Source organism: Sus scrofa, chromosome 8, assembly GCF_000003025.6.
Source record: "Sus scrofa isolate TJ Tabasco breed Duroc chromosome 8, Sscrofa11.1, whole genome shotgun sequence".
In the NCBI taxonomy this organism is placed as follows: Eukaryota; Metazoa; Chordata; class Mammalia; order Artiodactyla; family Suidae; genus Sus; species Sus scrofa.
In genome coordinates, this window is record NC_010450.4 from 42,011,632 (window position 1) to 42,083,720 (window position 72,089).

Sequence of the window (72,089 nt, forward strand, 5' to 3'; positions counted from 1 at the left end):
GCCACAAGGCAGGAGCATGCTTCTCGGGTTGAGGAGCAACATGGAGGCCAGAGTGAGGAGAGGGGAGTGGCCATGAGCAAGCGCAGGAGGAAAGGAAGTCAGAGAGGTAGCAGGGGTCGGATCTGGTAGGACGCTGTATATCAGTGTAAGCACTTGCTCCTCCAAGTATAAGGGAAAACCGCTAGGGTTTATCAATGACATGACATGATCTGACAACCTTTAGAAGGACTCAAGGCAGAAGTGGGAGTTAGAAGATTATTATAATAATCTAGCTAAGAAGTAATGGTGGCTTGGATTGGGATGAGTGAGAGTGGTGGAGATAATCAAATGGCATAACATTCTAGATATGCTTTGATGGTAAAACTAGCAGGATTTTCAGGTGGATTAGATGTGGTCTATAAAAAGAAAAGACCTCAAGTGTTTTGAGCAATAAAGAAACCGGTTCCGGAATTCCCGTTGTGGCGCAGTGGTTGACGAATCCGATTAAGAACCAGGAGGTTGTGGGTTCGATCCCTGGCCTTGCTCAGTGGGTTAACCATCCGGCGTTGCCGTGAGCTGTGATGTGGGTCGCAGATGCGGCTTGGATCCCGCGTTGCTGTGGCTCTGGCGTAGGCCGGCGGCTACAGCTCCGATTCGACCCCTAGCCTGGGAACCTCCATATGCCGCGGGATCGGCCCAAGAAATGGCAAAAAGACAAAAAAAAGAAAAAAAAAAAAAGAAACCGGTTCCTAGGAAAACTGAGACATGAGTAGATTTGGTTGTCAGAAAGGTAGAGGTGGGGAGAAGAAGAGATTTATTTTAGAGATGAATTTAAGATGACTTTTAAATATTCATTTAAAATAAGTAGAAAGACTAGAACAAAGTTCAAGGGAAAGGTTGAGGCTGGAGTCCTGGGCATTATTTCAGCCCCTAAGACATGGGATCAACAAAGAAGTGAGTAGAAATGGAGCCAAGAAGAATTTCAGGACTGAGCTTTATCCTGTATGAAAGGGGCTGACTGCTGTTTAACTGTTGAGATGTTTGGTGCTGTCATTCCCCAATCAAAATGCTATCTACCTTAAGTCACAGCCCAATTTAAACATTCTTTGCTAGGCATTCTGCCCATGGTGGATTCTCAATAAATACCAGGTGAGTGAATGAATAAATGAGTGTATCACACAATGGTTAGAAGTTTTGCCTAGATAAAGGAAGAAAAAGTATGGAAGGACCATGTCTACCATCTTTCTCCTGTGCCCATCACTCACCCCTTCCCATTGAGGAAAGAATGACTTACATACATGATGAATCTGGGAAAGGAAATTGAGGCTGAGAGACAGTAGTTTCTAGGCTCTTATTTTCCAGGGAGAATTCTCAAGTTCTAATGAAGATTACCACTGGGGGCCTAGAAGACGGAGATGGGGATGATAAGTTATCCCCCCATCAAATCCCAATGTATTGTTGAATGGTCTTTTGTGATTGCTTTCTTTCACTGAGCATATATACATCAGTCAAGACCCCTCCATACTGTACCATGTATCAGTCTTTCATTCCTTCTTATGCCCAAATATTATGCCATTGTAAGAATGCACGGCATTTTGTTTATCCATTCCTCAGCTGATAGATACTTGGATTGGTGATTACACACAATGCTGTTATGAACACTCGTGTACAGTTTTTGTGTAGATAGATGTTTTCAATTCTTTGAGGCATATTCCTAGGGGAAAAACTGCTAGATCAAAGAGTAACTCTATGCATAATTTTTTGAGGAACTTCCAGACTGTTTTTCAAGGCAGCTGCTCTATTTTCCCTTCCCACCAGTGAGAGTTCCAATTTCTCCACAACACTTGCTGTTATTTGGTCATAGGCTCCCACTGGTTGTGAAGTGTTAGCTCACTGAGGTTTGGATTTGTATTTCCTTCATGGATAACAATGTTGAGGATCTCTTGATGTGCATATTGCTTGTTTGTATATTTTTCTTTATTCTTTCCCCACCACACAGACAGGTTTGTATCCTCTTTCTATTGTACTGGTTAACCTTACATTTTTTTTTTTTTTTTTTTTTGTCTTTTTGCCATTTCTTGGGCCGCTCCCGCGGCATATGGAGGTTCCCAGGCTAGGGGTCGAATCGGAGCTGTAGACACTGGCCTACGCCAGAGCCACAGCAACGCGGGATCCGAGCCGTATCTGCAACCTACACCACAGCTCACGGCAACGCCGGATCGTTAACCCACTGAGCAAGGGCAGGGACTGAACACGCAACCTCATGGTTCCTAGTCGGATTCGTTAACCACTGCGCCACAACGGGAACTCCTAACCTTACATTTTTAACATTAACTTGAGCTTTAAATCAAACACGATAGTCCTTATCCTTCTCCCAAAGACAAAGACCTTAAAAGAATTTACCACTTCATCCCATCTTAACTGTTACATAGTATTTTATTCTAACTTTACTTCTATGCCTTACACATTTGTCCTTATTACTATTTTATGAAGTCAGTGCTAACTTGGTGACCTAAGTAAACACTCCCTTGCAAATTACATTGCTTTACTGCATCTCACTCTTTCCTTCTGGTTTCAATTTGCTTCTTCCTAAAGGACATGCTCGAGTATTTCTTTCAAGAGGAACTTAAGGGTGATAAACTATATTTCTTCAGGTTCTTTTTAATTCTCTTATCTTTGGATAACAGTTTATGTAGTATAGTTGCTAACTGACAGTTACTTTGCTTCAATATTTTAAAATAGAATTCCACTAATTTGTGGATTCTATTATTGCTGTTGTTGATCTAATTATTACTCTTCTATATAACTGCCTCCTCTGTATATGGAAATAATCAATAAACCAATCTATAACAGGAATAGAAGAGAGTTTTATTTGAACCAGACTGAGAACTACAGCCCAGGGATAGAGATTCAAGACACACCTGAATAGTGCTCTGTTGGACTACAAAATGGGGGAGGCTTATAAAGACAAAAACCACAAAGCTATGTAAGTTGTTGGTCAAGAATTGAAATTGTAGCTGGCAAAAAAAATAGGATGCTTGTTAAGCAAGGGTTGGTTACGGTCCAAAATGGTTGCATGGTTTTAAGGGGAGACTGTGAGACCCTAAGGCTGCAGCTGGGAGCTGCTAAAAAGATATTGTTTTGAGAATTGTTGACGGTGTCTTTGAGTCTGAGGCAGTTCAGAAAATTTAAGTTTTCAGTGATGTGGAAATGTGGTTTTTTGTTTGTTTGTTTTCTTTTTAGGCCCACAACTGTAGCATATGGAATTTCCCAGGCTAGGGGTCTAATTGGAGATGCAGCTGCTGGCCTAAGCCACAGCCACAGCAATATCAGATCTATGCCTTGTCTGAAACCTACACTGTAGCTCACAGCAACGCAGATCCTTAAACCACTGAGCAAGGCCAGGGATCGAACCTGCATCCTCATGGATGCTAGTCGGGGTCGTTACTGCTGAGTCATAATGGGACTCCAAAGATATATGTTGAAACCACATCCGCAATGGCCATCCAGCTCCATCCTAGATGTCTGAACCACAGTTACTCCATTTTGGGTTTTGGGGGTTTTGGTTTTTTTTTTTTTGGTCTATTTAGGGCTGCACCCATGGCATAGGGAGGTTCTAAGGCTAGGGGTTGAATCAGAACTGTAGCTGCTGGCCTACACCACAGCTCACAGCAACGCTGGATCCGTAACCCACTGAGCAAAGCCAGAGATCAAATGTGTGTCTTCATGGATGCTAGTCAGATTAGTTTCCACTGAGCAACTGCGACAGGAACTCCCATTTTGATTTTTTCAATGAATTCTTTTCTTTAATGGCTAAAGCAGTTAACAATGCATGCCTTACATGCCATAAAAAATATTAGCATAAAGTTTATGCCATAAAAAATGTTAGCATAAAGTTTAAGTTAAATCCTGTATAAGCAGAATGACTTCCCCATACCTCAACATGTGAAAATTTCTTCCATCAGGTCTCCAATTGCATTTAAGATTTTGTACGTATGTTTTGTCTCTGATGTTCATTTTCACTTCTGTGTCCTGATGTCTATTTTTATTTACTCTGCTCAAGTTTCATTATGCTTCTTAAAGATTCACAACTATAATCAAATTGGAAACTTTTTCAACACTATCTTTTCAAACTTTATCTGTTCTGCAATTTCTCTTTTCTTTTCTTCTGGTATCTTATTGATTATATGTTGGCTTTCTTCTGCTTTGTTTCTTTCTTATCTTCTCTCATTTTCTGTCTCTATCAATTTTTGCTGCTTTCTGAATATCTACATAGATGTAGCTTCCAGGTCTCTTGTCAGCTATCTCTAACTAGCTATTCAATCACTTTTTTTTCCTTTTCTAGAAGTTCCATTTGGTTTTCTAAAACTTGCCTGGTGTTTACCTAATAGTGCATTGTTTTCTAGGATTTTAATCCCTTCTCTTGTGTCTCTGACCACTGCAAACATATTTATTTTATATCTTTCAGACTGTGGTTCAATTCTTTCAGTTTCTTATTATTCTGTATTCCTGATTTTTGTCACTCACAGTAGATTGCTTCCATATGAGTTCTATTTCTGTTTAGGAACTCATCTTCGTGTGAGTTCTTTTTCTCTGACAATTTCTTCCAAGTATTTTGGCATTTTCTTGTGCCAGGCAGAAGAATCAAGAGCTTAGGCCAATTTTTATATTCTTTTCTCAGCTGAGAAAGACAGCTAAAGATATGATAGAATGGGTGACCAGGAAGTTGAACCTGAGCTAAATACCTCAGAAAGCAGACAGGTTGATATTTTCCTCCCATCCAAAGCCCAAACCATTACATACAAACCTTTTTTCCACCTATTTTTGCCAGTAGGTAGATTTTTTTTTTCTAATTCATCTTTATACATTTTCACTATAGAAGGTAGAGAAAAAATTTATAAACTACTTACAGTTGGGTTGGGTTGTAAATGAGAGCGGCAAGCTATTACTCCTGCCATAACAAATAGAAAGAGTAGAAACAGAAACAAAAATCATATTTTGAATCATTGAAAGGCTACAGAAACAAACATTTGAGGAGTTAAATTCCAGAGAAGAAAAAGTCTTTCCTAGGAACTAGGCAATCATTTCTTTCCTGTCATCCTATCTGTATGACAGAGTAAAGGGTAGGGTTTCTCTGAGGGAAAACACTGACTTCAATATTTATGGTCCATTTACAGGCAAACCCAGGTCACCTCCTCTGCCAACAACAAGCCAGGCATCCTAGGGAGCTGCTCTCTCATCCATAGGACAGGTGCTGATTAACCAGAATGTACTTTAAAAAAAAAACCCACAAAATCTGACATATGATAAAAAATTGTAAAATGTGAAGCACATAAAATGTGAACTACAACCAAAAGAAAAATAGACAATAGAAGATGACTCAGTTAAATAGAAAGAGACAATAATCCTTATTGGGTATGTACTTAACAACATAACTTCAAAATACATAAAGAAAACTGACAAAAAATAAAGAAATAAAGGAAAAAATAGGCAAGTCCATAATCAATCCTATATATTAACACATCTTCAAGAAAACATAGAGTAAGTAGATAAGAACATATATTGGAGTTCCCGTTGTGGCGCAGTGGTTAGTGAATCCGACTAGGAACCATGAGGTTGAGGGTTCAATCCCTGGCCTTGATCAGTGGGTTGAGGATCTGGCGTTGCCGTGAGCTGTGGTGTAGGTCGCAAACATGGCTTGGATCCTGCAGGCCACAGCAATGGCTCCGATGAGACCCCTAGCCTGAGAAACTCCATATGCTTCGGGAGTGGCCTAGAAAAGGCAAAAAGACAAAAAAATTAAATTAATTAATTAATTAATTAAATTAAAAAAATAAAGAACATATAAAATATTTGAATACTATCAACCAGTTTGATCTGATATTTATAAAATACTATTCTCAACTACCAAAGAACACACTTTCTTCTCAAGTACACTTAAACATTTACAAAAATACCAGGTACTGGAACATAATGAAGTCTCAACACATTCCAAAAGATTGAAATCACACAGAAATGTTTCTTGGCTACAGCAGAATTAAATTAGAAATCAGTAAGAGAGATAACTAAAGAATTGAAGGAAGAAGTCGTAATGGAAATTGGAAAATATTTTTAACTAAATAATAATGAATAATAATGTATCAAAATTTGTGGTATGCAGCTAAAGCAGTGTTTAGAGGAAAATTAATAGTTTAAATTCTCATTAGGAAAAAAACATTTTAAATAAATCATCTAAATTTCTACCTCAAGAAGCTAGAAAGAAAATAATTACACCCAAGAAATTAGAAATGGGGAATAAAGGAGTTCCCGTCGTGACGCAGTGGTTAACGAATCCGACTAGGAACCATGAGGTTGTGGGTTCGATCCCTGGCCTTGCTCAGTGGGTTAACAATCCGGTGTTGCCGTGAGCTGTGGTGTAGGTTGCAGACGCGGCTCGGATCCCGTGTTGCTGTGGCTCTGGTGTAGGCCGGTGGCTACAGCTCTGATTAGATCCCTAGCCTGGGAACCTCCATATGCCGCGGGAGCGGCCCAAGAAATAGCTAAAAAGATACACACAAACACACACACACACACACACACACACACACACACACACACACACACAAACATGGTAAAAGAAAAAAAAAAGAAATGGGGAATAAAGATACGAACAACAACAAAAAATGAAATAGAAGACAACATAAAATAGAGAAAATCAACAAATCAACAGTTGTCTTTGAAAACATTAATAAAATTTATAAAACTAGCAAAACTGATAAAGAAAATATAAATTATCAATATTAGAAAACAACACACTTCTAAATAACACATGGGTCAAAGAAGAAATATTGAGGGAAATTTTAAAATATTTTGAGCTAAATGAAAATGAAGACACGACTCGTGAAAATTTGTGGGAAGCAGTGAAAGCAGTGCTTAGAGGGAAATTTACTGCCTTGAATTCATACAATAAAGACCTAAAATCAATAAGCTAAGTTCCCATCTTAGAAAACTAGAAAAAGAAGAGCAAATTGAGCCCAAAGTAAGCAGAAGAAAATAAATAATAAGAATTAGAGTAGAAATCAATGAAATTGAAAACAGGAAATCAATAGAGAAAATTAACAAAATCAAAAGCTGGTTCCTAGAAAAAAATAATAACTAGCCAAGCTAAGAAGAGCAAGAACACAAATTACTAGTGTCAATAATTAGAGTGGACATCACTATAGATCCTATGAACATTAAAAAGATAAAAAAGGAATATATTGGAGTTCTCTATACCTGATCATTTCTCTATAAACTTAAAACTGCTCTAAAATAAAGTACATTAATTAAAAAAAAAAGATGTGCCATCAACAGGGTTGAGCTTGGAAGTGTAGGGAGAAAGAGATTATTTTATTATTAATGGATGGGGAACAGAGCACAGGGTAACAAAAAGTGCTTGTGCTCAAAAAATATATTGGATGAATAAACATGCTCTCCAAATAGGTTATATCCTAAGGTACTGGGAGTTACAACTCCCAACATATAAATTTTTGTAGGACACAATTCAACCCATAATGTGGGGGAGGGAGTGGAAGGCCTCAGGGAACGTTGGACTTAGGGCAGAAAAGGTATTGACCTAGAGCAGATGAGAGCAAACAGGCTGAGGGAATGAATGGGAAGACATGGGCCCTGGTCTCAGTTAAGGGGAAATAAAGCCAAAGCAGACCTTCAAGACTCAGGCAGAATGCTGATGGGACCTAGTTGGGGAGGAGCAGGCCCAAGCCCTGGGCCAAGATTCATACCAGGGATGGGGCTGTCAGAATCAAGTCACCAGCTCTGGCTTGCTTGGCAGAACAGAGGACAGGTGTGGCCATCAGTATAACCACAGTGCACCCCCCAATGATCTCTTCTGCAAAGCAGGTATTCAGATCTCAGTCATTCTGAGAGTGAAAGGCTGAAGGGCAAAGTGCCAGGTGATTTGAATGGACAAGGTTGTGAAGACCCACAGCAGGATGATGGGCTTGGAATTGACAGAAAGCAAATGAAAGGACTGTCATGTGGCTTGGGTCATCCCATGAGTTCAGGTCAAAATCCTGCAATGAGCCCATCCTGCTCAGTAGCTCTGATAGAAAGTGGGTGGTTGGGTCCACACAGGGTTGGGGATTTGCAGGGCTACTGCAAGAGAAGAACAGGAATGAGAAATGGGGTTAGCAGCAGAAAAAAAAAAAAGCAACAATATAGCATCAATTCAGACTGGGAAGGAAAAGTAGCAAAGCATATATGTCTCAGAAGCATTCACCTCTCACTCCCTACTGCCACAATTTTCCTTTAAGTCACAACAAAACTTCCACCTGCTCTCCTGTTTTTCTCTCACCCACCCTTCCCTCCACACTGTTCCATCCATTCTCTATCCTACTGTCAGAATGAGTTGAAAGGTTTAATCATGTTACTCCTTTGCACAAAATTCCGTCACTGTCCATTGCCTAGATAGAGCAGACACAGTATGCTGTGCACCCAGGTCTTCTATTCAGCAGAGGAAGCCAAATCATACAGATAAAGAAGCAGTGGCATCAAATCAGACATTCCATCTGCTTGCAAAAAGTGATCAAATATGACTTCTTTCCACGTGGAATCTGATGCACCGCCACCACCAAAACAGGACCTTGCTGGTGCCATTTCCTTAGTCTACAAGGGTCTCTCTCTTCCCCTCGCTCTTCATCTATTAGGAACTCTCACCACCCTTCAAGAAGACCACTGACCACACCAGTTAGAAACGACCCCTCTACCCGTTTCACCCTTGTTCGAGTCTTCACTGCGGTTATTTTTTTTTTTCAAATGTACATGAAATTCACATTTTTGAACACCTGTGTGACAGGTGGTGCATGAGGTACTTTTATTTAGATGAATCTTACCAGATTGTCTCAAGGAAGAATATATCTTGCCCACTGTATAGTCGAGAAGAATGCAGAGAGATGGTAATGCTTATCCAGGACCTATTCTGTGCACAAAGCTTTCCATACATAACCTCATTCAACCCGCGCATCAGCCACATGATACAGCTTCTATTTCGGAGGGGACTGTAATGTACACAGCAGATTGTAAATAATGGAGCCTAACCCTGGTGTGTTTGCCTCCCAAACCCCTGGGCTTTTTACTCTGATATGCTCTTCAAGAAGCCTATGATCTTGGCCCTGTGGACCGTCCCACAGCTTATTATTATAAGACCTTATGCATTGTGGAGGCTCAGGAAATTTGTTCATTCATTCATGCATTTGTTTGGTCATTCCACAGATATTTACTGAGTACCTCCTATGTACTGGGAGGTAAAAATGTGTTTCCTAAATTAAGAAATGAATGCATACGGCATGGCATGTGGTGGCAAGGGTTATGGAAAAATACAAAGGGAGTGTGGGAAGCGGGAGGAGGTTGTTTCTGGACACTCTGTTATGCTCCACTGTCTTCTTGTCTATCCTTTGCTTCCACACTATACTGACATAATTACTAGATCTCTGTCTTAGTCTTGAGAGCTCATGAAGCAAGTCGACTTCTTAATCTTCAAGAGTGCCTTGACCATCTTTAGCCTTTCCTACTTCCTTACAGATTTTAGAATCAGCTTCTTAAATTCCACAAAAAGCTGGGGTTTGATTGGGATTACATTATTCCATAAATCAGCTTGGGGAGAATTGTCATTTTAACTATACTGAGTCTTCCAATTTGTGAGCTTAGTATAGCTCTCCTTTTAAATGGATTTTCTCTGTCAGTAACATTTTATTTTCTTTGAAGACCTACATACATTTTACTAGGTTTACTTCCAGATACATAACAGTTTATGTCATTGAAAATGGTATCTTTCTTATTTTTATTGTTTTGCTTTTTCAGCGGCATATGTAAGTTCCCAGGCTAGGGGTCAAATCGGAGCTACAGCGGCTGCCCTACACCACAGCCACAGTAACGTGGGATCTAAGCTGCTTCTGTGACCCACACCATAGCTCATGGCAAGGCCAGATCCTTAACCTACTGAGGGAGGCCAGGGATCAAACTCACATCTTCATGGTTCCTAGTCAGGTTCATTAACTGCTGAGCCACAAAGGGAACTCCTATTTTTTATTTTTTAAATTTTACATTTAATTTTATTTACTTATTTATTGCTCTTTAGGGCTGCACCCACAGCAAATGGAAGTTCCCAGCTAGGGGCTGAATTGGAGCTGCAGATGCCAGCCTACACCACAGCCACAGCAACATCAGATCAGAGCCATGTCTGTGACCTACACCACAGCTCAGGGCAACGCTGGATCCTTAATCCACTGAGCGAGGCCAGAAATCAAAACCGCAACCTCATGTATACTACTCGGGCTCATTACTACTGAGCCACAATGGGAACTCCGAAAATGGTTATCTTTAAAACATTTATTTTCTGTTCATTTCTGGGAAACAGAAAGGATCAACATCTAGAAACTAATTTTTGTACCTGGCAACTTTATCAAACTCTATTAGTTCTAATATCTTATCTGTAAAATCTATTGGAGTTTCACATTATCTTCAAATAATTATAATTTGTTTCTTACTTTCAGTCCTTAGGACTTTTCTTTCTTTTTCTTATTTACTGAGCTGGCTAGGGACTTCAGGAAAGCAGTGACTCCAAAGGTGACTGAATTTTGGTTTTCTATTTTGAAGGCAGAGCCAAGAGGATTTGCTGACAAATTGCATTTAGGCTGTGAGAGCAAGAGAGGAATCAAGGTTGAGTTCAGCCTTTCCACAGAAAAGAAAATCATGGACATGGAGAACAGACTTGTGGTTGCCAAGAAGAGGGAAGGAGTGGGAGGGACTGGGAATTTGGGGTTAATAGATGCAAACTATAGCTCTTGGAATGGATAAGCAATGGGATCCTGCTGTATAACACTGGGAACTATGTCTGGTCACTTGTGATGGAGCGTGATAATATGAGAGAAAAGAATGTATACATGTATGTGTGACTGGGTCACCTTCCTATGCAGCGAAAAAGTGACAGGACACTGCAAATCAGCTATAATAGAAAAAATAAAAATCATTATAAAAATTTTAAAAATTAAAAAAAAAAAAAAAGGTTGAGTTCAGGATTTGGGCCTGAACATTTGGAAAAATGACACTGCAGGCCAAGCCAGAGGTTTGTTGATTGTACAGTTCTGGTAATTAAATGAAGAAAAGACAGAAACCAAATGATATTTATTGGCAATGATCTAACAGGCTTGAGCCTGATTTACCAAAAATAACTCACACTCTAGTAAAAATTTAAAACATTTACAAATGCTCCTAATTGGGCCTAACTTGGGATTTCCTATTCAGTTACTGCCCTCTACAGGAAGCTTGTCTGAATATGAGCTGTGCGTGCTGATAAAAATCCAACCCCCAAAATAGAGGTTAATTTATTCCTCCATCCTCAGTCTTTCCTGTTTCCACTACACACACACACACACACACACACACACCTTGTTTTGCAATCCTGCCCCAGGTCAGGAAAGTACAACAGAACCTCCCAGGAAATCTGGTCCCTGCAAGGCACTTCAAGTAGCTTTTCTGGAAAGATGTCCTAGAAGGGCCAGCTGAGATTCTATGGGCTTACCCTAAAAACAGTGAAGGGGCAATGAAGAGGTGACCCTGCAAAAACCCTGGGTCATAGAAAGAGATCTCATTGTCCCAGCTGGAAGGCCAATGTGACCATCCTTTATCACATGGCTCTTAAGTCACTGGTACAGCCTGAGGTTTCCTTGCACAAGGAAGCAAAACTCTAAGAAGCTGGCACATTTAACAATGCAAAAGACTGTTCAAGCCACATTAACCTTCCACCCAGTTCCCTGACGCTGATTTACAACACACACAGGGTACCTCACTGGGATAAGGGCTGGTGCTCCCCTCACATGCCACCCAATCTCAGGAATGTAAGCTTCAAAAAGTCAAGGACATTGTCCCATAAGCCTCTCTGTTCTCATTGTCCAAAATGATACCCGTCATATAATAGGTATATGATAATATTTTTTGGAATTGTCATTTTAAAGGCTTTTAAAAGTATTAAAAGGGTTAAATTTTCATGTGTCCTAACCAAAAATCAATGTTGTTTAAAACTGATGAGTCAAGAAAAATCACACTGTTACTGCAGAGAGGTAAATATCAAAAGAAATTGCTGATGAAGTTAAAAGCTTTGCCTATGTGGAGTGGAACTGCAGCAGGAAAAGGACCAATTTTTATCACTTTCATTTTTGTATTTGCAAGTGTCTTCATGATTTTCTAGTTTGCGTATTCAAATCATACACATTTATCTAATATAATATTCATTTTTGTGTATGATCTACCGTCTTCATCCGTACATTCACATTACATAATTGCAATCATAGCTATATATTTTATAATTGGCTTTTTTTCCCTTAGTCCACAGGTTCAGTTATAGTAAAGAGTTCACTGCGTTTTTAGTTTTCATAATTACCATGTCAATTACTGTATGACATTCCAATGTGTTACTGTACCATAATTTAGCTAAATACCTTAAAGTGGAACATTCTGCATTGTTTCCACTTTTCCATTGAAAATAATGCTGCAATAAAAACTCTCAGGCACCGTCTTATCCGTTCTGCCTCTTTGAATCATACTGTTCAATCACATTCTGGGGTCCCATCTAGGCACCCCAACTCAAACCAGCGACAAAGGACAACCTGCTAGCATCAGCGGGACCCAGACCTTGGAGCCCGCGCGGTGGCGCGTCGTCTCCTCCCAGGGGGCGTGGCCTCCCCCAGGGGCGGGGCCTATCACGTCTCCGCCCCGCGCTGCGTCACCGACGTCCCGCCCGGCTAGCCCCGGGTGCGGTTTGCGTGTGCTGGCGTCTCTGCTGCCCCTCGCTGCCGACCTCCGGAGCGTGGACGCTGGGTGTGCCGGCCATGGTCCCCCGGTTGGAGGCCGAGCTCTTGGTACTGAACCCGCTGCGCGCCGTATGGCTCACGCTGGCCGCCGCCTTCCTGTTGACCCTCCTGCTGCAGCTCATGCCGCCCCGCCTGCTTCCGGGCTGCGCGCTCTTCCAGGACCTCATCCGCCATGGAAAAACGAAGCATGGGGGACCGCCGCGCCCTGCTATCTGCCGGGCCTTTGATGTCCCCAAGAGGTAACCGTGCTCGGGCGCGAGTCTCGGTGGCTAAAGCGTGCCGGGCTCAGACAGCCAGCAGGGGGCAGCAGAGGCGGGCGTGAGCCGAAGCGGACCCGGCCGGGGAGGCCCAGAGGAGTTCCCAGACAGGCCGCCCGCCTGCGCAGCCCGCTTCTGCTGCGTGGCCCTGGGGGCGAAATGCGCCGCGGTTCCGCCGTCACCGGTGATGCTGAGCCGCGCGCATCCTCGAGGGCGCAGGAAGGTGAATTGGTGGTTGCACGTAGTCTTTCCTTTGGGGAAAGACTTCCAAATTTAGGCCTGGTCACAAGTTCAAGTCTCTTTTGCCCCCAGATTCTCCTCCTTCCCTTCTCCTGCACTTTAGGGGCTCATCATCTGTCTTGAGGTCTGCGGAACTCACTAGAAATGAAGGCAAGCCCCCCCTTCGCTCCTCTCTGTGCCCTATGTGTCTCATCAATCCTCGCAGTCAGGACTAAGTCTGAGAAGCTGGTTACCGGCTGACGCCACTGACTCTCAAACCCGCACTTTGGCAGGTGCCCCTGGAGAAAATTGCCCGAGATGGCACGTTTTAGGCAAAGCAGGTCCCCCCAAGCGCCATTTGACTTTCAGCAAATTTCATAACTGAATTTAATGGGAAGTTACACCGTTAGGGCTTAAATAGAATTCTTTCAGAAATTGTAAGGCCTGTTTGGCGATATTTTTGTTTCTCTGTTTTTACTTTAAATTCAGAATATAGCCAGAACAGTGAGCCACCCACTTCTAGATGGTAGGAACAAAAGCCATGACTTTACTTGGAGGTACGTCCTAAGTTGGCATTTAGGAAAGAATATGGAGAAATATGACAGGGTTTATGATGTATAAACACCTTGGTCACTTACTGCTTAACCTCTCTGTAGGCAGTGCCCCATATTCACAGACAGGATAGGGCCTAAGTAAACTTGGCTTCCAAACCGTGGCTTCCCATTTTGGAGAAAGATTCATCAGGTATTAACACTGAGAGGGGAGAACTAGATCATTCTGAGCAACAGTGAAGGGAATGAGGTCCTGGGAAGAAGTAGAGGATTCAAACATGAGGATTAAACTTACTAGTTATTACAGGCTCTTTACAAGTGGAAATTTCCTGTTACTATTTTTGGCTTTGTTTGCTTGTTTGTTTGCCTTTTTAGGGCCACGCTGGTGGAATGTGGAGGTTCCCAGGCTAGCAGTCAAATCTGGCCTACACCACAGCCACAGCAATGCAGGATCTGAGCAGCATCTGCAACCTACACCACAGCTCAGAACAGTGCCAGATCTTTAACCCAGTGAATGATGCCAGGGATAGAACCCACATCCTCATGGATACTAGTTGGGTTCATCACCACTGAGACCCCAGGAGAACTCCCCTGTCACTATTTTTAATCAGGTTTCGACTATACTAAGTACTTTTCTACCTCATAGCGGAGGCATTCCTAGGTTGTCATTTATTTTAATGTTATAAAGTGAAGAAAAAAATTATTTTGAGAGTGTCAATTCTAGCAATTTATTTTCTGCATTTTGAAAAGGTACCAGTGGGAGTTCCTGTTGTGGCTCAGCAGTAATGAACCTGACTAGGATCCATGAGGACTCGGGTTCGATCCCTGGCCTCGCTCAGTGGATTAGGATCCGACGTTGCCATGAGCTGTGGTATAGGTTGCAGACGCATCTCGGATCTGGCATTGCTGTGACTGTGTCAGAGGCCAGCAGCTGTAGCTCCGATTAGACCCCTATCCTGGGAACCTCCATATGCTGTGGTGCGGCCCTAAAAAAAAAAAAAAAAAAAAAAAAAAAAAGGCAAAAAATAAATAAATACAACTTTTCCTTGTTCAAAATTTAGTAGTACTCTTAAAAGTGGAAATGAGCCTGTAAGTTCTATACTCCATTTCTAATGGACAGCTATAAATCATGTTTCTTCATCTAAAAGCTTAGGTAATTTTGTTTGGGATTATTTTTTCCTAAAGAGACAAGAATTAAACCTAAAATGAGTTCATGGAGTTTGATTTCAGTAGCCCTGTCTGATATTTTTCCTTTTTTTTTTTTTTTTAAGTTAATATGATAATTGTTTTTCTTGTTTTCTTTTTGGTTCCTAGCGTTTTGATTTCCCAGAAAGTCTGATTAAATATATGACCTAGAAAATGAGTTAAAGTGCTCTTGGCTTGCATAGTGTATTTGGAGGTACTTCTCTTTCTAATATTTCAAAATGTTATGGAAACACTGCAATTGAATGAGCTCTAGAGACAAAGAGAACCATCCAGGCTTTCCCTACTGGAGTTCAGGGGTCCTAACCAGCAGTCCAGGGGGGGGTCTGTGGATAGAATTTGGGGCAAATCAGATTGAAAAAAATTACATCTTTATTTCACTAACTTCCAGCTGATTTAGTTAGTGAAATAAAGTTCAGCATTTCTTTAATGATGAACGTAATCAACAAACCACAGTAGCATTAGCAGTACCTGCAATTTCGTGGCGGGTTTTTTTTAATATTACATTAAAAATATTGAAGGGATCTCAAAACATTATTTTTATCACTGTAAGAATACTATATTGTTATTCTCCACTAGATTTTGTTATTTAACACGTTGAAGAAACAGCACGTATATTACTATATCACATATGTTTCTTAGTGGTTATATTATCTCTATTTCAGTATAACTGGTTTGTAATCCCTAAGTATTTTTTGCTTGGCAAGGGGCCCGTAGTCATCACCAGACTGCCAAAAGAGTCTGTGGAAGAAAAATGTTAAGAACCCTTGTTCAAGGAATTCCCATTGTGGCACAGCAGAAATGAATCTGATTAGTAACCATGAGGTTGTGGGTTCAATCCCTGGCCTTGCTCAGAGGGTTAACAATCTGGTGTTGAGCTGTGGTGTAGGTCACAAATGAGGCTCAGATATGGCGTTGCTGTGGTTCTGACGTAGGCCAGCAGCTGTGGCTCCTGTTCAACCCCTAGCCTGGGAACCTCCATATGCCACGAATGTGACCTTAAAAAAAAGAAAAAAAAAAAAAAAAAAGAACTCTTGTTCTAGACTATAAACTTTCCATACAATTACTTTTGTCTTATTTGTTGCCATAGCCCTGGCCCAATCCCTGATCAGTAATTATCAGTGTTTTGAATGAATTTGAAAAAAAAAAGGTTTTAGGTTTAACTGGTTTGTTGATTAACTTGACTCCTTTCTCTGAGGGTAACTTTGGATGAGATACCTTCTCTTTCATTCATTTATTTAACCAAGCAAGATGTGGGGTGGTGGTGACAACACTGGAAAGGCTGTTCAGGAAGGGGTGGGGCAGGGATATGGCAGTTCAGTTCCAGAAGGCCAGGACAGATGGCCCACAAGGGACTTACAGAGCACAGTGGAGATTAGATTTTGTTCTGAGTATGTGGAAAGTGGCTTTAGGATGGGGGAAGGGGCATGGCATGATGTGGTTTATGTTGGAAAAGATGACTAGTCATTGTGTGGAGAAGACTGGATAAGAGGCTGTTACTGTGGTCCACACAAGAGGTTGTTCTATGGATTAGAATGTTAGCATAATTGCATCTGCTTGTCATATAGGTGGTGATGACATCCAAGCACATAGCACACGGCCAGGGACCTCCTCAGAACTCAGTAACCATTAGTTCCCTTCCTTAGTTAATGCCAAAACTCCCCTAACTGGTTCTGGGATCAGTTCTGGGAGTCAGCAAATATGTATTAAGTCAGATAACATCTCCTGACTCAGAACCATCTAGTGGCTTCCAACAGACAGGAAGAGCTCAAAGACCCTCTACCGTCTTGTCCCACCACCTCACTGACTTTGTATCTTATGGTTTGCCCCCCATGTAGCTCCAGTCCAGTTTTCTGGGCCTTTCTGCTAGTTCTTTCTCCTATCTCAGGGCCTTCACACTGCCTGTTTCCTCTACCTGGAAAGCTCTACCTCAAAATAGCCAGGTGGTTTATGCCCTCATTTCCTGTAATTCTGTTCAGATATTACCTTCTCAGTGAGACATGCCCTATTTACACTGTTTAAAAGTATAATACTGTCTTCTTTTCTCACCAGCTTTAATTTTCTCCTTAGCAGTTAGCACCTGCTGACATGCTGTAAAATGTACTTCTGTGAGTGACTGTGAGTATAAGGAAGGCAGGAATCCTTGTCTCTTGTGTTCATTGTTACATCCCCAGAGCCTAGATCAATCCCTGGCTTATAATGTGCACCAAAAGGTTAGATCAGAGGAGTGCTTGCTCAGGGCCCAGCCCAGTGTTACCATAAGAATATCTTACTCTTGCTCTCAGGGACTTGCTTCAATTAAACAAAGTGGCCAAGGGAGGAAAAAGAGGGAGAACATGTGGAACAGAACGAAGTGGAATGTTTAGACCTGCTTGCTTTTGTGGCTAGAGCCAAGCTGAGTCTTTTAAAAAATATATATATATGTATATATATAATGGAGTTCCTGCTATGGTACAGTGGGCTAAGAGTCCAACTCCTGTGACTTGGGTCACTGAGGAGGTGCGGTTTTGATCCCTGGCCAGGCGTAGTGAGTTAGAAGATCTGGCATTGCCACATTTGCAGTAGTTTCTGCAGTCCCTGGCCCAGGAACTTCCATTTGCCGTGGTGGGGCCATAAAGAGAAAGAGAGAGACAACCTTGAATAAAGAGGAGAACATGTGTCCTATGGAGGGCAATCAGGCAAGCCAAACAAGAGATAGAATATGCAAAATGTAGGAGTAAGAATCGCAGAAACAACTTTCCTGTGAATCAAAACCCCATGACATGGAGTTCCCTTCGCGGCTCAGTGGAAATGGACCTGACTAGTATCCATGAGGATGCAGGTTTGATCCCTGGCCTCACTCAGTGGGTTAAGGATCCGGTGTAGGTCGCAGACACAGCTCGAATCTGGAGTTGCTGTGCCTCTGATATAGGCCGGCAGCTGCAGCTCCAATTCGACCCCTCGCCTGGGAATCTCCATGTGCCGTGAGTGGGTGCAGCCCTAAAAAAAAAAAAAGAAAGAAGGAAAGAAAAAAACACCCATGGCACAAATATGGCACAGCAGGATGTGGCTTAGCAGCTTATATCAGGCATACCAGAGTGATTTGGGTGACTTTAAGGTTTGGTTTAAATTGGCATATGTGATGTAGGGTCAGAAAAGCAGGTTCAGGCAAGTCTAGCTTGCATGAGCAGGAGCACAGTGCTGTGATTTTAACTACAGTCACCAGGGCTGAGTCTGGACCCAAACACTGCCACTTACTGCGTGACCTTGGATGGATAAGTAATTTAACCTTCTGAGCTTTGTTTGCTCATCTGCCACATGAGGATAACCACGTCAGTTTGATAGGATGTTTGGGAAGATGAAATAATCTTTCACTGGTCTCCCCATAACTAGACTGTTCCCTTACCTAGTCACCAGAGAATTTTTTTTTTTTAACTTAAAAGAGTGAAATGAATGAGCAATGCTCTCTTTTTTGATTGTGATAAAATATACATGACATTTACCACTTTGACCCTTTTTTGAGTAGATACAGTTCGGTGGCTTTAAGTACGTTCACATTCCTGTGCAGCCATCACCACCATCCACCTCCAGAACTTTTCTGTCAGCCAGCGGGATTTTTAAAACATGAATTATCACTTGAAGTCAGTCTGTTCAGACAGCTCCCCGTCAGTGCCCTTATAGACCCTGTAGTGTCCTCCTCTCCTTTTTCATGGCCTAGCCCTTTGCACACAGGTTGTCCTACACTGTTCCTCAGGCCTTTGTGGTTGTTGTTTCCCCTGCCTAGAAAATTCTCTCCTTAGAAATTCACAAGGGTTACTTCTGGTCACTTCCAGAAGGCCATCCTTGACCACCCGCCCAGAGTGGCCCCCTGCGCCCTCTCTGTCCATTCACCCAGCATTAGCCTAGATGTCTAAAGGTGCATTTGCTCTCTGCTAAAAGGCACACTTCATCAGGGCAGGCACCTGGTCACAGTTTGCTCCCTGCTGAGTCCCCAGTTGCAAGAACATCACCTAGCAGGTTCGAAGTGCTCCATCATTTTTTTTGTTGTTGTTGTTGTTGTTGTGGTTGTTGTTGCTATTTCTAGGGCCACACCGTGGCATATGGAGGTTCCCAGGCTAGGAGTCTAATTGGAGCTGTAGCTACTAGCCTACGCCAGAGCCACAGCAACGCGGGATCCGAGCCGCGTCTTCAACCTACACCACAGCTCACGGCAACGCTGGATCGTTAACCCACTGAGCAAGGGCAGGGACCGAACCCGCAACCTCATGGTTCCTAGTCGGATTCGTTAACCACTGCGCCACGACGGGAACTCCCATTTTTTTTTTTTTAATGAAGGGAAATGGTTCAAAAGTTGCCCCTCAGAGATTCTCATACTAAGTGAAGTAAGTCAGAAAGAGAAAGACCGTTATGATACCATTTATATGTAGAATATACAATGTGGCACAAATGAGCCTATCTACAGAACAGAAACAGACTCACAGAGAGAACAGATTTGTGGTTGCCAGAGGCGGGGGCGAGGGGGGGGAGTGGGATGGATGGGGAGTTGGGGTTAGTAGATGCAAACTATTACAGTTAGAATGAAAAAGCAGTGAGGTCCTACTGTACAGCACAGGGAGCTATATCCAATCACTTGTGATGGAACATGATGGAGGATAATATGAGAAAAAGAATATGTGTATGTATATATGACTGGATCACCATGCTGTACAGCACAAATTGGCACAACACTGTAAATCAACTATACTTTACTACCAAAAAAAAAAAAAAAGGCATTAACAAAAAAGAAAAAGTCACCCCCAGAAGCCAACCCCTCCCCTTTCTGTGGCCTCCTGCTGAGAAAGGTGCTAGCGACTTTCTGCTCTGCTCATCCCAGACCTGGGCTCAGTTCCAGGAAGTGTGTCTTAAGGAAGGCCCTGGGAGACAACCCAAGGCCTGAGGCCTAGGGGTGGAGACAGGTGGGTAGAATTGACACTCTTGCATCAACTTCGGAGGAAACTAAGCTCTATAGGCTGGAGAAGATCCTTATTGGGAATAACAGGATGTCTCAGAGAGGACAGATCCGGTGATAGAATTTTTAACCATAGTGGGAAGAATTAAGTGGGTTGCTGCGGAGTGGTCAGACTAGATCAGTGTGTGTCAGACTGGGTTGTGGGCGTGATCTGGGGGCTGTGAGTGCTGGCACATGTATTCTGTATGGCTGGAAGGAGCCCCTGAACCCATGTGTGAGCCGGGCCATCTTACTACACTGCAGATTAATGAGACAAGGAGGGCCTAATGAGATGTGATGTGTTGAACACCGGGGAAGGTCAGATGACCTCCGGGCACTCTGCAGAGTCAGATATTTTGAGTTGATTTTTTTTTTTCTTTTTGTCCTTTGTTTAGGGCCACACCTGCGGCATATGGAAGTTCCCAGTCTAGGGGTCCAGTCAGAGCTACAGCTGCCGGCCTACACAACAGCCACAGCAACATAGGATCCAAGCCCTGTCTGGGACCTACACCACAGCTTACGGCAACACCAGGTCCCGACCCACTGAACAAGGCCGGGATGGAACCCGCATCCTCATGTATGCTAGTTGGGTTTGTTACCGCTGAGCCATGACTGCAACCCCGAGTTGATTTGAATAGAGAAAGATAGTAGAAGAATAAATAAAGAGACTTCACAGAGTTCCCGTCGTGGCTCAGTGGTTAACAAATCCGACTAGGAACCATGAGGTTGCAGGTTCGATCCCTGTCCTCGCTCAGTGGGTTAAGGATGTGGTGTTGCCATGCGCTACAGTGTAGTTCACAGACACGGCTCGGATCCCGAATTGCTGTGGCTCTGGCGTAGGCCAGCAGCTATAGCTCTGCTTAGAATCCTAGCCTGGGAACCTCCATATGCCACGGGTGCAGCCCTAGAAAAGACAAAAAAATTTAGAAAAGAAAGAGACTTCATAAAAAACCTGTGTTAGACCCTTGTGTCGTTTTAGATGATTTCATTGCAGCAAACCAACATTTTTTGTGTTAAATGAACATTATTAATTGCTAATAGCGATTTTTATTGGCTTTGTGGTTTTACTTTTTTCTTTACCGTGCTGATCGCAAAATAGGCGCTGTACCCATCAGGAGTTGATAGCCAGTTTTACGAGTTAAAGTTTGTCATGTTATTATAAAATATAACTTAGGTCAACACAATTTAGGAAAACATTGAATCAGAAGACTTTTAAGGTTTCTTGCAGTCCTGAGAGCCTGTGATTGTCCAAATCTTGCATAGCAGTTGTGTGGCTATTCTGGCACTACTACTCGAGATTTAGAAATCTTCCACAGATTTGGCTTGTGTTCATACAGGTCTGGGCTTCTTCTACCAGACCTTGGAGTCCCCTTCTTTTGAGTCTGAGTCATTCCTGTTACTGTGAGCTAAGAGAGATAGCTAGGTGACCCTCATCTAAGGTCATTCATGTTCGTCTTAACCTCAGGAAGCCTTTTTTTCATATGAGTTAATCAGTCCCATCATTTGAAGTGAAATTTTAGTTCCCTAAAATTAACGAACCCGACTAGTATCCGTGAGGACACTGGGTCAATACTTGGCCTCGCTCAGTGGGTCAAGGATCTGGCATTGCTGTGAGCTGTGGTGTAGGTCGCAGATGTGGCTCAGATGTGGTATTGCTGTGGCTCTCGCATTGGCCAGCAGCTGTAGCTCCAATTAGACCCCTTGCCTGGGAACCTCTGCATGCTGCAGATGTGACCCTAAAAGGGCAAAAAAAAAAAAAGGAAAACTATACTTGTGGAACGGGGGGAAGACTAAAGATAGTCCTCCTGCACAATGGCCTCAAGTGGATCTGCTCTGGTTATTGCCTACCATCTTTTCCCTTCGCAGGTACTTTTCTCACTTCTACATCATGTCAGTGCTGTGGAACGGCTTCCTGCTTTGGAACCTCACTCAAGCTCTCTTCCTGGGAGTGCCTTTTCCAGACTGGCTTCATGTTTTGCTGAGACTTCTTGGGGCTGCGCAGTTCCGAGGTAACAACTCCCCACTGCCTCCTCTTCCTGTCTTTCCACCCTGCAGGGAGCTGTTCTTGGTATTTCATAGCCACTCTCAGGCTCCTCCTCAGCGGGGCCTTGGAAGTGGATGGTGGGGGCAGAAAGGGTTCTTCATGGATCATAGCCAGACGGCCACGGGGAGGGCCCCTAGTCTCTCACCGAGGTCATGGCAGAGCCGAGAGTCAGCTTCCGTCCCTGATTCTCAGCAAGCACTGTGCTATGGACAGGACTGGCTGTTCTCTGCCTCTGATAATTTGAGTACTGTTGATAAGTCTTTACACTTCAGGGGAAAAGCTTTTAGGATCCCTTGGGTTTGCCTTGAAACATTTATCTTACATATAGTTCCAACCAAAATCTCATCTCTGGGCTCCAGAAATTTGATAGAAAATTACTTTTGATCATGGTTTAAAATGTTCCTTATGCCATAAGGCTTTGGTTATATAATAAAAATTGGCTGTAAATAGTTGACCATATGTTTAGAAAATAACCTTTTTTAAATTTGCCTCACTGTGCCTCGTGGAAAGGATACAGAGAACAACTTAAAAAGCAGGGAATTGAAGGTAAAAGCCATAAAGTGGCCTCAATTAATGTTAGGCATGGGGAGAGGGGCAGAATTAGAAACAAATTTTTCTGGTGCAATCTCTGTCCTTTGTTCCAGCAGCCAAACCACTGGCTTCTTAGGAACAATCCTTTTCTGTATGACCAGGGGAATTTGTTGCAAAAGGTGGCAGTTAGAAGGAAAAACCTCGGAGTTCCCGTCGTGGTGCAGCGGAAACAAATCCGACTAGCATCCATGAGGTTTCGGGTTCACTCCCTGGCCTCACTCAGTGGGTTAAGGATCCAGGGATGCCGTGAACCTGTGGTGTAGGTCACAGGCGTGGCTTGGATCTGATGTGGATGTGGCTGTGGCATAGGCCAGCTCTGATTCGATCCCTGGCCTGGGAACCTCAATATGCTGTGGGTGGGGCCTTAAAAAGCAAAAAAAAAAAAAAAAAAGGAATAATCTCTGCAAATCCTACTTGGAAGGGGGCATTACCTCAGTGAATCCCACTTCACCCATGAAAACTTCACCTCTTCATTTACTGTTTACTGTGGGGCTGGCTGGGGTTTTGGTATTTGGAGGGTGGTTTTGAGGAGTTTTATTTGTTGTTTGTTTTAACCTATTCCTGAAGAGTTAGAAGTAGGCTTTACTATATTTAAAGTAGAAAAGCAGGCAAAGCTAATCTCCGTGATGAACATCTCCATAGAGTTTACCCTGGGGAGGTTGGGGAAGGAGCAGTACTTGGAAGGGGACACAAGGGGGAGCTGGTTGTGTTTCACTTCTTAATCTAGCTGAGCTGTATGTGTGGGATGGGCTGGTTTAGATTGTGAAAATTCATTAGGCTGTATCCTCATTGTGTTTTTATGATATGTGTTTATGATAAGATTTTTAAAGACATATAGATTTTATGGCATTTTAAAAACTAGCATTTCTTTTGACTTCTTTTAGGGCAAGGGGTGAAAAGCAGATGGAAGACAGATCTCAAGGCTCACAGTCTCCCAAAAGTATAATTTTTTTTTTTCTCTTTGGAGCTGCACCTGAGGCATATGGAGGTTCCCGGGCTAGGAGTCGATTCGGATCTGCAGCTGCCAGCCTACACCACAGCCACAGCAACACTGGATTCTTAACCCACTAAGCAAGGCCGGGGATTGAACCCATGTCCTCATGGATACTAGTCAGGTTTCTTACCATTGAGCCACAATGGGAACTCCCAAAAGTATTTATTTTTTTTTTTTTTTAGTATGGAAAGAAATGCATAATATCCTCATCTGTTCATATCTCCATTTCTGCCTCTTACGTGCCTGTGTCTCTTGTCCCCCCATGATCACAGGGAGGCCCCCAGTGGGGGCTTGCTCCGAGGTAATCCAGGAACAACTCCTGACATTTTCACCTGGCTGTTCGTGCCAGGGTGGGGGTCGGGTTCTGAATGCACAGACGCTTTCACAATGATGGTCATGTAACCCGAAAGTCTTTCCCATAAAGAAGTAAAGGGACCTGTCTTTGTCTCAGCTCTGTCACTAGCTCACAGTGTAACCTTGAGGCATGTTCCTTGACTTTGCTTGGCCCTCTTCCCCATTCCCCAAAAAAGGACGTATTAGACTGGATGGTGTCTAGGGTCCTTTCCTGGCTCCAACCTTGTCTAAAACTGTGTTTAATGGTAGGGAAACCATAACTTTGAATTTGTCCTGGAGAGAAATGCTGAGCATGCTCCGTTCTGAATTGTAGGGGGTGAGCTGGCTCTGTCTGCCTTCTTAGTGCTGGTGTTTCTGTGGCTGCACAGCGTGCGGAGACTCCTCGAGTGCTTCTATGTCAGTGTCTTCTCTGATGCTGTGATTCACATCGTGCAGTACTGTTTTGGACTTGTCTACTACGTCCTCGTCGGCCTGACTGTGCTGAGCCAGGTGCCGATGGACGGCCGGCATGGTGAGTGGTTGCTAGAGTCCGACAGCTGGGTGTCTAAGGGACCCAGTGGGCGAAGCACTCCACAGAGCATTCTGGAAGTTTGACACATGCATGCCCAGTCCGCTTTGCATTTGAGGAACTGGGGCTCTGATTGTAGCTTTACAGATTCACCATGGCCAAAGGTACCTGACAGTTACCCATCACATTAACGTAACTGCCAAAACCTGGGAGTCGCCAGCGTGAGAAGTACATTCAGTAAAGAGAGAAAAGTGCAGAGTTGTCAGGAGGCCTGGTGTGAGGATGAAGACGTGGGGTTTCCCTCAATGGGACCAAAGTCTCTGGACTCCTGTGGAGTCCCTCTGAAAGGAAAGAGCCAGTAGGGTCAGGAGTGGAGCGGGAAACCAGGGACACACCCAAGAATAGGAGACAAGGTCTGCAAGCCAGGTGGCCTCACCAAAGCCTCATCCTGGGGTGGGGGAGAGGGTTTCAGGAGGGGAGGGCACATTGTCCTGCAAGGTGAAATCCTGGAAGACCAGAGGAGGAAGGGGTGCCTGAGCTCATGGTGAATAGCTGTGATTTGAAGAAGATGGAGGGAGCCATTTTGTTACCATTTAGTTGTGTGATTGTTTCTGTTACAACAAAGCTTTTCTTCAAGTGAGGCAGCCTGAGGGGAGAGCACAGAAGAGCACTGTGGGCAATCAGAATTCTGTCTATTAACACTTCTCCCCTCTCACTAGCCAGGAAGAGGGAAGCAAAATCCTGGCCTTTCCTTCTGAGGAGGAAATGAAATGTGACTTGGAGGTCAGGAGAGAGGAGGATTGGATGTCTAACATATATGAACATTGTTTTTGAAAAAAAATATTATGTGGGGTGATTGAAATGAGTTTTTAGTGCTGAGCTCACTTCATCTGTTTGGACACTGTAGGCTAGATCATTGGTGACTGTTTTCTCTTTGTACCAGCCCTCCCTGTTTCCTAAAGCTGCCCTTTCCCTCCTCGTAAATTGAGACCAAGGTCTGGATATTTCCAGTACTCAGTGGATGAGCTTTCTCCTCAGGTCTGATTTCAGAGTCAGTGGCTTTGATCATCCTCTCACTCTTGCGGTTGGACAACCCTGGCTCCAGGAGTGATTTTCAAGTACAGCTTATTGATGATCTTTCTCAATTCCTGGAATATTTATTGGCTCCAGCCACTCAGCTAGTATCGCCATCTAATTTCTCTGAACTGAATTGTCAGTTTTTCCTCCCTGAGCTTTCTGCCATGGCATCTTTGTGCTGCCGTGTCACAGTTTGAACTATCATTCCTGGAGAACCGTCCTAGGTTTTCACTCTAAGGAACTTTCCAGAGCACTTTGGAAGCCCACTAGCTTATAGTCTGTTAGTATAACATCTCTCTCCTGGAGTTTCCTCTACTGGTTGGACCCCAATTTCTGCCCTCTCTCCTGGAAAAGCAGGCAGGGAAAGGCTGCTGGGACACAAACTAGCTTGTAGACATTCCCTTCTGAAGCGTTTCTGAAACTTGCGTTTCACCCACCTGCCCTTCAAGAGGTCATCTGCTGTTATTTGGGACAGTATGGCCAGGACTGGTTCAGGAGTTCATTGAGAGAGAATACACAGAGGCATGTGCCAGCTGTGGGGTCTGATGGAAATAATAGGAGCTTGGAAGTTCCCATTGTGGCTCAGTGGTAATGAAGCCAACTAGTATCCCTGAGGACTTCTCAGGTCTGATTGCTGGCCTTGATCAGTGGGTTAAGGATCTGGCATTGTTGTGAGCTGTGGTGGAGGTTGCAGACATGGTTCAGATCCTGCATTGGTATAGGTGTGGTATAGGCCAGCAGCTACAGCTCTGATTTGACCCCTAGCCTGGAAACTTCCATATGACATGGGTGCTGCCCTAAAAAGCAGGGGGAAAAATGGAGTTCCCATCGTGGCTCAGTGGTTAACAAATCCGACTAGGAACCATGAGGTTGCAGGTTCAATCCCTGGCCTTGCTCAGTGGGTTAAGGATTTGGCATTGCCGTGAGCTGTAGTGTGGGTCGCAGATGTGGCTCGGATCCTGTGTTGCTGTGGCTCTGGCGTAGGCTGGTGGCTATAGCTCCGATTAGATCCCTAGCCTGGGAACCTTCATATGCCGCGGGAGCAGTCCAAGAAATGGCAAAAAGACAGAAAAAAAAAAAAAAAAAAAAAAAAAAAAGGAAAGAAGGAAAGGGGAGGGGACTGTCATGGTTCATTTGCTGTCCTCGTTTGAGTCCTGCCTCCAGGTACCATTTGGAATAGCTTGATCCTTGGTTCTCTTACCTGAATCAACTTTGCAGGGGCTCCTTCTTGACTCCAGAGCCTCGGGCTCTTTCCTGTTGCCAGTGGGCAGCTGAGTTTCTTCAGTCAAGTCCCTAAATAGCCCAACTGCTTCCTGAAGAACACAGGGAAGTCCTTCATTTGCTTTTCTGGTGCCAGTCCTTAGGAGACCCGCAGTCTTCCCATCTTCCTGAGTAGCTGGAGAAGGAAGAGGAAGATGAGGCTTTGAGTGTTCCTACTCCTGAAACGAAATCTCTCTGACTAGGTTCTCTCTAACCAGAAAGGGATACCATTTTGTTCTTCATCTTGCAGTTTACGTTTCTTTTCTTTTTGAGAAGCGTCACCCTTAGCCTTTACTTCCAGTGACTTTCTTCAGTAGCCAGAGCCAGTGAGTATTCCAGGTTTCCCTAGCCGTGGCTCAGGGTGAGATGCTTTAGAAAGTGTTTTTCTGGGAGTTCCCATTGTAGTGCAGCAGAAACAAATCTGACTAGGAACCATGAGGTCGCAGGTTCAATCCCTGGCCTCGCTCAGTGGGTTATGGATCCGGCGTTGCCGTGAACTGTGGTATAGGTCACCGATGCGGCTCAGATCCTGCATTGATGTGGCTGTGGTGTAGGCTGGCAGCTGTAGCTCCAATTAGACCCCTAGCCTGGGAACCTCCATATACTGTGGGTGTGGCCCTAAAAAGCCAAAAAAAAGAAAGTGTTTTTCTCTCAGCAGAGAGGTGTAAGAAAGACATAAAAGCAGGCTTAGAAATAAAAATGCAAAATAGACCCACCACACAAGAGTGCATCATGAGAGTGAGAGGCAGAGCTGACCTCTGTGCTTGAAGCACTTGAAGGAGCAAGAGAAGGGTCGGTATGGGATTCTCCACCGGGGGCCATGACACCTGCCCCTGGCTGAGGAGCACGCCTCCTTCATCCAGCGGGATGGTGTTCTCCCCTCTGGACTTGGGAAATTACATCAGGATGATGTTCTAGTCATGAGGAGCAAACTAAGTGGATAATGGTGTTCTACTGACAGTCATTTTTTTAATTCTCTGAGCCTCTGAAATTTTGCAGAGTCAGCTAATGAGATAATTCTTATTTCTGTAGTCAATGTGATAGGGAAGAATCTCGTGATGCAGGCTCGGTGGTTCCATATCCTTGGAATGATGATGTTCATCTGGTCATCTGTCCATCAGTATAAGTGCCATGTCATTCTGGGCAACCTCAGGAAAAATAAAGCAGGTGAGATATCCTTCAGAACCACTGCATGCAGATTTTAGCCCTAATTAGTTGACTCATCTATCAAATACTCATTTTTTGACAAGACTCTCTGGGTCTTGATCTTCCATAAAATGCGAGCCTTATGTTAAAAAACCGCTCTGGCCCCATCTAGCCCAGACTTCTATGATTCTGTTCTCTGCCCACATTTGGGGCCTACAATGCATATATATGTGTCTAACCAGCATTAGTACTACTGGTATTACTGTGCTGAGTTAGTTAGTATCATTCCAGCCAAAGCAAAAAATCGTTTTAGTTAGCTTATGTTGTCTTATCACAGATACAGGTTTTATTAGGCATTTTGAAATATTAAAAAGTGGGATAGTACTGTTCAGCATTTATCCAGTGAGTATTTTGTGCCTGCCCCATCCTGAGTGCTTTATACGTACTTCATAGTACTGGCCTGAAGTAGGTACAGTCTGCTTATTTGACAGATGAGGAACCTCATTTGACAGATGAAGAACCTGAGGCACAAGAGGTTCATTAAGCAACTTATCTAAACTTATCTAAAGTTACACAGCCTATACGTGATACCGCTAGTTTTCTGTACAGCATAAATTGATAGAACATTGTAAATCCAGTATAAGAAAAAAAAATTTAAAACAAAGTGATAGAGCCAGTATTTGAACTTAGGAAGTCTGACTCTAGTTTGAGCTCTTAATGACTAGCTTGGAGGATTCTTGAGATAACAGGCTTTCTTTGTGCTTACGGACAGTTGTTAGTGTAACCTAGGCATGTGACTTTTTAACATGGAGTACTTTGATGGGGGGGTGTAATGGCTAATGGCATGGTGGTTTGCACAGGTCTGTGACACCCTTTTCTAAATAAATTTTTTTTGTTCATTTTGGGTTTTGTTTTTTGTGTTTGTTTTGTCTTTTTAGGGCTGTACCCACGGCATATGAAGATTCCCAGGCTAGGGGTCGAATCAGAACTTCAGTAGGCGGCCTACACCACAGCCACAGCAACGTGGGATTCAAGCCATGTCTGTGACCTGCACCCCAGCTCACGGCAATCCTGGATCCTTAACCCATTGAGCGAGGCCAGGGATCAAACCTGTGTCCTCATGTATACGAGTCAGATTAGTTTCTGCTGAGCCACGACAGGAACTCCCATCTAAAGGAGTTTTTATAAATTATTTGGGGAGTGACATAATAAAACTTTCTTGTAGCAGCTTCAACGTTCACGGTATCTTCTTTTTCCATTTCAGGAGTGGTCATTCACTGTAACCACCGAATCCCTTTTGGAGACTGGTTTGAATACGTTTCTTCTCCTAACTACTTAGCAGAGCTTATGATCTACATTTCCATGGCTGTCACCTTTGGATTCCACAACTTAACTTGGTGGCTCGTGGTAACATACGTCTTCTTCAACCAGGCCCTGTCTGCTTTCCTCAGTCACAAGTTCTACAGAAGCAAATTTGTCTCCTATCCAAAGCATAGGAAAGCTTTCCTACCATTTCTGTTTTAAGAAAACCTCAGTCATGAAGAATGCGAACCAGGTGATGCGTACGATTCTTAAGGACCACGAAGTCTAGAGATCAAAGTACACTCTCTGCTGGACTGCTTGAAACTCTGTTCCATTTCTGTATCCAAAAGTCTTCACTGAATGAGCAAAGCACTATTCCTCAAGGAAAAGAGTCTTCAGAGAAGAAATACTTGTGACAGACCTGAGAGAGCTTTGTAAAACCAACAAACTGCTCAAAAGTAGATGAGACCTCTGCAAACTGCTTTAAAATCCGACTAACCAAGAACATACGAACAGCTTCAAACCTACACAGAGGAAGAGAGAAGTCATCCATGGCTTCGTTTTCGCTACAGACAAATTAACTAGACCACACAGTGTAGTAGGTGCTCAGTAACTGCTTATCATATTGCAATCAAGGCAGAATAGCCTTTGAAAATGACGACAATGTGTAAGTTATACCAATGGATTCAGAGAAAAATGAGTTTATGGGAATTAGTTTATACTTTGATTTATTACCACAGGGATTTCTGTATGTAATTAATCATTAGTAATCGTCTCCCCCTCAAATCATAGCCTGACAGAAAGTGTGAAACCTTTTATGTAATACTTTTTTGACGTCCCTTTCAAAGGAGTACCTTAAAAGTGAAAGCATCTGAAAATAAACTATTTTTATATTTATGCACAGAAGGCCTTCCTGAATGGAACTGACTTCCATGTCTGATGGGATGGTACTGTAGCCTCATTCATATGTAGTTATTCAAATTAGATTAATGTCTGCCTGAGTTTATTCTAATAGAATAAATCCAAACATGTTTAAAAATAAAGTTTACACTTGAAATAGCTTATGTTAAAGAAAACAGCCATGGTTGAATCAAGTGGCTATAAATGCACGGTATGAAAATAGAAAATAATATTATAGCCTGAGCAATGCAGTAAAAATTGCACATCTGTGCAGCATAAGATTTACTGGCTTATTGGCTGAGGTATTAACTATTCCTTTTATAGAAATGTCTTTTAGTTTACTGGAGACCAAAGTTTTGCAGTAACTGAGGGAAAGAACCTCATTATTAACCAAACACATAATGAAATTTACAGTCTAAGAATATCCTTCCCAGCCCCATCCTTGGAGGAGTCAACTGAAGCTTTTAAATACACTCTCATTTAATCTGACTTTAAATATATGTATGTCAGCCCATATTCTAAAATTCTTAGAATTCGGATGTAGCATTTTCTCCTCCAGCAATCAGATACCACTTCCATCAGCTGCTCAACCTATTCAAATAAATGACATACTCACTTCACTTAACATTTGGTTTTACCATCCTCAGGACCAGGACTCAGGAACACAACTTTCTACATTAGAAAAGTAAAGCATATAATGTTTTAGTCATAATTTTCACCCAAATGGCATGGATAATTTTTAGTAGCATATTATTTTGGGATGAAAAAATGTATTTTGCTTTAGCATGCAATTTTATGCTGGCTTAGACTAGGAATTTGACTGCTGTTCTGGAGAGCATTCCCAGTACCCCCTTCCTTGCCCAAACATTGCATTTCTATGTGAAAATAAAAAAGGAAGTAGTGATGTCCTCAGAGGGGTTCAGGGCAAAGTCCTGTGGTCTTTGAAAGCTCAACCATGGGAAATAATTCAGAACTGTGTGGTGATTGCAAGGTCACAGTCAGGATTGCTCTTTGTGTTGGTGAAGATGTTCCATATGCCTAAAAGGAGAGCACCAAAGGGAGTCTACAAATTCTTCACATAGGTGATCCAGAAATAGCCTGGGGGGGGGGGTGTTCTTGATTTTCCTGTTGGCTTAGTGGAATAGCTCTAATTTTTCCTCTTCTGTTGCTATTAAGTTCCAGGAAATGATAGTCAACTACCTCCAAACAGCATTCCCTGGATTAACTACTGAATAACAATTAAGTCTCTGAGTTGTAGCTCATCTTCTACACTAACATTTGCGTTCATTGAGCATAGATTATTTTGTCCACAAAAGCTTTGTTCTATATTCAATGAGTGGTTATGGCTAAAATTCCTATCAAAAAAAGAGGAAGCCTTTGCTGGAATTTTTATGTAAGGCTTAATGGATAGTTTAAGGGGACTCTAAACATTTGCATAACTAAAGTTAACTGAAAATTCAAGGACCATTGATAAGTAATGTATCTCAAAATGAACTGATATGTTAAAGATCTTAAAATAGTAGATCAACAAGTAGAAAATCTTATACCTGTCTAAGCAGGTTTTGCCCACTTGCTCACATTGTTTATCAGAAAAAAAAATTTAACTGATTTTTATCAGGATCTCACATTAGTCTAGTGTTCTAAGATTTTTCTGACAAATGGACAAGAAGCCCTGAAGGTGGCAGTGGATCTTTAAATCATCCACGTGAGTCATACTTCATCATTTTCCGCAAATACCAAAGATCTCCTAGGAACCCATCTATTGGTTTTGGGGGAAATTTTTAATTATTCAAATAAAAACTGTACTATGAAGAGCTATTCTATGACATATTTTTTTTTCCCACACCCACAACAATGGAAGATCCCTGGCTAGGTGTCAAATCTGAGCCACAGCTGCAGCAATGCCAATCCTTAACCCACTCTATCCAGCCAGGGATCGAACCCTGCATAGGATCTTTCTGTGAATTAGAAAAGTCATTACTCTAGGAATATCCTCATGAGAGCGGGGCATGAACCTTTGTGGGCATACAAGGTAACTGTTGATGGGACTGTAGCTCACTGAGTAGAGCTTGAGCTGGGTCTCAGCCCACTCACTGTTGAGCCTGGTGTCTTCTATGCGGTGCACAAACTGCACAACCTTCCCTAGAGACCCTGCTCATCATGCTGCCTGTCTGTCTGCAGATTCTGTTCACTCTTGAAGAAAACAAGACTTGATTTCATGGAATCATCTCATTGAGAAAGACCATAAGAATAAAACTAGAAGGGGAATAAGCACTCCATGCAAATCATCTGTGTTTTCCACACACAAAAAGGAGTTGATGCTTATCAGGTAAGTGACCCTCAAATCATAGACTGTTCAGATGCTAGGATGATGACCCCACATAGAATACTTTGCTTCGCTGATTACCAGCCCTTGTCTTTCCAGCTCACAGTTCTAGTACAGCAACTCCAACAGTCTTTCCAACTTAAGGGTTCCTCCAATATATTGATATCATGACATTATGATTGTCTGCATTTTTCTGTCTTTTCTTACCTCCTCATCCTCCTTCAATTCCAAGTGAATCACTCTAATCTTTGTACACATCCCCGACTCTATTGCTCCTTCCTGCTGATTTCACCAAGACACCCCCCTGGTTAGATTCAGCCCTCCTTCCTTTGTGTGTGAACAGCCCCCTTCATATTGGTGGCCACTAACCTCAAGCGGACTTCTGTGCTACCATCATACTAAACATCTCTACTCCATTCACTGTGCCATTCTACTGTCACATCTCTGTCCTCAGGAAAAACAAGATGTTGGGAGAGGAATTCTACAGAATACCAACACGACCTGTACCCACCTGAGCATCTGCCCATAAACATTGTCTGCCCTCATTACTATTGTTGAAAGATACTTCAAAAAAAAAACAAAAAACTAACAACAACAACAAAAAACCATGATCCTCATACAAATATAAAATGAATATGTGCCTTATTTTTGGTTTTTTTTCCTTTGCTTTTTTAGGGCCACACGTGTTCCCAGGCTAGTGGTTGAATCAGAACTACAGCTGCCGGCCTGTGCCACAGCCACAGCCACACAATAACTGAGCCGAGTCTGCGACCTACACCACAGCTCACAGCATCGCCAGATCCTTAACCCACTGAGCAAGGTCAGGGATTGAACCTTCATCCTCTTGGATACTAGTCAGCTTGTTATGGCTGAGCTACAACAGGAACTTCCATCTGTGCCAAAGCTTTTATTGAACTCATTAAATAATGAAGAAACTAGTAAGATGTTAGCATCAGTTCACAGAAGAATTTCAAAGAGCAGACACATAGGGATGATGAGGTATGCCAAAATGAATTCGCTTAATAGATGCCCAGCTGGCTTCTGTAGTGGCGGAGAGAAATCAGTTGTGCCTCCATTGTACAAAATTCATTTGCATGTCTATAGAAAATAATTTTTTTGCATTCCTGTGAAATGTCTGTGACTTAGAAAGTTATAAAATAGCTCAAAGACAAGGTGCAGATAAACTGAAGCCTGTGCTAGACAAAACACCAGTCATATTTTTTGCTCTTTTCAAATTCATTTATAATTTTTTCCTGAAAACATAAACAATATCTCTGGATTTTTACTCAAAGCCAGGCCCTCTCCTTGAGCACTAACTAGATTCCACCTGAAGACATTGGTTAGCCATTCTTCCAACAACTAAATCAGCAAAGTTCTGCCCTTTCTCCATTGTCCCATCAGCAGACAAATACCTTTTTTTTTTTAATCATTATTAAAGTGTAGTTGATTTACAATGGTTCTTTGATCTCTGTTGTACAGCAACGTGACAAAATCACAAATATTTCCCTGTGCTGTACAATGCCCATCCATTCCAAATGTAACAGTTGGCATCCCCTAACCCCAAAACATAACCCCATTTCCCTCACCAGATACAACCTTATTTTTCTGGTGCCTTTGCATCAAAACTAAATATTTATTTTTTTACCAGCTACAGTTCTTTTTCTTTCACTACTAAACCCACTCCATTTACTCTCTAGACCTCACAGCTCCACTGACACTGGTTTTTTGGGAGCTTTTTTATCTTTAGAGCCACATGCACAGCATATGAAAGTTCCCAGGCACGGGGTCGAATTGGAGCTGCAGCTGTTGGCCTACACCACAGCCACAGCCACATAGGATCTGAGCTGCATCAGCAACCTACACCATAGCTCATGATAACGCTGGATCCTTAACCCACTGAGCAGGGCCAGGGTTCTAACCCATGTCCTCATGGATAGTAGTCATTTTGGTTACTGCTGAGTTATGATGGGAACTCCTGCCACTGCTCTTAATGTCTCTGGCAACCATGCTAAATCAAGGGGTCACTTCTTAGTAAACATATGAACATAGAGAACTAGGTCACTTCACCTTGATACACTTCCTTTAACTGACTCCAAGACTCCACACACTCTTGGTTTTCCTCCTCCCTCCCTGGATGCTCCTTCCTGGGTTGCTTCACTGATTCTTTGTCTTAACCTGACTTCTGAATGTAGGAAAACACCAATTCCCAGTTTATAGTCACTTTGTCTATCAATAGATGTTGATCTCATGAAGTCTTAAGACTCTAAAACTGTTTGTGTACTGACAACTTCAGTATACATTTATCTCCAGCCTAAACATTATTCTTCAACTCGAGATTCATGTCCAACTGCCTGCTTAAGGTCTCTACATGGTGTGTAATTGATATCTGGAGTTTGACACAATTAAACTTGAACTTCTGATTTTCCTCATCCCCCACACCTGATCCTCCTACAGACTCCGTTTCTTTACTTACTCAGTGAAAACAGTGGGGTCTTCCGTGACTCTTCTCATTCTCTCTCTCATTGGCCTCTCACACAGGCCAATCAGTGGTCCTATGTCCTGATGTCATCCCCGTGACCATGACTAATGATTTGAGCCACCGTCATCTCTTGCCTGACTGCAGCAGACTCCTTATTGATCTGGCTTTTCTTCTTATTTTCTCCAGCTGATTCTCAATACAAGCCAGAGCGATCTTTCCAAAATATAGATCATATCACTGCTCTGTCAAAACACTGCAACAGCACCCAATTGCTCTTAGACTAAGTCCAGAGTTACCAGCTTCGAATATGATATGACCCCCAGTCATCTCTCATCTGCTATCCCCAGTTACCTCATCTGCTATTCTTGCTCTCATTCCCTCTTCCTACACACTGGCCTCCTTGTTGTTCCCTGGGCATATCAGTCATGCTCCTATCAGAGCCTTTGCACTGGCTGTCCCCTCTGTGTAGACTTCTCTTCCCCCAGAAAGCCACGTGACTAACTCCCTCGCCTCTAGTCATTGTGTGATTTGTTGCTGTGTCATGAAGTATTCCAAATCTTAGCAGCATAAAAGGACAAAACAACTCTCATAGTTTCTGTGGGTCAGGATTTCAGGTGTCCCATGACTGGGTACCTGTGCCTCAAGCATTCACTGCAGTCAGGATGTCAGGAGGCCAGAGGTCCCTTCAGTAAGCTCCCTTGAGGGAAGACCCCCTCCAAATGCATGTGGCCTTAGCAGGATTCAGCTAGCGTCATGGGTTATTGAACTAAGGGCCAAGCCTCCCTTAGGTCCCTGCCACATGGGTCTCTCTGTGGGGCAGCTCATAGCATGGGGCCTAACTTCCATCAGAGCAGGCAGGCAAAGCCATGAAAGGCAGAAGGCCACCTGTTTGTGACCTAGTCTTGGAAGAGACATCCCATCACTTTTTCTGTGTCTGTCTGTGCGAAAGAAGTCACAAGGTCCAGCTCACTCTGCAAGGAAGGGAACTATTCAAGGCAGGATTATGAGGAAGGTGTGGGTTAGCAGGGCCATCTAAGAGGCTGCCCACCAGTCACCTTCTCAATAAGGCCACCTGATTTAATGCGGCACCCTAACCCTCTCAATCACATTTTCATCTCCCTTTATTCTCATGAGCCATAGTAAATCCTTACTATTTTGAGCAAGTTTTGCAGTGGTTTGTTTTATAGCAATAGCTAACTGATAAACTATCTTCTAAAACACGAAAATAAGGAGTTCCATTGTGGTTCAGTGAAAATGAATGCGACTGGTAACCATGAGGTTGCAAGTTCGATCTCTGGCCTTGCTCAGTGACTTAAGGATCCAGTGTTGCTGTGAGCTATGATGCAGATCGCAGATGCAGCTCGGATCTGGTGTGGCTGTGGCTGTGGAGTAGGCTGGCAGCTGTAGCTCTGATTCAACCCCTAGCCTGGCAAAGTTCATATGCCAATGGTGCAGCCCTAAAAAAGGAAAAAAATAAATAATAAATAAAAATACAAAAACTACAATGAGGAGTTCCCGTCGTGGCGCAGTGGTTAACGAATCCGACTAGGAACCATGAGGTTGCGGATTCGGTCCCTGCCCTTGCTCAGTGGGTTAACGATCCGGCGTTGCAGTGAGCTGTGGTGTAGGTTGCAGACGCGGCTCGGATCCTGCGTTGCTGTGGCTCTGGAGTAGACCGGTGGCTACAGCTCCGACTCAACCCCTAGCCTGGGAACCTCCATATGCCGCGGGAGCGGCCCAAGAAATAGCAACAACAACAACAGACAAAAAAAGACAAAAGACAAAAAAAAAAAAAAAAAACTACAATGAGCTTTTTGACTTATGCTTATTATTTTATTGTCTGTCTCCCCTCACTGGAATATAAGGTACATGAGGGTAGGTTTTTTTGTTTGTTTAATTATTTGGAACACAGATGCATGTCTAGCACTAGAAGAGTGTCTGATACATAACAGACAGTTTTTATTAAATGAATGTTTCTGTTGTCAATGTCATATGCAAAAGTCACTAATCCCCTTCATTTTCTTTATTGTGGAATTGCAATATCTACCTTACAAAGCTGTGAGAACAGGTTATGTTGGTAAGTGAAAAGCAGTGATCCAGTTGTGCATTTGTACTACCAAGAAGCCAGTAAAAATATAGTAAGGGGGAAATACAATGAAATTCAATCAAAAGGAAAGCTTCGGAATCCATAAATTGTTACAAACCCACACAAATTTGTATTAGGTTTTATAAGAGAAATAGAGCATTTTCGGGAAATTAGAGTACATATATTTTTTCTTCAAAGTATTAACATTAAATCTGTGTTTAGTGATGAGGACAAAGATTACTCTTCAGCCTGATTCCTATTTCTTTAATTCTTGTTCCCTCCAAATTAAAAAAAAAAAACAAAAAAAAAAAAAAAAAAAAAAAACCACTGTGAGATTTGTTGCATCCTGACCTCTAGACCTCTGTTTCCTTGTGGCCTGCTAGTAAATAACTCTGACCATGACTTTTTTTTTTTTTCCCTGTAAAAACTACAGACTCAATGTGATCCCTATCAAATTACCAAGGACATTTTTCGCAGAACTCGAACAAAATATTTTAAAGTTTATTTGGAAATACAAAAGACCCAGAATAGCCAAAGACATCCTGAAAAAGAAAAAAGGAGCTGGAGGAATCAGGCTCCCTGACTTCAGAATATACTACAAAGCTACAGTCATCAAAGCCATATGGTACTGGCACAAAGATATAAATATACATCAGGGGAACAGGATAGAAAGCCCTGAATTAAACCCACACACCTACAGTCAACTAATCTATGACAAAGGAGGCAAGAATATACAATGGAGAAAAGAGCCCGTTCAATAAGTGGTGCTGGGAAAACTGGACAGCTGCATGTAAAAGAATGAAATTAGAACACTCCCTAACACCATACACAAAAATAAACTCAACATGGATTAAAGACCTAGATATAAGACCAGATACTACAAAACTCTTAGAGGAAAACATAGGCCAAACCCTCTCTGACATGAACGACAGCAGCGTCTTCCCAGATCCACCTCTAAGAGTCATGACAATAAAAACAAAAATAAATAAATGGGACTTAAAGTTTCTGCACAGCAAAGGAAACCCTAAACAAAATGAAAAGACAACTCACAGAATGGGAGAAAATATTTGAAATGAATCAACTGACAAGGGATTAATCTCCAAGATTTATAAACACCTCCTACAGCTCAATACCAAGAAAACAAACAATCCCATCAAAAAATGGGCAGAAGATCTAAAGAGACAATTATCCAAAGAAGACATACAGATGGCAAAAACACATGAAAAGGTGTTCAACATCGCTCATTAGAGAAATGCAAATCAACACTATGAGGTACCACCTATCATCGGCCAGAATGGCCATCATCAAAAAGTCTACAAACAATAAGTGCTAAAGAGGGTGTGGAGAAAAAGGAAACTTGTTACACTGTTGGTGGAAATGTAAATTGACTCAAAATCACTTGTGGGAATGTAAATTGACTCAATCACTTGTGGAAAACAGTATGGAGATTCCTCAAAAAACTAGAAATAGAACTGCCATTTGATCCAGCAATCCCACTCCTGGGCATCTATCCAAAGAAATCGACTCAAAAAGACCCATGTACTCAAATGTCCATTGCAGCATTATATATAATAGCCAAGACATGGAAACAACCTAAATGTCCATTGACAGAGGAATGGATAAAGAAGATGTTTTTGGTTTTTAAGGAATCTCCATACTGTTTTCCAGAGTAGCTGCACTAATTTATATGCCTATCAACAGTGTATGAGTGTTCCATTTTTTTCCACCCCTTCTCCTGTATTTATTGTTTGTAGACTTTTTGAAGAGAGCCATTCTGACAGGTGGGAAGTGATACTTCCATTGTGGTTTTGACGTGCATTTCTCTGATAGTGACATTGAGCATCTTTTTGTGTGCTGTTGGCCATCTGTATGTCTTTTGGAAAATGTCTGTTTGGGTCTTCTGCCCATTTTTCAGTTAGGTTGTTTCCTCAACATTTGAGTTTTATGAGTTGTTTGTATATTTTGGATATTAACCCCTTATTGGTTGTGTCATTTGCAGGTATTTTTCTGGAACCCTTATTGTGCGTAGTGTGGCATATTTTCAATTATTCCATACATCATGTATATTGGCTTCATTCTTTTTTTTTGTTTGTTTGTTTTTCTGACTGCTGTCCTGATTGGTGATTTCCATTATTCTATCTTTCAGATCCCTTACTGGTTCTTTGTCATTTAGTCTGCTATTCATTGCTTCTAGAGTGCTTTTTATCCCAGCAATTTGTCCGTTTTTGACTGGTTCATCTTTATAGTTTCCAGTGCCGTTACAGTGACCTGCGTTTCTATCAGTAATCTTTGTTAATTCAGTTAGCATTTTTTTCTTTTAAAAAAATTTTAATTATACTTGATTTACAGTATTCTGTCAATTTCTGCTGTACAGCAGAGACCTGGTTACACATATATAAACATTCTTTTTTGGGGGGGGGTTGTTTTTTTTTTTGGTGCCATTTCTTGGGCTGCTCCCACAGCATATGGAGGTTCCCAGGCTGGGGGTCGAATCGGATCTGTAGCCGCCAGCCTATGCCAGAGCCACAGCAATGCGGGATCCGAGCCGCATCTGCGACCTACACCACAGCTCATGGCAACGCTGGATCCTTAACCCACTGAGCAAAGCCAGGGATCAAACCTGCAACCTCATGGTTCCTAGTCGGATTTGGTAACCACTGAGCCACGACGGGAACTCCTACAAACATTCTTTTTCTCACAGTATCCTCCAACATGTTCCATCAGAAGTGATTAAATATAGTTCCCTGAGCTAGACAGCAGGACCTCATTGCTTATCCATTCCAAATGCAGGATTTTGCATCTACTAATCCCTAACTCCCAGTCCATCCAACTACCTTCCCTCCCCTTTGGCAACCACAATTCTGTTTTCCATATTTGTGAGTTTGTTTTTTCTATACATAGGTTCATTTATACCATTTATTAGATTCCAAATATGAATGATATCATATGGTATTGATCTTTCTCTTTCTGACTGACTTCACTTAAGTATGAGAGTCTCTAGATCCATCCATGTTGCTGCAAATGGCATTTTTTTTCTGGCTGAGCAATACTCCATTATGTAAATATACCATTACTCTAGGACATAGATCGAAAAACATTGCTGGAGTTCCCTTCGTGGCTCAGCGGAAACAAATCCAACTAGGAACCATGAGGTTGTGGGTTTGATCCCTGGCCTTGCTCAGTGGGTTAAGGATCTGGCATTGCCATGAGCTGTGGTGTAGGTTGCAGACGCGACTGGGATCCCAAGTTGCTGTGGCTGCAGTGTAGGCCAGCAGCTGCAGCTCTGATTCATCCCCTAGCCTGGGAACCTTCATATGGTGTGTGGGGCTCTAAAAAGCTATATATATATATATAGCTGCAATTTCCTCCACTATATGTTCTTGACATCTTTGTCATAGGTTCATTGACCATAGATATGTGGGTTCAATAATGTGTGCTCTATCCTATTCCTCTGATCTATATTTCTGTTTTTGTGCCATGCCATACTGTTTTGATGAGTGTAGCTTTGTTTTATAGGTTGAGGCCATGAAGCATGATTCCACCATCTCTATTTTTCTTTCTTAATATGGCTTTTGTTGGCGGGGGAGGGAAATCTTTTGTGTTGCCACACAAATTTTTTTTAAAAATTGTATAGTTCTTTGAAAAATGCCTCTAGTGATTTGATAGGGATTGCATTGAATCTATAGACTGCCTTGGGTGGTATGGTTATTTTGACAGTATTGATGTTTCCAGTACAAGAACATAATATATCTTCTCTACTGTGGGTGTCATGTTTGATTTTGTTCATCAGCATCTTATGTTTTCCAGAAGGCAGGTAGTTTGCCTCCTTAAGTGGGTTTCTTCCTACATATGTTATTCTTATGGATGCATTGGCAAATGGGGTTATTTTCTTAATTTCTGTTTCTGATCTTTCATTGTTGTATAGAAATGCAGGAGATTTCTCTGTACTAATTTTGCATCCTGAAACTTTACTGGATTCGCTGAACTCCAGTAGTTTTCTGATAGCACCTTTAGTATTTTTTATGTATAGGATCATGTCACCTGCAGTGACATTTTCACTTCTTTTCCAGTTTGGATTCTTTTATTTCTTTTCTATGACAGTAATGGTTAGGACTTCCAAAACTATGTTGAATAAAAGTGGTGAGAGTGGACATCCTTGTCTTGTTCCAGCTTAGTGGAAACTCTTTCAGCTTTGCACTTGTGAAAATGATGTGAGCTGTGGGTCTTTCATATATAGCCTTTATTAGATTGAGGTGGGTTCCCTCTATATCCACTTTCTGGAGTTTTGGTGGTTTTTTTAATCAAATTTTCTCAAAAGATTTTTCTGCATCTATTGAGATCATTATACGGTTTTAATTCCTCAGGTTGTTAATGTGGTATGTCAAAGGGATTTACAGATATTGAAGAAGCCTTACATCCTTGACATAAATCCCACTTAATCACGGTGTATAATCCTTTAAATATATTGTTGGATTCGGTTCACCAATATAAATTTGAGGATTTTTGCATATATGCTCATCAGTGACATTGGCCTGTATTTTTACTTTTTGTCTTTCTTTGTCTGGTTTTGGTGTCAGAATGGTGGTGGTCCCATAAAATGAACCTGGGTGTATTCCTTCCTTGGTAATTTTTTGGAATAGTTTCAGGACAGGTGTTAACTCTTCTCTAATTTTTTTTTTTTTTTTTTTTTTTTTCCTTTTTAGGGCTGCACCCTCAGCATATGGAAGTTTTCAGCCTAGGGGTCGAATTGTGGCCAGCCTGTGCCACAGCCACAGCAATGCAGGATCAGAGGCTCATCTGTTATCTACTCCACAGCTCACAGGAACACTGTAGCCCCGATCCTCTGAGCGAGGCATGGGATTGAACCCGCATCCTCATGAATACTAGTCAGATTCGTTTCTGCTGCACCACAACAGGAAATCCTTCTCTAAATTTTTACAGAACTTAACTGTGAAGCCATTAGGTGCTGAACTTTTGTTTGTTGGAAGTTGTTTTACATCACAGTTTCAATTTCATTATCTGTGACTGGTCTGGTAATATTTTGTATTTTTCTTTCAGTCTTGAAAGGTCATATCTTTGTAAGAATTTGTCATTGACCTCTCTGCTGGTGAGGGGATATCCCTGGCTGTGAGCATCTCTTTTCCTTCAACACCTTCCCAGAGGAGCAGCTCCTAACTTACTTCCAGTTATCCCTCCTTCTTTTTCTTTTCTTTCCCCTTCATCCTTCCCAGTTCCATGAAGATCTTTCTTTTTAGGTTTTTTGAGTTCTTCTGTCAGTGTTTGGTCACTGTCCTTTAAGGATTATTCCATGTGTACATGTATTCCCAGTGTATGTGTGGGAAGAGGTAAGTTCCATGTCCTCCTGCCACCATCTTTATCTACCCTCCCAACCTACAATTAATGCTTGATAACTTACTTTTTCAGTTCTGAAAATTATTACATTCCCAGAATATACTACAGTATGTTTTCCCATTCATCTACTGAAGGACACCTTGATGTTATTTACATTTTTGCAATACTAACAGTGCTATAAATGTCAGTATGCACATTTTTGTATGGACTTAAGTTTTTAACTCCTTTCAGGATATATGTAATAATATATCTACGAGAATACTTTCCACTTTGTAAGGTGGGAGTATTTTCAATATTGTAGAAACTGTCAATCTGTCTTCCAAAGTAGCTGTATTTTCACTTCTTCCAGCAATGAATGAAATTTTCTATGGCTCTATGTCCTCTAGAGTATTTGTTGTTGTAATTGTTACACATTTTAGCAAATTAAGGGCTATGTAGTTGGTTATCATTGTAGTTTTAATTTTCCTTTTCTTTTTTTTTTCTTTTTTTTTTTTGGTCTTTTGAGGGCCACACCTGCAACATATGGTGGTTCCTAGACGAGGGGTCTAATCGGAGCTGTAGCTGCCAGCCTACACCACAGCCATAGCAACACCAGATCCAAGCTATGTCTGCGAACTACACCACAGCTCATGGCAACACTGGATCCTTAACCCACTCAGCGAGGCCAGGGATCAAATGCACAACCTCATGGTTCCTAGTCGGATTCGTTTCCAATGAGCCACGACAGGAACTCCTAATTTGCATTGTAATGATATCATGTAATCTGGATTATTCCATATAGTTATGTGCAAAGCATCTATTTTCTTTGACAAGATGTCTTTAAAGTTTCTTGGTCCACTTATTTTTTGGCCATGCCCTTGGCAAGCACGAGTTCTGGGCCAGGGGTGCAAACCATGCCATGGCCCTGAGAACGCGGATCCTTAAACTGCTGATCCATGAGGTAATTCCAAGTCCACTTTTTATCTGGGCTGTTTTTATTTTGTCTATCCAATCTGTATTTCTTTTACTCATTTTCTTGCCTTATTTCATTAGCAAGGACTGAGTAAAATACTGAAAAGGTGTGATGGAAGGGAACATCCTTGATTTTTACCTCCTTAGTGGGAAAGCTTCATGTTTCTTACCATCAAACGCAATGTGAAATAGAAGATTTTTTTGTAGTTTGTTGTTATCAGCTTGAGAAATCTCCACTCCGCTTATACTTAACTGAGAGTCTTTCTGAAGAATGGGTGTTGGATTTTTTTCAAACACCTTCTGCATCTACTGACAATTATTTTTCTCTTTAGGGCATTGATATGATTATTTGATTGTCGAATGTTTAACGAGCCTTGCCTACTTGGGATTAATCCATCTGTCATGATATAGAATTCTCTCAAAACATTGTTGGGTTCAATTTCTTAGGATTTTGTTGAAAATGTTTGCATCTGTGTTCCTGAGCAACATTGGTCAGTAGTTTCCTAGTCATATTTTTGTCTGAGTTTGGATATTGTGATTTTGATGTCAGACATTCATTTGGGGAAATTCTCGGTCATTACTTTTTTAAAAATTAATTTCAGTTCCTTTCTATCTGTTTTCTAATATGGCTATGCCCATTATGTATATATCATATCATTTTTAGTTGTTCCATAATGATGGATTCCTCTGTTCTGTTGATTTTTTTCCAGCCAATTTTCTTTCTTTTGAGATTTCAAATTTTCTCTTGACAAGTCTATGAGCTGAGAGATATTTTTCCTCAGCCAGTTCTCTGGCTGCTAAAACAAAATACCAGACACTTGGTAGTTTAGAAACAATAGAATATTTTATTTTTACAATGGCTGAGGCTGAAAAGTTCAAGAACAAGTGACCAGCTTACTTTGTGTTGGGTGAGGGACAAATATCTGCTTCATAAATGGATCTTTTAGCTATGTACTGAAATGATGAGATGGAGGGTAAGGTTTTGTTGGCTACATTTATGTCCCTAATCCCATGTTTGAGGTCTCTGGCCTAGTGACCTAATCACCTCCCCAAAGACTCACCTAATATCATCACCACAGGAGTTGAATTTCAAAATTTGAAAACTTAAGGGACCAAATGTTTATACCACAGTAGGGACCACAGAGTTGATTAATTTTTCCATTCATATTAAAAGTTTTGAACAATTTGTTTCTGATATAGTCCCAACAAACCTTAATTGTTAAGAATAACTCAAATCGAAGTTCCTATCGTGGTGCAGTGGTTAACAAATCCAACTAGGAACTATAGGTTGTGGGTTTGATCCCTGGCCTGGCTCAGTGGGTTAAGGATCCGGCATTGCCATGAGCTGTGGTGTAGGTTGCAGATGCGGCTCGGATCCCACGTTGCTGTGGCTCTGGAGTAGGCCAGCGGCTACAGCTCCAATTTGACCCCTAGCCTGGGAACCTCCATATGCTGTGGGAACGGCCCTAGAAAAGGCAAAAAGACAAAAAAAAAAAAAAGAAGAACTCAAATTTTTCATGTTTTATTAGTTATTGTTTATGGCAGACATGTGATAACATTTTTTTTTAAACATGGATATTGAGACCAATTCTCGGCAACTGCCAACAAACAAAAGATCATTTACATAGTAATACATTGGATATCAAAGATGAAGCTATTTGTGCTAAAATTTTTTGCACCCACTGTTGACAGAGGGCAGGGGAGTTTGCCTTGCTAACCTTCATTATATGCACTTCTTCCTAATGGGATACTCCATCTAAAACTGATAAGATGGGGGGGAGTACATCATGAAATACACCAATCTTTTCTATAGATTCTGAAGCAGCAAAATCAACAGGATGGTGAATCCATCCAAAAGGACATGTCCGTATTGTTACAGCAGTTTTCTTACCACTCTGAACCTTTTTCAAACCCTGGCACTTGAACATATTTTTTATTTTGTTGAATGCCAAGAATGTTCATCTGAAAGTGTCACATACTCTACTAATATTGCACTATTCCCTGTGCAAGTATGTGTGGAATTCAATGAGCTATGTATGGGAGGATATTGTAAGAGGTTGCCTAGAGTAATAAGGACATTTCATTTAAGGTTGGCTCTTCTAAGATCTCAGCTACCTCCTCTTTCTGCTTACTACATCTAGATCTGACCAGAATGGGGGACTTCTCCTTTGCTGCCCATGAATAACAGCCATGATTAATCCCATAGAACTTGGTGCTTATACCCTCCCCTGAACCTAGTGACCCTCCATGCATGGCATCACTAGAAAAGGAGGGTGGCATGTGTATCTGCATAAAATATGCTGTAAATATTTCATTTCTTCCCTTGCTCATAATTCCAAGGAATAGATTTGGGTTTCTGCCTAATGCTGCTGGAGTTGGTATGTAAGTTGAGGGAGGTAGCATGAGTAACTGATAATGAAAGTAGCCCAACTGCACAGAAAATACAAGCAAGTACATTCCTGTATAGTTTCAAGCAACTGATTGGCTATATCAAGCATGGTGACTCTTCAATCCTTCCTCTTTCTACTAGTAGTTCAAGATACAAAAATGAAGGATATTTTGTTTTATCCTCACCTCTCACATCATCTGTATTAAGGCAGAGGAGAATGGAGACCCCGTACTACCATCTTACTAATTAGTTGTACTGGAGAATTTTAACTTTTTCAAGGGATAGTTTCATATTCTCCAGTCAAGGCTATGAAGGACCTTTATATATTCTATTTAACATATTCAGATCTCTCATGGTATCCAGTCATCACCAAAAATGTAAATAAATTTGAAGGGTCTTAGAGTTTACCATATTTGAAGTTACAGTAGTTTAGCCTTAGTTCTAAGGATTTTAGGGAAAAAAGTATTTTAGATACTTACTATGAGATAAAAAAATTATTTTCTTGACACAAACAGACAGCACTGGGATTTGTTTTTATCTACAACTTTTCTACACATGTTCCAGGGAGTGAAGTAAAGTAGTTGAGTTGGCTGCTGTGTAATCAGTATATATGGAGTAAAGATTAGGAATCTTAAGGTTCACTCATCCCAAACTCTTAAATTAGGATGAAAGCAATCCTGTACAATATTTTAGCAGTGTCAGACACTGCCTATATTTTGTCAGGTAATTAATCATCCCTTTGCCCCAATCAGAGAAAGCTTGCATCTTTGTGACTGTGTTGTACAAAAATCTTTGAACAGAGGTGCAAGCAGAGGCTGACAGAAGATATGAAAAAAATGAAAGACCTCTGTGGAATTGTCTCTTGATCCATTGCAATCTCCCATTTACAATATGGGATACTCAACCCTCTGAGGAAAAAGGCCCAAGGAAGGTTTTTGCTTCTCTGGTATGATGGAAGTGCTAAAGATATGAAGAGGCAAGAAGAGTTGGTGAGAATGACTATGAGATTTCAAAATCAGATTCATGAAAAGGTGTTGTTTACGTCTGTGAATCAATGAGAGGTAATTGAGGAAATTAAAGGAAACCTAGATAGAATATTTTCTGAATAGATGTAATTTCTTGGAAAGGTTGAAAAAAATCACATTGTAATACAACAAATTGATTTTTTCTGGAAAGCTAACATATATTCAAAGCTTAATTATTAAATTTATTGGATTGAAGAATATATAGCATAGTAAAAGAATCTTGAGCTCACCTTTCTTAAGCACACAAAAACCACAACTGCCATGAATAAATAAATTTTTTGAAACTTTTAAAAAGGGAGTTCCCATCATGGCTCAACAGTTCACACACCCAACTACCCTCCTTGAGGAGGTGCATTCCATCCCTGGCTTTGCTCAGTGGGTTAGGGATCCAGCATTGCACTGAGCTGTGGTGTAGTTTGCAGATGCAGCTTGGTTCTGATGTTGCTATGGCTGTGGTGTAGGTTGGTGGCTACACTCCATTTAGACCCCTAGTCTGGGAACCTCCATATGCTCCAAATGCGGCCCTAAAAATAAAAAATAAAAAACGATCACAACAGCCAATCTTGATCACCCTATACAAAAGACTGGAGGTTACCCCAAAATAGAGAAAAGATACTCTACATTCAATGACACAAAGATGAAACCATGAGACAAAGAGGGGGCTCACTTGCACCATCATCAACTCCCATACCAACCATGTGGGCAAACAATAAACTAGATTAATTATATTGCAGAAGTTATCCAACAGGAGTAAAGCTCTTAGTCACATGCCATGCTCTCCAGACTACTGGTCCAGTATTTGAGAGGAAAACCGTCCAGAGCATTTGGCTTTGAAGACCAATGTAACTTAAATTCAGGTGCTCCATAGTACTCGCAGAAAGAGACTACAATCTGGGAGGATGCAGACAAGATCTCACATATACTGGGAACAAGGGCAAAACCAGTGACACCAAGGGAGCCTTAGACAGACCAATCTGCTGATCTTATCAGGACTCCTGGGCAGACAGGGGTCAGCAGTGGCTCTCTTTGGGGTCATAAAGACTGGTAGCAGGGACCTATGTGAACTTTTGGCTAGAGGGAGACAATGTGGGTCCTTGGGAACCCACCCAACACTGTGGAAACTACGATGATGACATACCTAAGGCTGAACAGCCAACACTATGGGGATACAGTCCCATCCATCAGCAGTCGGGCCGGCTAAAGGCTTTATGAGCTTACAATCACCTTTAGACATGTCCCATGAAACCACACTGCACAATATACAGCCAAGGTCTGCTTCATCCATCAGTGGGCAGGCAACAGCCCCTTAAACCAGGAAACCTGCACAAGCCTCCAGACCAGCCTCATCCACCAACACGCAGACATCAGAAATGAGATAATACATTGCAGTCTACAGAACTGAGTCCATAAGCACAGGCAGAACCTATCATGGGACTGGCTAGTCCCTGACCCTTGGGTGATAAGAGGGGAGTGTATTACTGGCACACATAGAACATCCCATACAGAGGACATTTCCAAGGTCAAGAAACATGAAAAGGCTACTGCATACTTAAAATACAAATAGAAGTTTAAACAAAATGAGATGGCACAGGAATATATTCCAGGCTAAGGCACAAGATAAAACCTAAGGAAGTAAGTGAAGTGGAGACAGGCAATCTACACAAGAGTCAGAGTAATGATTATAAAGGTGATCCAAGAACTCATAAAAGAACATATAGACAGAGCAAGAAGGTACCAGAAGCAATTAGCAAAAAGTTAAAAAAAAAAAAAAACGAAAGAACAACCAGAGCTGAAGAATATAACTGAAACCAACAAACAAACAACAACAACAACAACAAAAAATATATATATACTAGAAGGAATCAACAGCAGAATAAATTAAACAGAAGAATATATCAGTGATCTGGAAGACAGAGTGGTAGAAATTAGTGCCATGAAACACAATAAAGAAAAAAGAATGAAAAGAAATGTGGAAAATCCCAGATATCTAGGACAATGTCAAACACAGGAGCATCTGCATGATAGGGGCCCCAGAAGGAGAAGATGGAAAGGGCCTGAGAAATTAAAGAGATAAGAGCAAAATTCCCTAACATGGGATAGGAAACGGTCACTGAAATCCAGAAAGTGCAGGATTAACTGAAGGAGGAACATACTGAAAAGCACATTGTAATGAAATTGAAGAAAAAGACAGAGAAAATATTAAAAGTAACTAAGGAAAAGAAAGAAATAGCATACAAGGGAATCCCCATAAAACTATCATCTGATTTATTCAGCAAACATTTTGCACATCAGAAGGGAGTGGCACAAAATATTCAAACCAATGAAAGGAAAAATATCGACAACCAAAAATATGCTACCAAACCAGGTACTCATCCAAATTTGATGGAGAAGTCAAACACTTTACACATAAACAAAATTAAAAAAAAAAATTCTACACACCAACCTAGCTTTAAAACAAGTGCTAAAAGAACTCCTGTAGGTAGAAAAGGCAACAGGTAGAAACAGGAAAATTATGAAACAGAAAATTATGAAATTTTCTCAGTGGTAAAGGCAAACATAATTAAGATAGGGAATCATCCACAAATATGATATAAAAACCAGTAATCATTAGAGAAGAGTATAAATGCAGGTATTTGAAATTTAAGAGATTAGCAATTTGAAAACATTCATATTGACTACTATATTGCAACCTGGTGGTAAGTAGCCACAAGACAAAAATATATAACAGTTATACACCCAAAAAAAAGAAAAGAAATAAAAAGGAATTCCAACATTAAATAAAAGGTAGTCATCAAATCAAGAGATGAGACCAAAAGAGGAAAGGAAGGGAGATCAGCAGAAGACAGCAGAGGTGTAGAAGGTGGATACCACCTTCTCCCAAAAATATATATTAAAAATTCCCCATGTAAAACAATTCTCACAGTACATTTATTGGACACTGAAGGAAAAAAATCAGCCTTCTTAAAGGACGAGAAGATCCCCACATATCTGAAGTTAAGAGAAAAATAAGTGAAATGTAAAAGGCACAAGCAGCAATCCCAATTAAAAGAACAGGAGAACTCCCCTGAAGGAGCAAACAATGAAACCAGCTAACACACATTCAGTTCAAAAAGGAGGTAATGAAAATACTGAAGCAATTAAGAAAGGCTATCAACAGAAATGTGGATTGCTGTAAAAAGGAACTAGAAACTATAAGGAGGAGCCAAGAAAAATTAGAAAACTCCATTGCCATGATAAAAGCAGAGTTAAAGACAATGAATAGCAGAATGAACAATGTGAAGTAACAAATAAGTAACTTGGAAGACAGAATAATGGAAATCACTCAACCATGACAACAGACAGAGAGCCAAATGAACAGGGAAAAAAAAAAAAAGAGGAGGAAGAAAAGAAAACAATACAAGTGATCTTGGGGATTGTATATAATGTGTCAAACCATGTATAGCAAGGATCCCAGAAGTTGAGGAAAGACAAAAAGGTGTTGAAAATGTACTTGAAGTCTAAAAACTTCCCAAATCTAAGGAAGGAAACAGATATGCAGGTACATGGGGCACTGAGGGTCCCAAACAAGACAAACCCAAACAGACCTACACCAAAGCCATATTATTTTCAAAAATAGCAAAAGTGAAAGGTAAAGGATTCTAAAGGCAACAAGAGAAAAGCAAAGAGTTAATTACAAGGGAGCCCTATAAGGCTTTCACCTTATTTCTATACAAAAAAAACTGCAGGCCAGAAGGGAGTGGCAAAATATAGTCAAAGTTCTAAAATAAACGAAAGGAGAGTATGGAAGAGGATGGTGAGTTAGTTGGGCGTGTGGCTCACCTATTTCCAGAAATACATTGAGAATATATCAACATGTGGAACTCTTCACACAGAAAATTTGGAAAACACTTGACAAATGACCTCAGGATTATGATAGGGCAAGAAAAACTTCATGAAACCATAAAGGAAAATACAAAGAAAAAGAGATGGAAAACACTATGAAGGTTCATCAGAAAATGAAGTATAAGACTACCATATGGTCTAGCAATCCCACTCCTGGGCATATATTCAGAGAAAACATTCATTTAAAGAGATACACACACCTCTATGTTCATCACAGCACTATTCACAAAAGCCAAGACATGAAAACAACCTAAAAGTCCACTGACATATGAATGGATTAAGAAGATGTAGTATACACATGCACACACACACAATGAAATACTACTGAGAAATATATAGGACAATATAGTAACATTTGAAGCAATGTGGATGGAACTAGTGAAGTCAGAAAGAGAAAGACAAGTACTACATGATATCACTCATGTACAATCTGAAATATGGCACACATGATCCTATCTACAAAACAGAAACAGATCATGGGCATGGAGAGCACACTTGCCTTTGGCAGGGGGGAGGAAGGAGAGAAGCAGATGGATGGGGACTTTGGAGTTGTTAGATGCCAAGTGTTACATTTCAAACGTTGGGTAAGCAGGTTCTACTGTACAGCACAGGGAACTTTGTGCAGTCACTTGGGTTAGAACATAATGGAAGATGGTATAAAAAAAATGTGTGTGTGTGTGTGCGCACGCACATATGATGGGGTCTCTTGACTGTATGGCTGTATAGCAGAAATTGAAAGAACATTGCATATCAACTACATTTTAATTAAACAATTAAAAAAATCATAACCCCCATGTCCTATCAGATTCACACATCCTCCTTTCTGATGCATGCAACATGGTTTGATGCTTGGCGGTGTGGCAACCATATGGGCATTATGAAAGAACAGAAATCTGTGCATCTAGACAGTTCCAGAGAAGTGAAAAAACAGAAGGTACCTTATGTTTTCTCAGTCCTTTTATCAACTGTGAACATCAACCTGTTCCCTGTGTACATAACACCAAATAGACATTCTTTTCTATAAATATGTATCAGGTACTTCTTGGTATAAGGGAACATAAAATATTAATTATTGAAAAAGACACATTATCATATATCTTTTGTATTAATGCTAAATGGCAGCACAATCATCAATCATATTTCATCAAAGCAATGACCAAAATTGAAGGAAATTTCCTCCCAAGCCAGTCAAGATATGTAAAAAGGCAAAATGGGCTGTGAAAAATTTGGAAAAGTCTATACAAGAAACTGTTTGCAAAAGAAAAGTTCGCTGCCTCCGACTGATGAACTTCTCATCTATCTAGAGGATCCCCTGGTCCAGAACCCAGAACTCATGATATGACCATTACACTGGTAAGAGAAAGTGAAAAAGAACCCTGCCACTGGTGGGTCAGCTAGCTTCCCTGGAAGGTTATTCATTTAAAGGATATATAATTTATGTTGCAGTTACATAACTGGCAGTAGTTTTCTGTGAAACTATAGTACACAGCTTGCTGATCTGTCTATACAGTGCCCAGAAGGCTTCCTCTTCTCCCAAATCTACTCTTCCATGTGACATTTTAATGATGTCTTCACAAAGTTTGTTTCACTCACATTCCCTCTCCATCAAACTGCCAGTAATCTAAGTCTGGGAAAGGAATACTCTCTGCCTACTAACCACATGTAGTTCTCAGTACTGACCAGAAATTTGTTTAAATCAAGAGGACATTGTCTGACTTCCTGAATTCTAAGAAAACCACTACACTTGCCAAGACTCCATCTCTATCATTTCTACACAAGACTGCACCAAGACTAGGTGCCTAAGATCCTGAAATGGTTAAAGTGAGCCTCCTTTCCCTTTCCTTCCTACATTCTTAAACTTCCCCATATTTACTTTCAAAGAATCTTGGGACTCTCTAAAACAACATTCTCCTATTTTGTCAGTCTTCACATGACTCTTAATGCTGTCTGACCTAAAACTCTGGTCCATTGAAACATCTCCACTCTTCTCATGATTAACTAATCACAATATTGAATTAGCATCTTATAAATGACTGAGAATATGTCACTTAAATTTCTCATTCCTTTAGAAAAAATGGAAAGGGCACATGAAAAACTACCAGGGCCTGCATGGTTGACTGGGGTGAGGAGAGCAGTGCGAACCATGTGTCCATAACAAAGGAAAAAGGACAATACCTGGGATTCATAAATAGCAAGGAAGACAATGAGGATACATTTGAAAATTTGAAATTATTAGGAAATAAAAAATAGAAATTCTTCCTAAATTTAGTGTGTCAATGGTGTAACCAGTGAACAAGGAATATGCTCTCCACAGGCAGACTGATGCAGTTCTTCATTTTGTACATTTTCTCTCTCTTACCTCATGCTAAAGCATCACTTAATTGAAATATATATCTGCTAATTATACATTATCAAATAAACACCCCTCACCACCATGTGTGTTCACTTCATATACATGTCTAAACAACCTCATGACTTGGTAATATTCCAGATTTTTACCTGATCAAATTGCCATAATAAAGTGAATTATTTTTGATAATGTCACTAGAAGAAACACATTTTCAGGGGATGGGCACTATGATGGAGTAGAGGACTGAAATACACAACTTCTCATAATACCACAAAAATAAACCAACCTCTGAAAAGTCATCAACCAAGTAACTGGAAACTATCCAAAAAAGATGATTTACACACAAGAAAAAGAATTCTCCATACTGAGATTGTAGGAGGAGAAGCAAATCCCATATACTGTGAGTGCGCCAACCACAAACTAGAAAATGTTTATATTGCAGAAGCTCTCACAATGGAGTATGAATTCTGAACCCAGTTAGGTGCCCTAGTCTGGCAATCTGGCAATGGGAAGAGCAAAGCCTAGAGCATGTGGCATTGAAAGCCAGCAATGGCTTAATGGCAGGAGCTCCACAGCTTTGGGAAAAACAGACAATCCAATCTTGGAGTATGCATACAAGGTTTCATGTGTGCTGGGTCCCAGGGCAAAGTAGGGACTCCATTAGAATCTGGGCCAGAACCACCTGCAGGCATATAGCAATGCAACCTGCAGTGTGTAGCAGTACACTATTTATGACCTCAGGAAACAAGAAAATCACAAATAAACAACGCCTTAGACCTAGCACAGCTAGAGAAAGAAAAACAAACAAAACCCAAAGTTATTACAAGGAAAGAAATCATAACGATCAGAGCAGAAATAAAATATATATAGAAGATGATAGAATAAAAATCAATGAAAATATAACTTTGTTCTTTGAAAAGTTGAAAACAACTGATAAAACTTTAGCCAAATAATGAAAAATGGGAGAGGGCTCAAATCTGTAAAATGAGAAATGAAAAAGGAGATGTTACAACGGACACCATGGAAATACCAGGGTCATAAGGACCATAAAAGACTACTACAACAAGGAGTTCCCATCATGGTGCAGTGGTTAATGAATCCAACTAGGAACCATGAGGTTGAAGGTTCAATCCCTGACCTTGCTCAATGGGTTAACAATCTGGCATTGCTGTGTGCTTTGGTGTAGGTCGCAGATGCGGCTCAGATCCTGAGTTGCTGTGGCTCTGGTGTAGGCCAGTGGCTATAGCTCTGATTAGTCCCCTAGCCTGGGAACCTCCATATGCCACAGAAGTGGTCCTAGAAAAGGCAAAAAGACAAAAACAAACAAACAAACAAACAAAAAAAAAAACTATTCCAATGTTATCTAACAACCTAGAAGAAATAGACAAATTCTTAAAAAGGTACAGCCTTCCAAGATTGACCCAAAAGGAAAGAGAAAATATGAATGGACCAATCACAAGTATTGAAACATTGACTGAAAATGTCCAAGGAACAAAAGCCACAGTCATTAAAACAGTGTGGTACTGGTATCAAAACAGACAGACAGACCAATGGAACAGAATAGAGAATCCGGAAATAAACCCTGACACCTATGGTCAATTAATCTTTGACAAGGGAGGCAAGAACATCAAATGGGAAAAAGAAAGTCTATTCAGCAAGCATTGCTGGGAAACCTGGACAGCTGCGTGCAAAGCAATGAAACTAGAATGCACCCTCACACCATGCACAAAAATAAACTCCAAATGGCTGAAAGACTTAAATATACTACAGGACACCATCAAACTCCTAGAAGAAAACATAGGCAAAACACTCTCTGACATCAACATCATGAATATTTTCTCAGGTCAGTCTCCCAAGGCAATAGAAATTAGAGCAAAAATAAACCCATGGGACCTCATCAAACTGAAAAGCTTTTGCACAGCAAAGGAAACCCAAAAGAAAACAAAAAGACAACTTTCAGAATGGGAGAAAATAGTTTCAAATGATTCAACCGACAAGGGCTTAATCTCTAGAATATATAAGCAACTTATACAACTCAACAGCAAAAAAGGCAATCAATCAATGGAAAAATGGGCAAAATACCTGAATAGACATTTCTCCAAAGAAGATATACAGATGGCCAACAAACACATGAAAAAATGCTCAACATCGCTGGTTATAAGAGAAATGCAAATCAAAACTACCATGAAATACCACCTCACACCAGTCAGAATGGCCATCATTCATAAATCCACAAATAACAAGTGCTGGAGGGGCTGTGGAGAAAAGGGAACCCTCCTGCACTGTTGGTGGGAATGTAAACTGGTACAGCCACTATGGAGAACAGTTTGGAGATACCTTAGAAACCTATACATAGAACTTCCATATGACCCCACAATCCCACTCTTGGGCATCTATCCGGACAAAATTCTACTTAAAAGAGACACGTGCACCCGCATGTTCATTGCAGCACTATTCACAATAGCCAGGACATAGAAACAACCTAAATGTCCATCGACAGATGATTGGATTCGGAAGAGGTGGTATATATACACAATGGAATACTACTCAGCCATAAAAAAGAATGACATAATGTCATTTGCAGCAACATGGATGGAGCTAGAGAATCTCATACTGAGTAAAATGAGCCAGAAAGACAAAGACAAATACCATATGATATCACTTATAACTGGAATCTAATATCCAGCACAAATGAACATCTCCTCAGAAAAGAAAATCATGGACTTGGAGAAGAGACTTGTGGCTGCCTGATGGGAGGGGGAGGGAGTGGGAGGGATCGGGAGCTTGGGCTTATCAGACACAACTTAGAATAGACTTACAAGGAGATCCTGCTGAATAGCATTGAGACCTTTGTCTGGATACTCATGTTGCAGCAGAAGAAAGGGTGGGGGAAAAACTGTAATTGTAATGTATACATGTAAGGATAACCTGACCCCCTTGCTGTACAGTGGGAAAATAAATACATACATACATACATACATACATACATACATACATACATAAAAAAGAAAATGTCCAAGGAACAAAAATCCACCACTGAATGGCTTCTCTGGAACATTTAGAAAAGAGTTAACACCTACCTTCTGAAACTATTCCACAAAATTTCAGAGGAATGAACACCCCTAAACTCATTCTATAGGGCCACCACCCACTGACACCAACCCAAAAGATACCACAAAAATTTAATTTAAACAAAAAATAAATTTACTGATAAACACAGACACAAAAATCATCAATAATATGCTAACAAACCAAACAAAAAATATATTAAAAGGATCCTACACAATGATCAAGAGGGCTTTATCCCAGAGATGCAGGTATTCTTCATTAACCACAAATAAGTGATATACCACATTTAAAAAGTGAATAATAAATACTGTATGATCATCTCAATCAATGCAGACAGATTCTGACAAAATTCAACATCCATTTTCGATAAACGATATTCAGAAAGTTGTCACTGAAGGAACCTCAACATGAGAAAGGCAAAATATGGCAAATCCATAGGTAATATACTCAGTGGGGGAAAGCTGAAAGCATTTCCTCTAAAATCAGGAAAAAGGCAAGGACAACCACTCCAACCACTTTTATTCAACATTGTTTTCAAAGTCCTCACCATGGCAGCTAGAAAAGTAAAAACAACCAAAAGACTCCAGAATGGAAAAAGAGATATAAAAAAACAGTGTCACTGTTTGCAAAGTACATAAAACTATACATACAAAATCCTAAAGTTGGTACCAGAACACTATGAGAGCTCAGCAGTGAATTTGGTATGGTTGAATGATAGAAAACTAATACACAGAAATGGGTTGCACTTCTATGCAATAACAACCTAACTTCAAAAAGTGAACTTAAGGAAACAATCTCATTTATCATTGAATCAAAAAGAATAAAATACGTAGGAATAAGCCTAAATGAGCAGGCAAAAGACCATTACTCCAAAAACTAGAAGATGCCAATGAAAGAAATTCAAAATGACACAGTCTGATGGAGAGAAGACACACCATACTCTTACATTGGAAGAATCAATATTGTGAAAAATGGCTATAATACACAAAGAAATCTATAGATTCAACATACCAATGACATTGTTCAGACAACCAGAACAAAAAATTTTAAATTTGTATGGAAATATAAAAGACCCAGAATTGCCATAACAATTCTGAGAAAGAAAAAATGGAGCCAGAGGAATCAGGATCCTGACCTCAGACTATAATATAAATTAACAGTCAATAAACCAGTATGGTACTATAACAAAAAAACTGAAACAGATCAATGGAACATGATAGGAAGCCTAGAAATAAACCCATGCAACTATTGTCAATTAACCTACAGCAAAGCAGGCACAAAAATAAAAGAGAAGAGGCAGTCTTTTCAGTAAGTGATGCTAGGAAAACTGGACAGCTATATGTACAAGAATGAAACTAGAACATGCTCTAAGACCATACACATGCACACAAACAAAATCTCAAATTGGATTAAAGACCTAAATGTAAGACCAGATGCTATAAAACTCACAGAGGAAACCATAAGTATTACACACTCTGACAAAAATTGCAGCAATGTATTTATTGATCCAAACCTAGAGTAATAATAAAAGCAAAATGTAAACTAACAGCACTCAATTAAACTTAAAAGCTTCTGCACAGCAATGGAAGCCATCAACAAAATAAAAGACGACAAGTGGAACAGGAGAAAGTACATGCAACAAAGACAGCCATAATGTAATAATCTCCAAAATATACAAAATAAACACATAGCTCAATATCAAAAACACACACCAAAAAAACATTTGAAAACAAACAAAAAAGCAGAATATCTAAACAGACATCTCTTCAAAGAAGACATGCAGATAGCCAAAAAAACTTTGATGCCCAACAATGCTAAGTATTAGAGAAATGCAAATCAAAAATATGAAGAGGTATCACCTCACTCTAGTCAAAATATCCATCATCAAAATGTCTACAAATAATAAAGGCTGAAGAGGATGTGCAGAAAAAAGAACACTCCTACCCTGCTGCTGGGAGTGGAAAGTAGTACAACTACTATGGACAATAGTATGAAGGATCTTTAAGAAACTAAAAAGACATTGTAAATCAACTATGCCTCAATAAAGTTGTTTTAAAACTTGAAAAAAAAAGAAAGAAACTAAAAAGAGAACTATCATATCATCCAGAAATCCCATTCCTGGGCATATATCCAGAGAAAGTATAATTCAAAAATATACATGCACACCAATGTTCACTGCAGCACTGTTTACAATAGCCAAGACGTATAAACAACATGTGCATTAAGGATGAATGGATCAAGACAATGTGGTACGTAGATACAAGGAAATATTATCCAGCCATAAAAAAAGAACAAAACAATGCCATTTTAGCAACATGGTTGGATTTAGAGTTTTTCAAACTATTTGAAGTCAGGGAAAGAATAATACCACAAATCACTTATATATGGAATCTAAAAAAATACAAATCAGCTTCTTTGCAGAACAGAAACAGATTACATATGAAATGAAGTAAAGACAAACACCATATATCACTTATATGTGGAATCTAAAAAAGTAATACAAATGAACTTTTTGCAGAACAGAAATAGACTCACCATTTGAAAAGAAACTTATGGTTACCAATGAGAAAAGTGGAAGAGAGGGATGGATGTGGGGTTTGAGACTGACAGGCACACTATTGTCCATGGAATGGATGGTTTGAAGGGACCTGCTGGACAGCACAGAAAACTCAATATTCTGTGATAACTTATCTGGGAGAGCCTGAAAAAGAGTGGATATATGTATGTGTATACGTATACATATATGTATAAATGAGTCCCTGTTGTATAATAATTATCACCACATTGTATGTTGTCTGCTTCTATAAAACATTAAATTAAAAAAAGAAAAAGAAGAAAAAACAAGTGAAGAAAAGTTTCCTTACTGTTCCTCTCAAATTAAGAAGGCAGTAATACAAGGTATAATATCTATGAAATCAACATAATACTCTCACAAAGGGATCACTCTCATCTTCCAAGTAACTTCTGTATACCATTACATTTAATGAAAACCATTCTTCAAATGCCTGAGAATATCCTAAAAGAAATAGTTCATGAATTTTAACAAATAAAAAAATCTAATCATTTCCATGATGAACAGGCAAGCAAAAAAGACAGGATCTGCATGGGGAGCATCTCCCACCAGGTCTCAAGAGATGTGAAAATAATCTATTCAATTTACTGTAGAGAAAATAGATTTATATTACCAATATGTAGGGTTAGGTAGTTTGGAAGTACTTCATGCTGAATTTTGAAATTACCAGTTGTGATCCAATATGTCTAAATTCTTTCTAAAGGTGTGTACACACCCCCTCTTCCTTTTTAGTCTTCTTACTTCTAATTATATCTCTATATATCTCCATATGGCATTCCCTGTATACAAAACTATGAAAATATGATGGATCAAATATAAGTATAGTCTCAACGAATTCCAAATAATGGATTTTCATTATTCTTTTGACTTTGCAAATTAATAGTTTAAAATAAACACCCACAAATGCGTGGGGAGTACAGGTTCAACATAAAAGGAAATCAAAATAGATGAGTTTAGGACACACATTTCCTAAAATATTCAATAGCTGGCCCATGCCTGAAGCCAAAAGCAAGATGCAGGGAGAGACAGTGGCAGTAATTTGGTGCATGCATTTATCAGTGACAATGACTGAAATGTGGGGAGTTTACTGGTATAAGTGTAAATTGTTGAATGAAAACCCAAAAGAGGAGGATTTTCATACTCTTAAAGAGTCCTATTGAAGGCATCCATGAAAAGAGGAACCAGGGGCTTCCCGTCATGGTTCAGTGGTTAACGAATCCAACTAGGAACCATGAGGTTGTGGGTTTGATCCCTGGCCTTGCTCAGTGGGTTAAGGATCCAGTGTTGCTGTGAGCTATGGTGTAGGTTGCAGATTCGGCTTGGATCCTGCATTGCTGTGGCTGTGGCATAGGCCTGCGGCTGCAGCTCCAACTGGACCCCTAGCCTGGGAACCTGCATATGCCACAGGAGCAGCCCTAGAAAAGGAAAAAATACCAAAAAAAAAAAAAAAAAAAAAAAAAGAAAGAAAAGAAAAGAGGAACCAGAATTTCTCTGGAAGACTGGAACACAAGGGCTGCTAGGGAGACAGAGCAAAAACCTGCATTTGCTTCTGGGTTTGCAGCCTTTTTTCTAGTGCATATGCTCACAGGAATCACTGGTATCAGTTCAAGTTTTCCCAGAGCCTGCCTAGATACACAAATCACTGCTGATGAAGTATATCAGAGTATAGTTTAGCTAAGTTTTCAACAATCCTCCAGATAATCCTTATTAAAACCATTATAACATGCCAGTCCTAAAAATAAAACAGAAAATGACACTACATGCAAATTATGAAACATAAAAAAATTATTTGAGTTTTGAGGCCAGTAGGAAGATGATTATAGATGCCACCATATTTTTTGATCAAATAGGTTATTGCTACGATCTGTTACCTAAAACCTTAAATAATGTGGGACGGTTTCATCCTGGTGGTTGATAACACTTCATTAATTACATACCAAGTTTACCATATTTTTAAATTCTGTTATTAAATAAACTATACTAATTTCATAAATAAGGTAAATGAAACTTTTCATAATGCACTGTATGATCCTCAATCAAAATACAAATTATCAGAAATCAGAAGCATTCTTCTTCAAATACATTGCTTTGAGGAGTTGGGTTTTTATGGTTTACAAAATAGGGACTAATTCTTTAGGGAAAATGGATGTACATTAATTTTTTAACTATTAAGCAAAGAGTTAACTCTATTTTTCTTGAATAAAGGTGACAATGTCTTTATTTCTAACATGTCAACTGAGATTCATCAGTTCTATTGCTTTTATGATGATACATCAGGTTTTAAACAAATGGAAACCTTTTAATCATGAAAAAGCAGATGGAAGAAATATTTCAAATTTACAGCAATCTTCTGTCTTATATAATTACAAAGAATGATTTCCAAAACACTAAAAAGTGGTGATCAACAGGAAGGTTTTAAATCAATTGTACATACCATCTCCATTTAGGTTTTCTTGCACATTTATGTTACAGGGTCCTTAAACTTCCATGGAGTATCAGATAGAAATAATTCCCACCTAATGTGGAAGGGCTCCTCTTGTCTTTGAAGCTGCAATCACGAAAAACAAAATCCACATACACAGTAGGAATAAAATGCATGGCATTTAGTAATTTGAGAGTTGAATTACAAGCATTTTTTTGTCTAATAAGCCCAGATAATGTCAATATAGACACACTGATGAGAATATCACCAACCCTAATATTCCTCCCCTTAATCCTCTTGTCCATACTGATATTTTTAGTGTTTCCATTGGCTTATTTGCTTAAGTTAGAGCAATCTCAGAAAAGAGTTATTGACTGAATTCATTCTCCTATGCATTCCCTATATGGAGTTAGATTTGATTTTCAATAAACACTCCCCTGCAATTTTTACATCATTAATGTTTCTTTCATGTATGAACTCCCTGGTGTTCTCTAAAGTGTGTATTTAGTATAAATATCCTTTATCACATATTACACTGGCAAGATTTCCATCCATCATACATTCTCTGATGTTAAGAGAGGTGACAACTCTGATGAAGGGCTTTGTCACATTCTCTCCATCTGTGAAATTTGTCCCCAGTATGTATTTTCTGATGTCTAGAAAATACTGAATACTATTTATAGGATTTGAAACATATTATAATTGTAAAGCTTCCCTGTAGTATGAACTCTCTGATGTTGAGTGAGATTTGAGTGATAGGTAAAGGTATTCAAACTGATTATATTTGTATGTTTGATTATGTTTGTATGTTTTTTACCCGGTAAGTATTCCCTGATGTTGAGTTAAGTTTTCATGCCACTGAAAAGTTTTGTCACATTCTGTACATTTTGTAAGGCTTCTCTCCAGTGTGAAATCACCAATGCTGATTAAAACCTGACTGCTTACTAAAGGCTTTGCCACACTGTGTACATTTTTAGGACTTCTCTCCAGAATGAGATCTCTGATGCCGCATAAGAGAAGAATGCTGATTAAAATCTTTGCCACACTGCGTACATTTGTAAGGCCTCTCTTCAGTATGAGATCTCAGATGCCGAGTAAGTTGAGAATGGTAACTAAAGGCTTTGCCACATTTTGTACATTTATAAACCTCCTCTCCAGTATGGAATCTCTGATGCTGGGTAAGGACTCCATGCCATTTAAAGACTTTGCCACATTCTGTACATTTGAAAGGCTTCCCTCCATTATGAATCCTCTGGTGAGAAATAAGATCTGAAGGGTAAGTAAAGGCTTTGCAACATTCTGTACATTTTTACGGATTCTTGTGGGGAGCGGAGGAAATGCAGGGACTCGAGGAAGGGACCTTGCCTGACGGCAGAAAAACCTGAAAGCAGGTTCCTAACCAAGGAAGGGAGCTCACCTGAATGGTGCAAGCTGAAGGTGGGTTTCTGGTCAGAATAGAAGCCTGTCTGTATGGTAAAAAACTGAAGGCAGGCTAAAGCCTGCCTGTATGGTGAAAAACCAAGGACAGGCTGAAACCTGTTTGTACGGTACAATCCGAGGGCAGGCCTCAGGTTAAACGGCTCTTATGTTAATGTTGATGGGGAAAAATTGGGGCTTTCCTGGGGAAACAATTTCCATGTTTGCACCAGAGAACATGGATTGTTTCTTGGGTCATCTAGTCTTTCCTGTTGTTTTATTTGTTATTCAGTTTTCCTCAGTCTTTCCTGATTATTTGCTTATTATTCTTATTTCCCATTCTTATTTTCCTGTGGTGATTTGTGATTTAACAAAATTACAATAATAATAATATAATAAAAATTTAATTCTAAAGGACTTTCCCCTAGTTAAATCCAACTTAATTAAAACATAGTGTTTATCTACTAACTAGTTATACAGTAAACTTTAGAGTTAGGATTTTAATAAAGTTTATAGAAGTTAGACACATATTATTCATGATCAAAAGAAACCTAGCTGTGAGTTTTGTCCTTGATTGTAGAAGCTTTTAGTGATAGCTGGCTAAGTTAATTTGTATTTTCTCACACTGTCTCTCTGCCAAGGACACTTTGAAGATAGACATTAGTCTGAAGGCAAGAATTGTTATGTGGCCTCTTCAGTTTGTAAAAATTGGCTGGCCATGGGATGGTTTGTGCTGGGTCTCCTCTTTCCCACATGATATGTTGTGCCTGTTTGTCCTTGAATTGTACTCACTAAATTTAGTCAAGTTGAAGATTTTAGAACATGACGTATTGCTGCTGTACCATGTCATCAAAAAACAAAATGTAAAAATAAACCAATGTACTTTTAACACTGTGATATAATCTACAGTTAGAAACTGTCTATATAACAATCACTTATCCCAATAAAATTTAAGCAGTCCAGTGCTCTGAAAGAAGGGACAAAGAAGCTGTCTCTGTGTGCATTCGCTGACACTGTCCATCTCCTTTCAGGACGTGCACTCCCTGGCAGCTGGAGCTGGCCTCCGGCAGATTCTCTCCAGTATGAGAACACTGGTGATGAATAAGATATGAAGGGAAGTTAAAGGCTTTGCCACATTCTGTACATTTGTAGGGATTCTCTCCAGTATGAGATCTCAGATGCTGAGTAAAAGGAGAATGGTGACTAAAGGCTTTGCCATTCTGTACATTGGTAAGGCTTATCTCCACTGTTAATTCTCCAATGATGAATAAGGACTCCAGGCCACTTACAGGCTTTGCCACATTCTGTACCTTTGTAAAATTTCTCTCCAGTATGAATTCTCTGATGCCCATAAAGATGTGAACACCGTCTAAAGACTTGGCCACACTTTATACATTTGTACAGCTTTTCTGCAGTAGGGAATAGATGATGTCTGCTAAAAGTTGAATACCATTTAGAACCTTCACATTTGTCAGGTTTTCCTCTAGTATGTTTTTTCCTCTCTCTTGGCACATTTAATGACTGATTACAGACTTTCTCACATTTTTGACACGTGCATCATTCCTTCCTAGTATGATTATGCTGTTGTTGGATAACTCTGATGTTGAATAATACTGGCTAAAAACTTTGCCACACTCACTAAAATGGCAAGCTTTCTCTTGAATACAAATTCTCTGATAGGTAGTGGGATCTGAGCTTTGAGAAATGACATTCCTATGTTTATTTCTTATTGACTGGTTCTCTGAAAATTGAATTCCCTGATGTTTCATGAGATTTGCATCTGGGTCAAAGTCTGAGATTCAATGCAGGCATCACTTATTGTTCCAGTGTGTATACTCTTATAATTATACACAGTTCTTGCTTAAGGGCTTGCTCATTTTAGTACACGTGGCATGTTGGTCTATATTAAATATATTATTATGCTTATTGAATAATGATGCTTGGATCAAGACCCCCCCATTAGTGTCAATATTAGGGATGTTGGAACAATGAGGAAATATTTGTTGGTTGAAGATTAATGAACTCTTGCTATTAGATCTCCTGATTTGATCACTTTGGGGGGGATTCCTTCCATTTTTAAACCTCTGTGTTCATAAATGTTTGAATGAATGTTTAGTCCAAGCATACATTCATGTTTTGCATCATCATTTGTAGTACAGACTATATGATTATCCTGATTTTCCAAATTTCCTTTCAGAGATCTATGTTTCAATAAATAACATGGGTCTTTGCTTACAAAAAAAATATTTTTCTGCCAATGGTACTGACTTAAAGTTTCTCACAGTTTAATTTAGATTCTTGATCTCTTTTAGCAGTAACATTTTCCTTATGGATAACAGTCCCAGTAGGAGCATGTTCATCATAACAACCTTCCTGTCCTTCACATGCCCCCTTACCTTCACTGCCTCTAATTACATCAAAAGTACCAACAGGAGAGCTTTCATGTTTTCCCAGCACCATTGTTTGCAAGAAATTTCCATGCCTGGGTTTTATAGCATCAAACCCTGGGTGTCATGAGAAGACAGAGCTGGAAGATAACAAGTAACAAATTATCCATGGAGTTCCCATCGTGGCTCAGTGGTTAACGAATCTGACTAGGAACCATGAGGTTGCAGGTTTGATCCCTGGCCTTGCTCAGTGGGTTAAGGATCCAGCATTGCCGTGAGCTGTTGTGTAGTTTGCAGACGTGGCTCGGATCCTGAGTTGTGTGGCTCTGGTGTTAGGCCGGTGGCTACAGCTCTGATTGGACTCCTAGCCTGGGAACCTCCATATGCTGTGGGAGCAGCCCTAGAAAATGCAAAAAGACAAAAAAAATTATCCAAGTTACTGTTTTCATTGAACACACTTAACAATTTCATGTACAAAGGACAATCTCTTAGCTAGATTAAAAAACAAAAGAGAAGAATCAACTAAAATCAGAAGTGAAAACAGAGATCCTATAAATAACACCACAGAAATAAAGATATGTGTGGGAAGCTACTATGAATAAGTGTATACCAACAAATTGGACACTTCAAAAAAGTATGAATTTCCAGGGAGATACATCCTATTTAGATTTCAGCATGAAGAAATAAATAATCACAACAAACCTAAAACTATTAAGTAGACTAAAATATTAATTGCAAAGAATCCTCATAAGAGAACATGTCTAGATTAGATACCTCAACAGGATAATTCCAACTTAGGAAAACAACAACAACAACTATGAATTCTCCACAAATATATCCAAAGTTTGAGTAGGAGTAAAATTATAGAAAGACTATTTATGAAGCCAATATTAAGCAATATGAAAAGTAAGCAAAGACACTAGAAATGAAAATTTCTAAAAAGAAAAAAACCCACAAAATTACAAGCCAATATTTTAATAAATACTGATTCAATAGTCCTGAACAAAATACTAGAAATGTGAACTCCAAACCTCATTAAAAGCATTATACAGCAAAAATAATTCAGTATTACTTATGAAAGCCAGGGGGTTGATTAGTAAATTAAGAAATTAAGTGCACATACACAGCGTTAAGATCATACTACAGAATTATATCAAATGAAATAGATACATAGAAATATTAAGTACCCTTTCATGATTGCTATACTGAAATCAGGGATTGACTGTAATATGGAAATGTAATAAAGATTATGTAAGAAAAACACAGAGTTATCATTAAAATCTCTGTATATATGAAAATTTTAAGAATGAACACTCTCAGAGTTCCCATTGTGACACAGTGGTTAATGAATTTGACTAGGAACCATGAGGTTGCGGGTTCAATCCCTGGCCTTGCTCAGTGGATTAAGGATCTTGCATTGCCATGAGCTGTGGTGAAGGTCACAGACATGTCTCAGATCTGGTGTTGCTGTTGCTCTGGCATAGACTGGCAGCTGCAGCTCCAATTAGACTCCTAGCCTGGGAATCTCCATATGCCACTGGTGCAGCCCTAGAAAAGACAAAAAAATAAAAATAAAAATAAAAAAAAGAATGAACACTCTATAGTTTTGATTAAATTTATTACTTGATTTTTTTCTAACCAAGGTGAGCAGGAAAAGAAATAAAAAGCCATCTAAACCAGAAAATGTGCAGTAATGATCTTTGTTCACATATGACAAAGACATCCATATTTTAAAAAACAAAGTACACAGAGATCAAAACAAAATTAATACAAAATGAATAAAAAAGAATTTATTTGTATATACTAACAGAATATAATCCAAAAACTATGAAAATATATTTTCTTTCATATCAGTATCAAAGAGAATAAAATAATGAGTTAATAAAGGCAGTAAAAGTTTTTTATGATGAAAATCATAAAATACTGCTGGAAAAAACTATACCAGACATTTTAAAAAATGAACACCACATATTCCATATACCTGATTGGGAATACTTAACATAATTAATTGTCAACACTACTCATGTTGATCAATAGATTCAAAGGAAACTTTCAAAATCTAAAGAACAATTCTCATGAAAATAGAAAAGCTCTTTCTAAAATGTATCTTGAATATCAAAAGCACTAAATATCCTAAATATCCTGGCAAAGTGAGTGGAGAGTTGGTGGCATGACACTTCCTGATTGTAAAACCTCCTTCAAAGACATAGTACTCAGAGGTATCAATAAAGTACAACATGCAGATGGAAAGAGAAGAGTGCAACAGCATGGAGAGCAGACATAAACGCTCTTAAATTTATGGACAAATAATCGTCAACAAAGGGACATATACCACACAATGGGAAATGCATTGTCTCAAAACAAATGGTGTTGGGAAAGATGGATGTTCACAAGTGAAACAAAGATGGTAGACCCCTGCCTAGCACAACCCACAATTGTAACTCAAATAGGACTGAAGCCGTATATAGAGAGATCATTATAAATATCACAGAAGAAAATATAAAAGTTTTATATAATTTGACTAGGCAATAATTTCTTGGATAAGAAAGCAAAAGCTCAGTTGCCTAAAGCAGTAGATTCATCTTAAAGGGAAGTTCAGAGCAATACAGGCCTTTCTCAAAAAACGGGAAATATCAAGTATGTAAGCTAACCTACCACCTAAATAAATTAGAAAAACAAAAAAAACCTAAAGTCATTGAAGGAAATAATAAGGATCAGAGAGGAAATAACTAAAACAGATTTTACAAATACCTTTTCGTGGTGGATCAGTGGGTTAAAAACCTGACATAAGTGTCCATGAGGATGTGAGTTTGATCCCTGGCCTCAGTCAGTGGGTTAAGGATCTGACAATGCTGCAAGCCATGGTTTAGGGCTTCAATCTGGCATTGCTGTGGCTGTGGTATAGACTGGCAGCTGCAGCTCCAATTTGATCCCTATCCCAGGAACTTCCATATGCTACAAACGGAGCTATAAAATTTTCATTAAATAAAATTTGTAAAAATTAATAAAACCAAGTTACAATTCTTTGAAAGGGTAAACAAAATGGACAATCCTCTGGCCATGCTCACCAAGACAGAATTCACATAAAATAAGAGTGAAAAGGGGAAATAGCAACTGGTAATCATGTACATTTAAATAATCATAAGAAAACACTATGAAAAATTACATGCCAATAATTCAACAACCTACAGGAAATGGACAACTTTCTAGAAGCACAGAGACCACCAAAACTGAATAAAAGAAACAGATAATCTGAACAGACCAATCACTAGAAGTGAAAGAGTATCTGTAAAAAACAAAACAATCAAAAACAAAAACTCCCTACAAACAAAAGTCCAAAACCAGATGCCTTCACAGGAGAATTCTACTAAATATATAGAGAAGAACTAATACTAATTTCTCTCAAATGCTTCCCAAAAATTGATGAGGAGGGAACATGCCCAAAGACAGCATATAAACTCACCATCACCTTGATACCAAAATCAGACTAGGATACCACAGAAAAAGAAAATTATAGGTCAACATCTTTGATGAATAGATGCAAAAATCCTCCACAAAATACGAGGAAACAGAATCCAACAGCACATAAAAAGATCATATACCACAACCAAGAGGGACTCACCTCAACTTCACAATGATGATTTAACATACACAAATCAATGAATGTGATGCACCACATAAGTAAAGTAAAAAAACACATGGCCATCAAAATAGATGCAGAAAAAGCACTTGATAAAATTCAACAAACATTCATGAGAAAATCTTTTACCACAATGGGTACAGAGGAACAGAACATAATAAAATTTATCTAGGACAAACTCACATCCAATATAATACACAACAGTGATAAATTGAAAGCCTTCCCTCCTAATAGGGTACAAGACAAGGATCTCCAATCTCACCAATTCTCCTCAACATAGCCACAGAAATCAGAAAAGACAAAGAAATAAAGGCATCAGAATTGGAAAGGAACATGGAAAACTGTCACTGTACAGAGATGCCATGACACTCTGCCGAGGAAACTCAAAAGATGTCACAAAATCACAACCACTGGCCATCACCAGGCTCCATGAAGGGTTGTGGAAGCCACTGACACCACATTCATGGACTACATCTCTAGTCCTGCCTGGCTTGGTTGTGCAAGTGAGCTACTATACAGAGAACTTCAGGACAAGGCACAAGATGGCCACATCTGCACACGTGCTACAAAGGGGGAAATGGTATACTAAGGAATCATTTCCCACACACACTAAGAGACCATAGGGACCCATTCTTTTTTTTTTTTTTTTTTTTTTTTTATTTTCCCACTGTACAGCAAGGGGGTCAGGTTATCCTTAGATGTATACATTGCAGTTGCAGTTTTTTCCCCCACCCTTTCTTCTGCTGCAACATGAGTATCTAGACATAGTTCTCAATGCTATTCAGCAGGATCTCCTTGTAAATCTATTCTAAGTTGTGTCTGATAAGCCCAAGCTCCCGATCCCTCCCACTCCCTCCCCCTCCCATCAGGCAGCCACAAGTCTCTTCTCCAAGTCCATGATTTTCTTTTCTGAGGAGATGTTCATTTGTGCTGGATATTAGATTCCAGTTATAAGTGATATCATATGGTATTTGTCTTTGTCTTTCTGGCTCATTTCACTCAGTATGAGATTCTCTAGTTCCATCCATGTTGCTGCAAATGGCATTATGTCATCCTTTTTATGGCTGAGTAGTATTCCATTGTGTATATATACCACCTCTTCCAAATCCAATCCTCTGTCGATGGACATTTGGATTGTTTCCATGTCCTGGCTATTGTGAATAGTGCTGCAATGAACATGCGGGTTCATGTGTCTCTTTTAAGTAGAGCTTTGTCTGGATAGATGCCCAAGAGTGGGATTGCAGGGTCATAAGGAAGTTCTATGTATAGGTTTCTAAGGTATCTCCAAACTGTTCTCCATAGTGGCTGTACCAGTTTACATTCCCACCAGCAGTGCAGGAGGGTTCCATAGGGACCCATTCTAAAACAGTGTTACAATGAAGTAAGAATAGCTGAAATCTCCTCTCAACTGCACAAAAGACAGACATACACCTTCACTGCCAGCTTTATTAATTCAGTGCTGGTGGAACAATCTGAATGGACAATGAGTGGTCGCACGCCTGAGACTGGTCTAGCTTGAGCACTGAAAGCTTTGTGGGCATATTCACCTGGGGGTTGGACAAGGCCAGTGTCTGAGCTGCCTCCATAAATCGCAGAGCAGGCCCAGATGCATGAATACTGCAATCCTGGGCCCTGACCTTAGTGGATCTACACTGGTGACCTAGAGAAAACAATGACTGAAAGACACCAGGGCCTATAACTGACATACCCATGATTAAGGTAGGTTCTGGAACAGTGCCAAAAACAGTGTCCTCTGGGTGCCCACACAATGAGGGAAAGGTGACAAACAGGGCAGACTCACGGGTGAACAGCTCCAGCAGAGGAATACTCAGTGGCTCTTTTCCCAGGTGGATTGCTGCAAACCCCCCTACCTCACACTGCAGATCAGAATCATAGCTCTGAAACAGTTTCCTACTCCAACAACAGGGAGCAGACCCTAAGAGGGCAGTGAAAAACAAAAAGCAAACAGAAAGGCTTGCTCAGTGAAGTCAGCACAATCTCAAGTACACTGCCTATTAAGAGGATAAAGGCCATAATATGCTGTGGAGAGCTGACAGGCTGCCTAAAATCATACTGAAATGAAAGCCATCAATCAGTACACTCCATGTCATAGCTCTGACCACCAGATGGACAAAACCCAGTTCCAACCACCAGTGGGAAGGCACCAAGCCCTCCAACCAGAAAGCCTGCATAAGCTGCTGGGCCCAACTCACCCACCAGATGGCAGACACGAGAAACCAGAAGAACTCAAACCCTGAAGCCTATGGAAAGAAGTCCACAAGCAGAGATAATTACGCAAAATGAAACAACTGAGAAATATGCTTCAGACAAAGAAACAAGATGAAAAACCCAAAAACAATTCATTAAGGGAAACTAGGCAACCTACCTGTAAAAGAACTCAAAGTAATGATAGAATGATCCAAGATCTCAGGAAAAGAACGGATACACAAATCAAGAAGTTACAAAAGCTGTGTAACAAAAAGAGCTAGAACATTTAAAGAACAAGCAAACAAAAACGAATAATGGAATAATGGAATAACCAAAAGGAAAAATACATTAGAAGGAATCAACAGCACGATAACTGAGGCAGAGATGAATTAGTGAGGTGGAAGACAGAGTAGTAGTAATCAATGCCATGGAAAAGAATAAAAGGAAATGAGGAGAAGAGGCAAGATGGTGGAAGAATAGGGGGACACGCTTGCCCTCTCCTACAAACACAACAAAAAAAACACATCTACAGGATAAACGACTCAACAGAATGGCAACCAATCACTGGCAGAAGACCTGAAACTCCAATAATGGCAAGAATCTTGTGACAATACTAGGTAAAACAAGAGAAAAGAGGAGAGTGAGAGAATGTGAATCCAAGGTGGAGGGGTGCTCCCGAAAGGGAACTGTGGAGGAGAAAGGGATCCCACATCCTGGAAAGTCACCTACTTGATGGAAAGATCAACTGAACTGGAGGAATCTCCAGATTCAGAGAAGAGTGTAGCAGTAAGTCAGAGTTCTGAAAAGCAGAGCGAGAACTGAACAGATCATCTGAACCACTGGCACAGTCACCAAAAATTGAGACTCCTGGGGGGGGCTGGGCATGGAGACCTCAGCTCTGGAGGTTAGTCCCTGGGAAAATGCTGGGGTGGGGGTGGAGCAGAGACTGCTTGGGAGTTCTAGAAACCAGTCCGTCAAGTTTGACGGGGCAGAGACTGCCTGGGAGACTAGAAAACAGAGCATCATGGGGGCATGGAGCAATATACTAAAGGCAGGGAAGTGGAAAGCCACATCAGAGAGAACCTGGGAGAAGAGCTGGGTCTGTGCCAGTGTTGGGGAGGGGAGAGAAGAAGGGGTGGGCCCCCATAGAATACTCCCCATGCCACAGCGAGCTTACTGGCCTGCCAGCTATCAGAAAGCTGTGCTTCCCAGTGCATCCCCCCGCCACCCCTTATACACACACCAGACCTGGGGCTACCTGCCATCCAGGAGGGCTGGCTTCAACAATTGCCTGAAGCCTACCACCACAAGGGCTGTCACTGCCCTGGCCTGCTTGCTC

General features: G+C 40.4%; 1 protein-coding gene across 3 annotated transcripts; it reads left to right on the forward strand.

The window, feature by feature from the left end:
* LOC100525350 (polyprenol reductase) lies at positions 12,721-37,578 on the forward strand. Of its 3 annotated transcripts, XR_298920.3 has the most exons (7): positions 12,721-13,063; positions 21,887-22,029; positions 24,317-24,514; positions 27,881-28,015; positions 29,259-29,963; positions 32,378-32,525; positions 37,521-37,578. XR_298920.3 is itself a non-coding variant. In XM_003128988.5 (5 exons), the coding sequence occupies exons 1-5, from the start codon at positions 12,843-12,845 to the stop codon at positions 29,516-29,518; spliced, it is 957 nt and encodes a 318-aa protein (XP_003129036.1). In that variant the 5' UTR covers positions 12,721-12,842; the 3' UTR covers positions 29,519-30,339. The 3 variants fall into 3 exon arrangements, 2 of the variants coding, with proteins under 2 accessions (XP_003129036.1, XP_013844742.1); XM_003128988.5 differs by lacking the exons at positions 32,378-32,525; positions 37,521-37,578 and having other exon boundaries at positions 29,259-30,339; XM_013989288.2 differs by lacking the exons at positions 27,881-28,015; positions 32,378-32,525; positions 37,521-37,578 and having other exon boundaries at positions 29,259-30,335.

Excerpts from the sequence above, each read along its gene's own strand:
- LOC100525350 (XM_003128988.5), top strand. The coding sequence starts at position 12,843 with ATGGTCCCCCGGTTGGAGGCCGAGCTCTTGGTACTGAACCCGCTGCGC. Across the intron at positions 13,064-21,886 it reads GCCTTTGATGTCCCCAAGAG|GTACTTTTCTCACTTCTACA; the intron begins GTAACCGTGCTC and ends TTCCCTTCGCAG. Across the intron at positions 22,030-24,316 it reads TGGGGCTGCGCAGTTCCGAG|GGGGTGAGCTGGCTCTGTCT; the intron begins GTAACAACTCCC and ends TCTGAATTGTAG.